Below are 72,089 nucleotides of genomic sequence, written 5' to 3'. Positions count from 1 at the left end.
GAATGTGAGTAAGGGATAGTGATTCAACAGTGGAAAAACAAGTCAAAAGACAGGAGGAATATTCAATATAGCTTGATTAAGTCTTTTTTTTTCTTAAAATTTCTTAAAATTATGAGTTTAATCTGACAATACTTGAACCTTAAATTTGAAAAAGAAAAGAATCACAATTTACAAAGAATTATTGCTTTTAAGTGCTAAAAATAAATAAATAAAGATGTTCAGAAGAGTACACACATACAGAGAAGTTGTATGACAAAGGGGTAAGAGTACTGCCTCTGAAATGCAATTATCTGGCTTCAAAACCTGCCATTTACATTTCCTTGTGTGGCTTTATTATACACTGAGCCTTATTCATTATAATAGTTCTTTTTTTTTCTTTATTTTCCTTTATTTTTTTTTATTAAATAACTTTTTATTGACAGAACCCATGCCAGGGTAATTTTTTACAACATTATCCCTTGCACTCACTTCTGTTCCGATTTTTCCCCTCCCTCCCTCCACCCTCTCCCCAAGATGGCAAGCAGTTCTATACATTTAAATGATTACAGTAGATCTTGGATAAATATTGTGCAGAACCGAAAACTTTTGCTTCAGGGAGAATTGGATTTAGAAGGTATAAATAATCTGGGAGGAAGAACAAAAATGCAAGCAGTTTACATTCATTTCCTAGTGTTCTTTCTTTGGGTGTAGCTGCTTCTGTCCATCCTTGATCAATTGAAACTAAGTTAGATCTTGTCTTTGTTGAAGAAATCCACTTCCATCAGAATACATCCCCATACAGTATCGTTGTTGAGGTATATAATGATCTCCTGGTTCTGCTCATTTCACTCAGCATCAGTTCATGTAGGTCTCGCCAATCCTCTCTGTATTCGTCCTGCTGGTCATTTCTTACAGAACAATAATATTCCATAACATTCATATACCACAATTTACTCAACCATTCTCCAATTGATGGGCATCCATTCATTTTCCAGCTTCTGGCCACTACAAACAGAGCTGCCACAAACATTTTGGCACATACAGGTCCCTTTCCCTTTTTTAATATCTCTTTGGGGTATAAGCCAGTAGAGATACTGCTGGATCAAAGGGTATGCACAGTTTGATAACTTTTTGGCATAGTTCCAAATTGCTCTCCAGAATGGCTGGATGTATTCACAATTCCACCAACAATGTATCAGTGTCCCTGTTTTCCCACATCCCCTCCAACATTCTGCATTATCCTTCCCTGTCATTCTGGCCAATCTGACAGGTGTATAGTGGTATCTCAGAATTGTCTTAATTTGCATTTCTCTGATCAATAGTGATTTGGAACACTTTCATATGAGTGGTAATAGTTTTAATTTCATCATCTGAAAATTGTCTGTTCATATTCTTTGACCATTTATCAATTGGAGAATGGCTTGTTTTCTTATAAATTAGAGTCAATTCTCTATATATTTTGGAAATGAGTCCTTTATCAGAAACTTTGAGTGTAAAAATGTTTTCCCAGTTTATTGTTTCCCTTTTAGTCTTGCCTGCATTAGTTTTGTTTGTACAAAAACTTTTCAATTTGATATAATCAAAATTTTCAATTTTGTAGTCAATAGTGATCTCTAGTTCTTCTTTGGTCATAAATTCCTTCCTCTTGCACAGGTCTGAGAGGTAAGCTATCCTATGCTCTTCTAATTTATTTATGATCTCATTCGTTATGCCTAGATCCTGAACCCATTTTGACCTTATCTTGGTGTACGATGTTAAGTGTGGGTCAATGCCTAGTTTCTGCCATACTAATTTCCAATTTTCCCAGCAATTTTTGTCAAATAATGCATTCTTATCCCAAAAACTGGGGTCTTTGGGTTTGTCAAACACTAGATAATTAAAGTTATTGGCTGTTTTGTCCTTTGAACTTAACCTATTCCATTGATCAACTAGTCTATTTCTTAGCCAACACCAGATAGTTTTAGTAACCGCTGCCTTATGATATAATTTTAGATCTGGTACAGCTAGGCCACCTTCATTTGATTTTTTTTTTCATTAATTCCCTTGAAATTCTTGACCTTTTGTTTTTCCACATGAACTTTGTTGTTATTTTTTCTAGGTCATCAAAATAGTTTTGGGGAAGTCTGATTGGTATAGGCTAAATAAATAGATTAGTTTAGGGTATATTGTATCTTTATTATATTTGCTCCCAATCCAAGAGCATTTAATATTTTCCAGTTAGTTAGATCAGACTTAATTTGTGTGGAAAGTGTTTTGTAGTTTTGCTCATAAAGTTTCTGATTTTCCCTTGGCAGATATTTTATACTATCAGTAGTTACTTTAAATGGGATTTCTCTTTGTAACTCTGACTGTTGGATTTTGTTAGTGATATATAAGAATGCTGATGACTTCTGTGGGTTTATTTTATAACCAGCAACTTTGCTAAAATTGTGAATTATTTCTAATAACTTTTTAGTAGAATCTCTGGCGTTCTCTAAGTATACCATCATATCATCAGCAAAGAGTGATAATTTGGTTTCCTCGTTGCCTATTCTTATTCCTTTAATATCTTTCTCAGCTCTTATTGCCATAGCTAGCATTTCTAATACAATATTAAATAGTAACAGTGATAGTGGACAACCTTGTTTCACTCCTGATCTTATTGGGAATGGTGATAGTTTGTCCCCATTACATATGGTGCTTACTGCTGGTTTTAAATAGATGCTACTGATTATTTTAAGAAAAAGTCCCTTTATTCCTATATTCTCAAGTGTTTTTAATAGGAACGGATGTTGGATTTTATCAAATGCTTTTTCTGCATCTATTGAGATGATCATATGGTTTTTGTTAATTTGGTTATTAATATGGCCAATTTGTGATAGTTTTCCTAATATTGAACCACCCCTCATTCCTGGTATAAATCCTATTGATCAGGTGAATTATCCGGGATGATTTTCTTAGTCTTTTTAATATTTTATTTAGGTTTAGCATCAAATTATTAGGGAGATTGGTTATGTTTTTTTCTTGTTTTCAACTACCTGGTTTAGGTATCAGTACCCATGTCTGTTCATAAAGGAATTTTAGGACCCTTCTTTCCCTATTTTATCAAATAATTTATATATTGGGCCAATTTTCTTTAAATGTTTGGTAAATTCACATGTAAATCCATCTGGTCCTGGGTTTTTTCAGGGATTTGTTTCTTTTCTTTTCTAAAATGGGACTATTCAAACAATTTTACTTCCTCCTCTGTTAGTCTGGGAAGTCTATATTTTTGGAGGTAGTCATCAATTTCACTTAGGTTATCAAATTTATTGGCAAAAGTTTCAAAATAACCCCTTATTATTTCTTAATTTTCTTCATTGGTGGAAAGTTCTCCTTTTCATTTTTAAGACTAAATTTATTTCCTCCCTCCTTTTCTAATCAGATTTCCAAAGGTTTATCAATTTTATTGGTTTTTTCATAAAACCAACTCTTTGTTTTATTTATTTTCAAGTTTTTTTAGTTTCAACATTATTAATTTCTCCTTTTAATTTTAAATTTCAAGTTTAGTAAATTGGGGGTTTTAATTTGGTCTTTTTCAGCTTTTTGTTGAAGCCCAATTCATTGATCTTTCTTTTATTTTGTTCATTTAAGCCCTAAGGATAAAAGTTTCCCCCTTATTACCCTTTGGCTGATCCCACAAATTTTGGTATGATGTCTTTACCTTGTCATTATCTTGGTGAAGTTATTAATTGTTCTATAATTTGTTTTCACCCAATCATTCTTTAAAATGAATTATTTAGTTTCAATTACTTTTGTTTATTTAACCCCAACTTTTTGTTGAATGTTTTTATTAATTTGGATCTAAAAAGAAAGCATTTACTATTTCTGCCTTCCTGCATTTAATTTTGGGTCTTTATGTCCTAAATATGGTCAATTTTTTGTAGGTTCCATGAGCTGCTGGGAAGAAAGTATACCCTTTCTTCACCATTCAGTTTCTCCAGAGATCTATCATACCTAGTCTTTCTTATTCTATTTACCTCTTTAATTTCTTTCTTATTTGTTTTGTGATTTGATTTATCTAAATCTGAGGGAAAATTGAGGTCTCCCCTATTATAGTTTTGTGTCTATTTCTTTTCTCCAACCTCTTAACTTCTCCTTTAGGAAGTTAGATGCTATACCATTGGTATAATGTTTAATACTGATATTGCCTTTCATGTACCTTTTAAAGATATACCTTCCTTATCTCTTTTAATTAGATCAGTTTTTGCTTTTACTTGATCTGAGATCAGATTTTTTTACTTCTGCTGCTTTTTTTACTTCACCTGAAGCATAATAGATTCTGCTCTAGCCTTTTACCTTTACTCTGTATGTATCTCCCTGTTTTAAATGTGCTTCTTGTAAACAACATATTGTAGGGTTCTGACTTTTGATCCAGTCCATCCCCTCCTCTTTATGGGGAGTTCTCCCATTCACATTTACAGTTAAGATTACTAATTTGTATTTCCTGCCATCCTAATATCCCCAATTATGCTTTTTTTTCTTGCCCTCCTTACTTCCTTTATTAAACTTATTGGTCCCCTTCGCACCCCCCTCCCCTTTTATATCCTTCCTCCCCCTTTGAATCCCTTCCCTTTCCCCTTCCCTTATTACTCTTTTCCTTTCCCTTTTCCTCCCACTTTTTAATGTGGTGAGAGAAGATTTCAAAACAAATATTCAATTATTTCCCTTTGATCCAACTCTGATGAGGTAGGTTCAACAACGTTCCTCCCCCCTTTAAGTTCCTCAGATTAATTGGTTTCCTTTTCATGACACATGAATTTCCCCTTTTTTTATCTCCCTTTTCCCTTTTTCTGACACTATCCCCTTTCCATTTTCTTCCCTTTTTATGTTTATCAGTAAAATCAAATTATAATTGATTTTTGTATATCCAAACAAAATACAGTTCTCAAGATTCCTTTCCTTTTTCACTTGTCTTGGTCCTGTTGTTGGGAGATCAAATTTTTGTTTAATCTGGTTTTTCTTTAGAAACAGATGGAATTCTCTGTTTATTAAATGTCCATCTTCTTCCAAGGGAAAAAAATGTCATTAGCTTTAGTTTATTCTTGGCTGCATTCCAAGTTCTTTTGCCTTTCAGAATATCAAATTCCAGGCCCTTCGATCTTTTAATGTTGAGGCAGCCAAATCTTGTGTGACCCTTATTGTGGCATCTTGCTATTTGAACTGTTTTTTCCTGGCTGCTTGTAGAATTTTTTCTTTAATCTGAAAATTCTGAAGTTTGGCCACAATATTCCTCGGAGTCTTTATTTTAGGGTCTTTTTCAGAAGGTGTTCGATGGATTCTTTCCACGCCTATTTTACCTTCCGGTTCTATTACTTCTGGGCAGTTCTCTTTAATAATTTCCTGTAAAATAGTATCTGGGCTCTTTTGTTTCATCATATTTTTCGGGTAGTCCAATGATCCTTAGGTTTTCTCTCCTTGATCTATTTTCCAGGTCCGTTGTTTTTTCAAGTAAATATTTGACATTTTTTTCCAATCTTTCATTTTTTTGATTTTGCTTGACTGATTCTTCCTGTCTCAATGAGTCAGTCATTTCTATTTGTTCATTTCTGATTTTTAGCGTGTAATTTTCTTCATTAGCTTTTTTAACTTCTTTTTGTATATGTCCGATTGAGTTTTTGAATGAGTCATTTTGCTCTATGGAATTTTTTTCCATTTCACTAATTTTTTTTTTTTTTTTTAGTGATTTATTTTCTTTCTCCAATTCACAAAGTCTGTTTCCCTCGCACTTCTTGGGAGTTTTTTACCTTTTCCAGTTCACATTTCAGGGAGTTGTTTTCTTTTTCCACTTTGTCAAATTTTTCTTTTAGTGAGTTATATGTCTTTTCTGTACTCTCTTGCATAGCTTCTCTTTCCTTTCCCATTTTCTTCTAGTTCTCTTTTAAGGTTTTTAATAGTCTCTTCTAGGAGAGCCTTTTGTATTGGGGACCAACAATTGTCTGGAAACTGTCTGCTATTAATCTCTTCAGGGTTGAAAAGCTGTTCTCTTTCTGAGTAAAAACTATCAATTGTCTTTTTGATTTTCTTACTCATTTTGTTAAAGCCTGTAGGGTCTGCCTTCAGGGCCAGGAGGTTACCAGCTTCCTCTGCAGAGCAGTGAGAGATGTATGGACGGGTAGCTGTCCTGCTAGCCGGATGTAAAAAGCAACGAGGTACTGGAGTGCTCTGGGAAAGAGTTCCCCACCTGGAAGTAACTCAGGCCTGCAGGGCAGAGCTGGGAAAGTGCCCTTCAAAGAACCCCTGCTCTGTGAGATAATGACTGCCCTGGGGCTAGACGCTGAGCAGTGAGTGTTTCACTAGCCCAAGCCAAATCCTACCCTGGGGCTGTGGGTATTAACAGTTGAGCAGTGAATGGATTTTCAGGGACGGGAAGTGTCTCTGCTTGGGGAAGCACAGTCCTGTTGGGGAAGTTCTATTGCCCCAGGCCGAGCCCCCCCCCACTGTGCTGATTAGAGGCTGCCCAGGCTGTGCCCCCCTGCCGTGTGGGTTTGTAACTGCCCCCGCAAAAGCCCCGAACTGCAGGATGTAGCTGCAGGGCTGTGTTTCAGTCTCCTGAGTCACTTCCAGGTTTGAGTAGCTACAGCCAGTGTTAGGTTCTGGAGTTTTTTTAGAGTACCCTCTGTTCCAGGCTTTAATTTCTCTGCCAGTTTACTGCTTTGTAATCAAGGCAGAGCAGTTAGCCTATAGCAGAGTGGCCTCTATAACTTCTCTAGCCACAGAGATCACCCCCGCCCCTGGTTTGCTCAGGACACTAGCCTCTCCCTGCCTGAGCTGGTCTGTTTCTGGCCCCTCAGGACAACCCTTTCCTGGTGATCTTCCAGATTGACTTCAGCAGGTAAGTTGTATGCTTCTGATCTTCATGAATTTAAGCAGTGAAGAGCTATTTCTGAGGCTGGATAAAATAGTGGGTGATGAGGGGAATGAGAGGAGCTTAGAAAGTCGTGTGTGCCTTCTCTGCCATCTTGGCTCTGCCTTGATTAAGTCTTAACAAAATAGAAATATAAATCAACTTTCAATTTCACAACTCTATATTCTAATATATGGTGCCTGTCACATTAAAGACATTTTATTGATTGATTAGAATTTTTTGGAGATAGTTGAGGTTAAGTGACTTGGCGGTCCTCCTGACTCCAGGTCTGGTGTTCTGCCGGCCACACCATCTAGCTGCTCCAATTGATTTGAATTTATAGGGAAGCAGAATTGTGTAGTGCATGAGGAGAGCTGAGCTTGAATCAGGAAGACCTGAATTAAAGTCTCATCTTTGATACATACATACTATCTATATGACCTTGGACTAATCAATTGACTAATCTCAGAGCCCAACAGGGCAGGTGTTGGTGATTTTCATGAAATTTTGTGATCCACTAAGTCTGAAGGACACAAATCACTTGCCAGTAGGATTTATGCTTTAATAGAAGAGGAAATTAAGTCAACAAAATGAGAGACCACCAAGAAGTTTTGTTAAGAGAGACATAATTTGAATCTTACCCCATCCCTCACCAATCAAATTCTAGCTTTATTAATTTTTTAAAGAAAATTTTGCCATACATATCGATCTTAGCACATAACTTTATGTATAGACTTTAGATACACATTGGGGGAGGAAATTAGTATAAAGAATGACAATTATCAAAAAATATATATAGAAATAAGGGAAGTGTAACACAAAACAATGCTAAGTGGGGGAAATAGACTTTACCATATACATGCTAAGAATAGTTACATAAACATATTCAATTATCTACTTTAATCTATGGTATTCCTTTCATTGGTACAGATTGCATTGCCATTAATCTTTTTTCATCCAGTGTAATTCTCATTTTTGTCTTTTCATAAATCTTCATACAAATATGGCTATATGCTTTTGACATAGTTGTCAGGTTGTGTATATGGCAGTCCTAGTTTTGCTTTTCCCATTCACTTTGTAATATTTGAAATCAAACTTTCCACATTTCTACATGTTCTTCACTATTGGCATTCTTTGTGATGATTCTATTAATGTCTTTGATGTCTCATTTTATGACATTGAGCATTTGGGTTGGAATGCTGTTTCTTATATAGAACTGCCTGAAAGGTCTTTCTGGATGGAGAATGGAAGTCCCTACAAGGTTTAAATCCAGTTACAGTGTGAAATCTTTTAAATGTGAAGAAACTGCAGTGTTTTAGCTAGGTCTTTAACCTTGTATTGCTTATGATCCTTGCATTCTGGAGAGACTAACACTTTAGCCTCACCAGTTGATTTAACATTTGCCTTGGTTATTATCAATTTCAAGTTTCTTTTGTCTAGAGTTTTAGAAATCCCAGTAATAAAATCTTATCCTTTCTCTTTCAAAAGGAAATTAATCTTCTCAGTTATTTAACTCTCAGAGAACATCTGAGCTTTTCTTTTTTTTCCCTTAATCTCTCTTCTTAAGATCATCATTTTCCCACATCAAATTACTGATTCCTTGTTGGGATTATGATTTAAGACTGGCTTTAAGTCCAGTTCTTTATTGTATGGTGCAGAGACTCCTATGGAAAGATCAGGTAAGCAGACTTGACATAATGTTTAAAATTAGAAGATGAAGTAGGAGTTGTGATATCTTCAATGTCAGGAATAAAAAATTGATTTGTTGGAAGGAAATTGATTGCGACTTTATGCAACAAGTATTTGTGGACTTATCCAACTATTTGTTTTTGGTAGTATAATCTTTCTTAGGACTTAGAATTGGCCAGATGTTATAGATTATAATATAAATAATACTTTTTTTCCTCTGGATCCAGCAGAATTGTCTCAGAATTCTTCTGGGCACCTGATAAAGACAAGATGCCAGGTGATCCTACCTCCTAATGCTAAAATGCCAAATGGGACTTGAGCAGAAAGAAATGGTATCTCAGGAGGGAGGGCTAACAAGCTATAGCTTGACCATATTTGCCACATATGTGGTTATGTCTAGATGGCAAGTGTCCCCAAACTGTTCCAGGAGGTTCTTTGATTTCTGGTTTAGGAATCCATCCCAATTCCTCTCCCACTTCTGCTCTGTCTCTGACATACACACTCTCTCTCTCTTCCTCTCCCTCTTCCTCTCTCTCTCTTTCTCCTCTCTCTTTCTCTCTCTCTCTCTCTTTCTCTCTCTCTCTCTCTCTTTCTCTTTCACTCTCTCTATGCATGTATGTATACTTGTATGCTTATAAATTTTTACATTATTACATGTAAGACAGAAAACTACTGAATCCATATTTTATTTTTATGATTATGGATTTTGACTCAAAAAATAGCATATGGTTTCCTCTTCCCCATTTTGGATATTTAAATGTCTTACATTCAATTTTATCTAAGCCATAGAATTATCTTAAAAACCTAAAAACTAGATATGGACTCAATCTCTTTTCAATTATTGTTGATAAATCCCCTGCAGAGAACTTGGCTTTTCAGACCAAATGTTTGAACCAAGATAGAAAATAATGAAATAAGGAGAAAAGCTAATTTTTTGCTTTGCCTTTCTTCTATTACATTCTGCTTTTGCCCTTGACTTTGTTGGGTATTACTAGGGGATGGGAGAGGCTAAATTACCTTTACCTATGTGCTGAATGTATTTTGCCTCAAGGTCCACCACTTTTCACTTCTGAATAAATGAAAGGCAACAGAACAAAAGTCATTTAAGATACTATCTTAAGGTGTGTCTAAGGCAAAATGAATTTGGAACTAGGGATGAAACAGGAATAGTACCATTGGACCACACAACAGGAGGAGGAGGGGTGCTGTAATATTGGGAGAATAGGTCTTAAATATTGGCTACTAGTTAGGATATATAGGGCCAATCCAAGGCAAGAATTCCATAATATTATTTATAAGCTTTGGGAACAGTCAATTTAGTGGGACTAAATAAAGAAGCAATGTGGCACACTGAATAGGGAGCTGCCTTTTGGAGACTAGAAGACATAGGTTGAGATCCTCCCTCTGCTATAGTAGGTATGTATCCTTAGGCAAATGCTGTCACCCCTCTGTGTTCTAGTAAGGGTTCTAAACCTACTAATCTGTATTAGTAAAGGCAAATTCCTCATCAAGAAGTTGCCTATACCAATGAGATCATAGCTCCAGTCTCTCTCTTTATCCCTAAAAGAAGAGAGTTTTGCTGTTAACTTTAATTTATTCTACTGTGTAAAACCTATGGATGGCCAAGATACCATGGAAGAAGAAGCTCACATTATAGATGTAGCTTTGATGAAAAGTACTTGAAACAACCCTCTAGCTCATTATTTTATAGCCTATCATATCCAACAACCCTTAAGTGTTTTAGTAAGAGACATGAAAATTTAAAATAACTAGAGGAAGATCTCCAACATGTTGGATGCTCTGTGGAAGATCCTTAAAAGAATGTGGAATTACAGAGGAAGAGAAGGCACAAGAATACTGATATCAGTGAGACTGCATATTTATTGCATAATTAAGGGAAGCTTAAGATAATATTAACTGACTTGTGGGATCATAAACATGATCTCTGATTTTTCTTGTGCAATGTGATAAATGAGCATATATATAATATATATCTATGTATAGAAGAATTGCACATTTTTAACATATATTGGATTACTTGTCTAGGGGAGGGAGGAAGGGGGAGGAGGAGAAAATTTTGGAACACAAGATTCATCATTCAGAGATGAATGTTGAAAACTATTTTTGTATGTATTTTGTAAATAAAAAGCTATTATTTAAAAAATGATCTCATTTGATCCTTATAGCAGCCTTGTGATATTTTCGTGCTATTAAGATTCTTCAGGATCCCATTTAGGGTTTTCTTGACAAAGGTACTAGAGTAGTTCATCATTATAATTGCCAGCTAATTTTATAGATTAGGAATTGAGGCAATCTGGATTAAGTGATTTGCACAGGCAATAAGTGTTTGAGCCCAGATTTGAATTTAGGAAGATAAAGTTCTTGACTTCAGGTCCAGAACTCTAACCACTTAGCTATCCATCATTTTAGATGAGCAAATTGAAAGTTAGAGAGATTAAATGACTGGACTCTGAATTTTGGTTCATCCTAACTTCAAGTCAAACACTATATTCAGCTACACAATACTATCTTCCTAGAATCTGTTCCCAAACTTAATGAACTTTTATTTGAACATCTAATAATGCACACATTTGAAACATTGCTTATGGGTCAGTTGTTTCTTGTTCAGCTCGATTACCCCTGGCTCTAAATGACATGAAGAGCACAAATTATAATACCACAGAAGGTCAGAGTCAGAAGAGACTTTGGAGACTATATAATCCAACCCCCTTATTTTATAAATGAAGAAACAGAAACTTCAAAATGTAAAGTGACTTGATCATATATTTGAAATAGATCTTAGAATCTTATTATTTCTCATCCCTTCCATATTTACTCTCAAGAATGATTTCAGAAATAATCAAATACCATGGGTAGAATCAAGATATTCCTGAGATGTCCATGAAGAGAAGTATATGCTTTTATTTCCTGCAAGGGGGGAGGAGGGACTTGAGAACTTAATACCAATGAAATTAACATTTCCTTAATAAATTTAACATTGGAGAGCAGAAATGACTGATTGTGGAAGTAGAAGGAAAGAAAGAGGAAGGAGGAACAATATACACAGGGAAAGTCAAGTGATCTATCTATACCCTCAAAAATTTTGGGAGGGAATCCCTTATTTGTGAAAAAGTTGCAATAATACAACATACCTCAAAAAAATTTTTAGGCCCCATATGTTGCTATAGATAGTCAATCAAGGGAAACTTTAATAAATTAAATTGCATGATGCAAATCCAGTTAGCTGGTAGAGCATCTGGCAGTTGTATAATTTGGGCAAGAAATTTAACTTTTTCAAATTCAGTTTTGTCATCTATAAAATAGGGATTGGCATGACTAAGGTGATCTTAAAGATCTCTTTAAGAACAAAGGTTCTCTGATTTCTCTTTAGAAAATGTTTGTGATCTATTCTAATTATCCTTTATGATCTAGTAAGATCAACAAACATTGGTTAGAGGAGGGGGAGAGGACGTCATGACCCAAATGAAGATTCTCAGCATCTGTTAAGGTTAAGTAATTAAGCTCTCTCTATATTTTTTTAAAAATAACTTTTTATTGACAGAACCCATGGCCAGGGTAATTTTTTATAACATTATCCCTTGCACTCACTTGTGTTCCAATTTTTCCCCTTCCTTCCTCCACCCCCTCCCCCTGATGGCAAGCAGTCCTATACATGCTGCTGGCCATTTCTTACGGAACAATAATATTCCATAACATTCATATACTACAATTTACTCACCCATTCTCCAATTGATGGGCATCCACTCAGTTTCCAGTTTCTAGCCACTACAAAGAGACCTGCCACAAACATTCGTGCACATGCAGGTCCTTTCCCTTCTTTTAGATTTCTTTGGCATATAAGTCCAGTAGAAATACTGCTGGATCAAAGGGAATGCACAGTTTGATAACTTTTTGAGCATAGTTCCAAATTGCTCTCCAGAATGGTTGGATGTATTCACAATTCCCCCAACAATGTATTAGTGTCCCTGTTTTCCCACATCCCCTCCAACATTCTGCATTATCTTTCCCTGTCATTCTAGCCAATCTGACAGGTGTGTAGTGGTATCTCAAGAGTTGTCTTAATTTGCATTTCTCTGATTAATAATGATTTAGAGCATATTTTCATATGGCTAGAAATAGTTTCAATTTCTTCATCTGAGAATTGTCTTTTCATATTTTTGACCATTTATCAAATACAGAATGGCTTGATTTCTTATAAATTAGAGTCAATTCTCTATATATTTTGGAAATGAGGCCTTTATCAGAAACTTTGACTGTAAAAATGTTTTCCCAGTTTATTGTTTCCCTTCTAATCTTGCCTGCATTAGTTTTGTTCATACAAAAACTTTTCAATTTGATATAATCAAAATTTTCTATTTTGTAGTCAATAGTGATCTCTAGTTCTTCTTTGGTCATAAATTCCTTCCTCTTCCATAGTTCTGAGAGGTAAACTATCCTATGCTCTTCCAATTTATTTATAATTTCATTCTTTATGCCTAGGTCATGAACCCATTTTGACCTTATCTTGGTGTACGGTGTTAAGTGTGGGTCAATGCCTAGTTTCTGCCATACTAATTTCCAATTTTCCCAGCAATTTTTGTCAAATAATGCATTCTTATCCCCAAAACTGGGGTCTTTGGGTTTGTCAAACACTAGATTATTAAAGTTATTGGCTGTTTTGTCCTTTGAACCTAACCTATTCCATTGATCAACTAGTCTATTTCTTAGCCAATACCAGATGGTTTTAATAACCCCTGCTTTATAATATAATTTTAGATCTGGTACAGCTAGGCCACCTTCATTTGATTTTTTTTTTTCATTAATTCTGTGAAATTCTTGACCTTTTGTTTTTCCATATGAACTTTGTTGTTATTTTTTCTAGGTCATTTTTTTGGGAGTCTGATTGGTATAGCGCTAAATAAATAGATTAGTTTAGGTAGTATTGTCATCTTTATTATATTTGCTCTCCCAATCCAAGAACATTTAATATTTTTCCAGTTGGTTAGATCAGACTTAATTTTGTGGAAAGTGGTTTGTAGTTTTGCCTAAAGTTTCTGATTTTCCCTTGGCAGCTAGATTCCTAAATATTTTATACTATCAGTAGTTACTTTAAATGGAATTTCTCTTTATAACTCTAACTGTTGGGTTTTGTTAGTGATATATAAGAATGCTGATGACTTTTGTGGGTTTATTTTGTATCCTGCAACTTTGCTAAAGGTGTGGATTGTTTCTAATAACTTTTTAGTAGAATCTCTGGGGTTCTCTAAGAATATCATTATATCATCAGCAAAGAGTGATAATTTGGTTTCCTCATTGCCTCTTCTTATTAATTTAATCTCTTTCTCAACTCTTATTGCCAAAGCTAGCATTTCTAATACAATATTAAATAGTAACGATGATAGTGGGCAACCTTGTTTCACTCCTGATCTTATTGGGAATGGTTGCAGTTTGTCGCCATTACATATGATGCTTATTGATGGTTTTAAATCGATGCTCTTGATTATGTTAAGGAAAAGTCCATTTATTCCAATACTCTCAAGTGTTTTAATAGGAATGGATATTGGATTTTATCAAATGCCTTTTCTGTATCTATTGAAATGATCATATGGTTTTTGTTAATTTGGTTATTAATATGGCCAATTATACTGATAGTTTTCCTAATATTGAACCAGCCCTGCATTCCTGGTATAAATCCTACTTGATTGTGGTGTATTATCCTGGGGATGATTTTCTGTAGTCTTTTAGCATCAATATTCATTAGGGAGATTGGTCTATAATTTTCTTTCTCTGTTTTCAACCTACCTGATTTAGGTATCAGTACCATGTCTGTGTCATAAAAGGAATTTGGTAGGACTCCTTCATTCCCTATTTTTTCAAATAGATTATAGAGCATTGGGGCTAATTGTTCTTTGAATGTTTGGTAGAATTCACATGTAAATTCATCTGGTCCTGGGGATTTTTTTTAGGGAGTTGATTAATAGCTTGTTCTATTTCTTTTTCTGAAATGGGACTATTTAAGCAATTTACTTTCTCCTCTGTTAATCTGGGAAGCCTATATTTTTGTAGGTAGTCATCCATTTTGCTTAGGTTATCAAATTTATTGGCATAAAGTTGGGCAAAGAAACCCATTATTATTTCTTTAATTTCCTCTTCATTGGTGGAAAGTTCTCCGTTTTCATTTTTAAGATTACTAATTTGATTTTCCTCTCTCCTTTTTCCAATCAGATTTGTCAAAGGTTTATCAATTTTATTGGTTTTTTCATAAAACCAACTCTGTTTTATTTATTAGTTCAATAGTTTTGTTTTTTTTTTTACTTTCAATATTATTAATTTCTCCTTTTAATTTTAGAATTTCAAGTTTGGTAATTGATTGGGGTTTTTTAATTTGGTCTTTTTCTAGCTTTTTAAGTTGCAAGCCCAATTCATTGATCTTCTCTTTCTCTATTTTATTCAAGTAAGCCTTTGAGGATATAAAATTTCCCCTTATTACCGCTTTAGCTGCATCCCACAAATTTTGGTATGCGGTCTCACCGTTGTCATTATTTTGAGTGAAATTATGAATTGTGTCTATAATTTGCTGTTTCACCCAATCATTCTTTACAATGAGATTATTTAGTTTCCAATTACTTTTTGATTTATTTACACCTAACTTTTTGTTGAATGTAGTTTTTATTGCATCATGATCTGAAAAGAAAGCATTTATTATTTCTGCCTTCCTGCATTTAATTTTGAGGTCTTTATGTCCTAATATATGGTCAATTTTTGTGTAGGTTCCATGAACTGCTGAGAAGAAAGTATACTCCTTTCTCTCACCATTCAGTTTTCTCCAGAGATCTATCATACCTAATTTTTCTAATATTCTATTTAGCTCTTTAATTTCTTTCTTATTTGTTTTGTAATTTGATTTATCTAAATCTGAGAGTGCAAGATTGAAATCTCCCACTATTATAGTTTTGCTGTCTATTTCTTCTCACAACTCTCTTAACTTCTCCTTTAGGAAGTTAGATGCTATACCACTTGGTGCATATATGTTTAATAATGATATTGCTTCATTGTCTATAGTACAGGTACCTTTAGCAAGATATAGTTTCATTCCTTATCTCTTTTAATTAGATCAATTTTTGCTTTTGCTTGTTCTGAGATAAGGATGGCTACCCCTGCTTTTTTTACTTCACCTGAAGCATAATAGATTCTGCTCTAGCCTTTTACCTTTACTCTGTATGTATCTCCCTGTTTTAAATGTGTTTCCTGTAAACAACATATTGTAGGGTTCTGACTTTTGATCCAGTCTGCTATCCGCCTCCTCTTTATGGAAGAGTTCATTCCATTCACATTTATGGTTAAAATTACTAAGTCTGTATTTCCTGCCATCCTAATATCCCCAGATTATGCTTTTCTTTTTCTTGCCCTCCTTCCCCCCTTCCCTAGTATTAAACTTATTGGTCCCACTTGCATCATGCAGCTCTCCCTCTTTAGGATCCCTCCCTCCTCCCTTTGAATCCCTTCCCCTTTCTTTACCCTTCCCTTATTAGTCTTTTTCCTTTCCCCTTTTCCTCTCCCACTTTTTAATGTGGTGAGAGAAGATTCTCTGTAAAACAAATATGTCAATTATTTCCTCTTTGATCCAACTCTGATGAGAGTAGGATTCATACAACGTTCCTCTCCCTCTCTAAGTTCCCTCAGATATGATAGGTTTCCTTTGCCTCATCATCGCATGTAGTTTCCCTCTTTTTATCTCCCCTTTTCCCTTTTTCTGACACTATCCCCTTTCTAGTTCTACTTCCCTTTTTTATGTTATATCAGTAAAATCAAATTATATATGTGGCTTTTATGTATATCCACAAGCGAAATAGAATTCTCAAGAGTTCCTTTTACCTTTTTCTACTTCTCTTGAATCCTGTTGTTGGAGATCAAATTTTTTGTTTAAGTCTGTTTTTTTTCCTTAGAACCAAATGGAATTCCTCTGTTTCATTAAATGTCCATCTTCTTACATGGAAAAAATGCTCAACTTAGCTGGGTAATTTATTCTTGGCTGCATTCCAAGTTCTTTTACCTTTCGGAATATAAGATTCCAGGCCCTTCGATCTTTTAATGTTGAGGCAGCCAGATCTTATGTCACAAGATTGTGGCACCTTATTTTGGCACCTCAGTATTTGAATTGTTTTTTCCTGGCTGCTTGTAATATTTTTTCTTTGGTCTGAAAATTCTGAAATTTGGCCACAATATTCCTCAGAGTCTTTATTTTAGGATCTTTTTCAGAAGGTGTTTGATGAATTCTTTCAACGCCTATTTTACTTTCCGGTTCTATTACTTCTGGGCAGTTCTCTTTGATGATTTCCTGTAAAATAATATCTAGGCTCTTTTTTTCATCATAGTTTTCAGGTAGTCCAATGATCCTCAGGTTATCTCTTCTAGATCTATTTTCCAGGTCTGTTGTTTTTCCAAGTAAATATTTGACATTTTTTTCCAATCGTTCATTTTTTTGTTTTGCTTGACTGATTCTTGATGTCTCAATGAATCAGTCATTTCTATTTGTTCAGTTCTGATTTTTAGTGAGTTATTTTCTTCATTAGCTTTTTTTGCTTCTTTTTGTGTATGTCCAATTGAGTTTTTAAATGAATTGTTTTGCTCTGTGGAATTTTTTCCATTTCACTAATTTTTTTTTTTTGGTGAATTATTTTCTTTTTCCAATTCACAAATCCTACTTTCTTGGGAATTCTTAACCTTTTCCAATTCATAATTTCTGTTTCCCTGTACTTCTTGGGATTTTTTTACCTTTTCCAATTCACATTTCAGGAAGTTGTTGCTTTCTTGCATAGCTTCTCTTTCCTTTCCCCATTTTTCTTCTAGTTCTCCTTTAAGGTTTTTAATATTCTCTTCTAGGAGAGCTTTTTGTATTGGGGACCAACAACTGTCTGGAGACTGTCTGCTATCAGTCTCTTCAGGGTTGAAGAGCTGCTTTCTTTCTGTATAGAAACTATCAATTGTCCTTTTGATTTTTTCACTCATTGTGTTAAATCCTGTAGAGTCTGCCTTCAGAGCCAGGAGGTTACCAGCTTCCTCTGCAGAGCAGTGATAGGTGTATGGACAGGTAGCTGTCCTGCCAGCCAGCTACAAAAGGCAACGAGGTACTGGAGTGCTCTGGCAAAGAGTTCCCCACCTGGAAGTAACTCAGGCCTGCAGGGCTGAGCTGGGAAAGTGCCCTGCAAAGAACCCCTGCTGTGTGGGATAATGACTTCCCTGGGGCTAGATGCTGAGCAGTGAGAGTTTCACTACCCCAAGTCAAAGCCAGACCTGGGGCTGTGGGTATTAGCAGCTGAACAGTGAATGGCCCTTCAGGAATTGGAAGTGTCTCTGCCCAGGGAAGCACAATCTGCTGGGGAAATTCTATTGCCCCAGGCCCAGCCCCCCACTGTGCAGGTTAGAGGCTGCCCAGGCTTTGCCCCCCCTGCCGTGCTGGTTTGTAACTGCCCCCACAAAAGTCCCGAACTGCAGGATGTGGCTGCAGGGCTGCATTACAGTCTGTCTGAGTCACTTCTGGGTTTGAGTGGTTACAGCCAGATCTTGTTAGGTTCTGGCATTTGATATGCTTTTTATTCCACTGAGTGGGTTTAGATGTTATTCTGCCTGGAGATGGGAATTGAAGACTAGGTAGTCTATCAATTTATTGATAATTTGATTAAAATTCAACAAACATTTAGAGAAAAACTCACCAGAATGTCCTCTCAAATACTTTATGTGTTACTGAGGAGAAAATCATATGTATAACATGACTTTAATAAAAAAATTTTGCATTAATTTCACATGTATCTTCTCAATGGGGAGTGGAGAGGAAGAGAATCTGGAACTCAAAGTTTTAAAAACAAATATAAAAAAATTGCTTTACCTATAAGGAAAATAAAAATATTAAAACATAAAAAGAAAAAATGATATACAAATAAATAAATATAAATATATTAAAAGTAAAAACAAAGAGATTGGGATCCAGGACATGGGAGAATAAAAACAGGTGGAGCATAAGAAAAATATTCGTATTTCCCCCAACGCTCTGTTATTTCTATGCAGGATGGTGTTGTAGAAATAACTCTGGTTTAGAACTCAGAAAACCTCAGTTCAAACCTCATCTGTTATGAGGGATTCTACTGTCTGATCTAAGGACAAGTGATTGACTTGTCTGGATTCCCTTGAGACCTTATTTTCTTCCTAACTTATACTTAAAATAATACGTTTAAAAACATTTGTGGAACCCTCTCCTGAAATGTTTTACAATGTCAATGTGCTTCTCAGTTGGAAAACAGTTAAGCATCTAAATAATTATTTATAATCTGTTCTTCATTTGAGACCAAATCCCCTATATATTTTCTTATCAAATTGAGGATTCACTTAAATTCAACTTGTTAAACTGAGGCACAGAGACCAAGTAATTAAAGTGGCAGAATAATAAAGGTTAGTTGCTGACAGACAATTTGTGCTTAAGATAGGAAAAAATAAAAAAAGAGATACTTGTGGCTTTTGCTTGATTCCTTTTTTTCTTTTCTTTCCTTTTTGTTTTTTCTTTTTCTTTCATTCTCTCACTTTTTTTCTTTCTTCTCTATCTCTCTTTTATTCTCTCTTTTTTGATACTTTTATTGATGCCCCACCTTTCTTTCCTTTTTGGAGGGGATCGTGGTCTTCTTTTTGAAAAAAAAAATTGTTCAGATTCCCAAATGAAATCAACTTTATATAGCTTCAGGGGAAGATTCTGGGAAGATGGCAGAGTAGATAAGCAAATTCCAAGCTCTCCAGATTTCCTCCACAAACATAGGCAAATATAGACTGGTGAAACACAAAGAAGACTTGTGACAGAACAGGGATTTTTCTGGTACAAACAAGAAAATCTGAAGAAAGATCCCAGGCCAGGATTAACCCATGTGAAGTACACACACTTCCAGGCTAGCTCCACAGAAACACCAAGTGGGGAGCCTTGGGACTAGTTGGATTTGGCTGAAGCTTCAGGAGGAACCACAGAAATTTTCAACATCCAAACTGCATGTGGAGTGGGAGTGGTGGTGGGAGACCAGGAAAACCTAGTGAACCTTGGTTGACTAGGAACACTAGGCCCAGCTATGTTGCAGAGAAATTGCTCTGGGCAAGAAGGAACCAGCACACTGGCTAAGTGAGTGCAAAAGCAGTGGGGCAGAAAAACTGCTGGCTATAGGCACTTGCAGAAGTGAGGGAGCTCTTGGTTTGGGGTTTCAGGTCAGAAAGGAGAAATGAAGTGAAGCTAGATGCACCATTTCTTCACCTCACAAGTAGAAATATTTCTTTTAATACTTACTTTTAAAAAAAATTAACTAGCAAAGAAGAAAAAAATAACTAGAGAAACTTAATGTGGGAACAGGAAAGATTGGGGTTCATCTTAAGAGGGACATTGAAGTAAAAAAAAAGCTTTTTCTCCCCCAAATAATAATGTTAAATAGCTCTTTGCCCAGAAAGAATTTATAGAAGAATTCACAAAATAATTTAAAAATCAAATGAGAGACATTGAGGGAAAACTTTAAAAAAAAAATCCAAGAAAAACAAGAAGATTATGAAAAAACCTACTAGAAAAGGAGATGTGGTCTTAAAGATGAAAATAACTCTTTAAAAATTAGAATTAGGCAAGGGGAAGCCAGTGAAACTATAAGAGACCAAGAAATAACAAAATGGAATACAAAGAATGAAAAAAAAAATAGAACAGAATGTGAAATATCTTATAAGAAAACAACAGATCTAGAGAATAGATCAAGAAGAGAAAATTAAAGAATAACTGGACTACCTGAAAGCTGTGACCAAAAAAAGAACCTTGACAAAATAATCCAAGAATATTGTCCTGGAGTAATAGAACTTGTGGGGAAAGTAGAGATAGAAAAAAAAATCCACTGATCATCACTTCAAAGAGATCCTTTGTGGGACACACATAGGAATATTATTGCCAAATTTCAAAACCCCTAGATCCAAAAGAAAAATTTGCAAGAAACAAAGGAAAAAACAATTCAAATATGTCAGAGCTACAATTAGAATTGTACAGCACTTATCAGCAACCACAGTAAAAAAACATAGGTCCTGGAATCATATATACCAGTAATCAAAAGAATTAGGCCTATGGCCAAAAATATCATATTCAGTAAAATTATCTATAATATTGAATGAAAAAAAAAAGATGGAATTCAACAAACTTGCAGATTTTAGAACTTTCAACCAAACTCAAACTCAATAGAAAATTTAATCTCTAATAATCTATTTAATCCATAACCATATCAAAGGTCAATTTCAAGGAACTTAACATAGATAAATTATTTATGTTTTTTACATGCAAATGTTTGCATTTGGTTGCAAATGTTGCATATACCATATGTTTAAGATTGATATTAGCAATTAGGTAGCTCAAAAGAAAGATTGAGGTAGTTAAGATAAAAATAGTAATTGTGTTATACAAATGAGGTACAGAAGAAGAATAGACCCAGAATCATTAGAGGAGAGAAAAGGGCTCATAATTCTGAAAACCCATTCACACTGAGAATGTGTTAAATAGGTATCACTATATACATACCATAAAAGGTATAGCACCCTCCAAAATCTATAAAATTAAGGGGAAGAGGGATGGACAGAGAAGGAAGCAAAGGGTGGGGGAAGAAGACAAGGGAATTCCTGGGTGGGGGAGATGTTAACTAATACCAAGGCAAGTTAAGGAACAGAATTAAAGCTAGTTAGCAGGGATAGGAAAGATATATATGTTTGGGGAGGGCAGGGTGTATGTGTATGTGTGTATATGTATATATTTATTATGTATACATAAATCTATCCTTACTTAATTATAGCCTGCTTGGGTGAGGTGGAGAGAATTAAAAAAAAAAGGTATGCAGCAGAGAAAAAAAGAATAGCCTAGAAGGAAATAAAGAAAAAAATCAACACTACTGAATATATTTTTTCTATTATTACATATTCTTTCTTGAACTGATAATTTATTGTTATATATTTTGAATCCTCTCTGATATTCTGTTGTTCACATGACAATGCTCTGTTTTGTCTTCTTTTATTTTGTTTTTCTTTTTAAAATTCTTTTTTTTTTTTAAATAAAACAAATTTTAAAAAAAAGAAAGAATAAAGAAAAAGGAAAAAGAAAAAAATAAACAATGGATTCAGAAAATTGCCTTTAGGCTAGAGATTTGGCAGACCTGTCAATCAACAAGAATTTTATTAAGCACCTCTAAGGCACCAGGTTATGTGCTGGAGACTTGGGATATAAAGTCCAAAGTAAATTAATTTTGAGAAATTAGAGTCCAACTCATTTCAAAATTGCCCTCCCTCCATAAAATTCCCATTTCTACATGCTGGAAGAATTTATTTATTTATTTCAACAATTTATTCAATAAATAATTGGACACGCACTGTATAGAGTGTGTAGTAATGTAAATTACACAAAGAAGTCCCAGTTCCTGTGCTGGGGGAACATGTGGTCTACTAGAGAGATGAAAAATACTTCCAATCAATTTCCAGTTCTAAAAGGAAATTTTTCAAAGAGCTATGTCAAGGTACAAAATTTTGCTTCATCCTTGTCCTTTTCTAGTTATTTCTGAATGAATCTGATTTTTGGCACTAAACTTATATTAGAATAAAAGTATGTCTAAAATGCCCTGTTTTTGTTTTATATTTTAGACTTAAGAGGAAAAACATCTGTTTGCTTTGGACCCCAGTAAGACTTCCATCAACGTGCACCATGTTGGGGAAGACTACCCTGTTTCTGGCTTTTCACATGACTCTACTAGGGACAGTTTTTGGTGGAAATGTTCTGATTTGGCCAATGGAAGGTAGTCACTGGCTTAATATCAAGATAATTTTAGGGAAACTGATAGAAAAACAGCACAATGTCACAGTACTGGTTGCTTCTGGAGCACTCTTCATCACACCTACTACTGATTCATCTTTGAAATTTGAAGTATATAAAGTATCCTTTGAAAAGGAAAAAATAGAGGGTGTCATCAGGAGTTTTGTTCTCACATGGCTGGAAAATAAGCCCTCTCCTGCAACTATCTGGCGTTTCTACTCAAAAATGACCCCAGTCATTCATGAGTTCCACCAAGTGTCTAGAGCAATCTGTGATGGTGTGCTTACCAAGCAGAAGTTAATGGATAAGCTGCAGAAGGGCAAATTTGATATTTTAATCTCAGATCCAGTATTTCCCTGTGGTGACCTGATTGCCCTTAAGTTGGGAATCCCATTTATATATTCCTTGAGATTCTCTCCAGCCTCCACAGTGGAAAAACACTGTGGGAAAGTGCCATATCCTCCTTCCTATGTTCCTGCTGTCTTGTCAGAGCTCACCGACCAGATGTCTTTTAGTGACAGAATAAGAAACTTCATCTCCTACCATTTACAGGACTACATGTTTAATACTCTTTGGTCCCCGTGGGATTCCTACTATAGCAAAATTTTGGGTAAGTTTCACTTTCCATTTTCATATTTGTATCCTGATTCAAGATGTGAGATTCTTTTGGATTTCTCCATTTGACTCTGTAATAAATCTGGGGTAAGTGAATTTGTGGAAAAGTGATATGATCACAAGGAACCAGTCTGGTTTCCTTCTTTGACAAGGTTGTTATACATGTAGATCAAGGGATTATTTTAGATAGATTTTGCCTAGACTTTAGCTAAGACATTGACAGAGTCTCAAATTCTGTTCTTATGGTCAAGATGGAAATATGTCTGCTAGACACCTGTAAAGTACAAAATGTATTTGGAACTGGTTGAATGGTCAGATTCAAAGAGTAGTCATTAGTTATCTGTGGACCATTTTCTAACAACTTAGATGAAGATAGCTACTATACTTTTCAAATCCACATATCCCACAAAGTTTGGAGGGATTTTTAATGCATTGAACAACAGATTAAGTATTCTAAAAGATCTTAGTTAGAAGATGGGGTCAAATCTGATCCAATGAGATGTAAGAGGAATAAATATAAAGTCTTATGACTGACTTCAATAGTCAACTCTGTAATACAAATGCACCTAGTGGCAGTTAAAAGATCCAAGGACACAAACTCATTGTAATTCAAGAGTATGAGAGGGAAGCTTAGAGAACTAATGCAATATAAGATATCTTGAACAAAAAGGATTTTGTATGGAATATGGAAAGTAATAACTCCACTATAACAATCAGAACACATCTGGAGAATTGTATTTCGTTACATGTGCCACAGCTTGGGAAAGGAGTTAATGGGAGAAGGATCTGTTGATTATGAAATTTTCAGTGTGAGCATGTACAACTCAGCATTTACAGCACTGACAAATGCTAGAAATTAGCATTTAGTTTGTTATTTGGTGATTATCTAAAGAAATAATGGAGATAATATATCTTATTGGGCATATACTAAGTGCTAGTAATGGTCAGATTCTATTTTCTCCTTTGGACAGAATGTATACCAAGGATATCAACATTGTGATGAAATGACAAGGTCACACACCCCAAGAAAAACTGAAAATGTTGCCATTTTTGCAAAAGTGTGTATCAAAGAATAAAATATAGTTAATAAAAATTTTTATCATAGATGGAAATTCTATCTCCTCATGTTTCTCATTTAAAAATCCCTTTGTAGAAGACCTTGATAATGATATTAATTTTCATGACAAGATAATTTTTATTATATTTCACATTAACATTTAAATTGTGATTTTAAAATATTATTTGTAACGTTGATGCTGTCTTCACATTTCAGAGTTCCTTTTTTTTTTTTTTGAAATTCCAGATACTAAATAGCTTTTCCTCAACATTAAAATACCTTTCCAAAAATATACAAAATAAATCAAAATTATAATTTAAGATGAGATCAAATAGAATACATTTCAGTTATTGATATAAACTTTCATGTTAATAATTTTAATATGAAAATGTCACAGGACTGGTTGCTTCTGGAGCACTCTTCATCACATTACTGATTTACCTTTGAGGTTTGAAGTATATAAAGTATCACTTGGAAAGGAAAAAATAAAGGGTATCATCAGGAATTTTGTTCTCACATGGATTGAAAATAAGTCCTCCCTAGCAACTATCCAACATTTTCATATGAAAAATTATACAACATCTGAGTTTCAAGGTACAGCTTCCAACTTTGGGGAATTAACTCTTGGAGGCATGATTATCAGGGTACATAACCTTGCAAGGAAAACTTGAATAGAGAGCAAATATTTGGACAGTGAAAAGAAAAGAAATGTGGCCATTATCAGTTTAATTCAAGAAGAATTTATTAAGTAGCTAGCTTGTGCAGGTTATATGGGATACAAAGATAGAAAGTTGATTACCCTCTAGGCACTTAAATTCTTCAGGGAGGAAATAGGAAATACACAGATAATAACAAGAGATATAACAACTAGCATTTGTATAGCCCTTTAGGTTTGCAAAATGTTTTCCAAATATGTAATCTCATAGGTGAGTAATATAAAATAAATTCACCATAATGGGGGTGGAACATTTATAACTTATGGAATCAAAAAGAACCTCAGAGACAAGGCATAGAATGTTTAGTCAAGAGAACAGCAGCTTTACCAGCTTCTCTTAAAAGCAGAGTGCGAGGGCAGTCTGGGATTGCTTCTATTCAACACTGCTAGGACTGGCTTCCTGAGACAGCAGGAGTCCTTCAATCTCCCCCCACTCAGCAGTATGCTGTCTTTTAGAAAAAAGTTCCTGATGATTTAAGGTGAAAGTTTGTAAGGTGACACTTCTTGAAGCTTTGTTTCTTTCCAATGGAATTGGCCTTAGGGCCTACTGTTTATTGATTTATTGGATTCAGCGCACAGTCGAGAAGTGTCTTTACTTTATTAAGGCCAAATCTCAGCCCCTGGAGACCCTATCTTTTCTGAGTTCCTCTTAAGTTGTCTTAGGAGGACAACTGCTTTATTCCTTTATTTTTGCTGTTCTATGTTCATGTTGTGGCTATTTACCATTTGTATGTGGAGGAAATGTGGAGCATCTGGAAATTTCTGAGCTACTCTCCTATCATCCCAGAATGTCCCTCTATTTGAGTTAAATTAAAGAGGGTTTAAAAGCCAAACAAGAGAATTTGTATTTTTCTTGCGAACCAATGGGAACCCACTGAACATTCTTATGTAGGGGAGTCAGATGGTCAATTTATTGTTTAGGAATATGAATTCTACAGTTGGGTGGAGAATGGATCAGAGAAGGATCAGGCTGGATAAAGGGAAACTAATTAGGTGTCTACATCAGTATTCCAGGCAAAAGGTAATGGAAGCCTGAATTAATTGGTAAGGAAAGAGAGGGGAATATTAGGAAGATACAATCTAAAATATTTGGCAACTAATTAGAGGGAAGTGGAAGAATAAAAATTAAAGGATGGACTTGAAGAGTTGATACAATGTAAGCTGTCATAGCAAAGACTGCTTTATCTTTATATCTCCAGCATGCCTGGAACAATGCCTGCTGCTTAATACACAACATATTGATTACTCCCAGGTTGTGAATTTGGATGAGTGGAAGATTGGTTTACTATGGATAGAAAAAGTAAATGTAGAGTAGGTTGGCTATAGGGGGAGAGCAGAGGAATTCTGTTTGGGACTTGTCTAGTTTGAGATGCCTGTGCGATATTGTATTAATGCTTCTCACTTGACAGGAAAAGGCAATCTATCATTTGAGAGAATTTCTGAATTCTCTGGCTCATTGTCCCTATGCTGAAAATCTGCTACCATCCCTATCAGACATTGTAGAGTGACCACACAAACAAACAGTTAATCAAATCAAAAAATTAACAGTTTTACTTACAAGTTAAAGAAAGAAAATAGTACTCATACAAGAGTTGGTGGAAATGGACATCTGTCAATGGGTAACCCTCTTCTAAAGACTTGATGACTTCACTCATAGCCTTATACTAGTTCAGGTTTTCACCTAATACTGCCTCTTGCGGTGTTTCCAAATATGCTTCAGAAGGGGGGTTACTGCACTCTTATAAACTGGTATGAGTCATTCCTTTCTCTTTTTTCCTCTACATTTTCCTGACTATTCTGCATGAAAGACACCTCCCTCTGTTTGCTATTCTTACTTATGGCCAGCAGGTGTCACAACTTGACCAGTCTTTTTAAAAAATTTTTCCCTTAGGTTCTGTAGCAGTCAGAAATTCTTTTCTTGTTTTTTAATTTAATTTAATTTAATTTTTGGTGTTGTTATTGTTTTGTTTTTGTTCTTGATTTGTCTTTTTTTTTTTTGGAGTGGTGGGAGGTAGTGGGTTTTTGCATGACCGATTCAGATAGGTTCTATTCAGAGGCCTATATCTTGCTTAAATAAAATATGTAAAACACATTATAAATCTTAAAATACTATATAAAGATTTTGTGGTTGTTATGTACAATTCTCCATGATGTCATTTGGGGATTTTTTGGCCAAAAAAAAAACTGGCATGATTTTCCAATTCTATTTCCAGTTTATTATTATTGCTATTATCCCTGTCGTTTTCAGTATTAATAAGCTCCTGCCAACATCTAGTTTCCCACGTAGTATTAGCCACATCCTGGGACATTTAATCTACCAGGCCTCCCATCCCCACCTCAGCCTTCCAACACTAACTTGGATCTGAGATTCAAAGTCTGAGCTTTTTTCCCCCTCAAATACTTAGAAGCAGGTATCTTGGGTAATTATTATTATTATTATTTGCAGGGCCCCATGTCTGTATAATCAATTTGATCTATCTATCTATCTATCTTACTGAATCCATGAGCCCATGTGATATATACTAATTTATTGATGATGATTCATATTAACTTACATCATTTATCTTTTCATAAATAATATTATGATTGAAAACACTCTGCAGTACCAGGAAGAAATAACTAAAATTATCGGTCATTTCAGTTCTCTCTTAGTGCTTTTTTTTGCTATGATCACTGAAGGTTAAAGAAGGAATCCGTCTCCCACCTATCCACCTGTTAGAAATTCTATTCTTCAGATATTTCAGGAAAACAATTTACTCCACGAAATAATGATTCACTTCAGTCTCTCAAAACACCAGAAACATCCATAGTTTCATTTTCAGAAAGTATTTTCCATGCCATTCTGTATTTAACACGCAGAAGTGAGAATTTACTGAACTATAATTCCCCGATAACATGTTTCAAGAAAAATGGGCAATATTGCCATTTTTTGAAAAAACATATGTTGAAGAATAAAAGAGTACATAAAAACTTCTATTTCCACATGTTTCCCATGAAAAAAAGACTCTTCATAGAAGGCCTAATAATGATATTAATTTGCATGAAATAGATAATTTTAAAGATAAAGATAATTATTTCTTACATTAAGGTTTAAATATCACTTATGTTGTCAGTACAAATAAAACAGTAAATATAATGTTAATACTGTCTTCACATTTCAGGGTTTCTATTTTCTGAAAACTCTGATACAACAACTTTTCCTAATATTTTTCTCCTAAAAATTAAAAGAATAATTACTTTTTATAATATGAAAGTATACATCAAAATTATAACTTAAAATGAATTTAGGTGGAACTTATTTTTAATATTTGATATAAACCTATAATACTCTTTTCCTATAAAATTGCTTTATGCTTTTTTGTGCTCTATTGCTTAATAATAATCATGGTTAGCATTAAATAAACATCTACTTTCTTCTAGGCACTGTTCCATGTATTATATAAATATCATATAATTTGATCCCAGGAGAGATAAATATTATTATTACCCCCATTTTGTAATTGGAGAAACTAAGTAAACAGGGTTTTTGTTGTTTTTTAGTTTTTTACATAACTTACCCAGTGTCACATGGCTAGTAAGTTTCTGAGACTAGATTTAACTCAGGTGTTTCTAACACTCTATCAACTGCATCATCTGACCATCATCTAGTTGTGTTATATGTGATAAAGAAGCAGATTATCCTGACAATGATACCAGTTGTAAGGAGGTAAATCTGTTCTGCCCTAATTATGCCAATTGCTAGATAACATACACTCCAAGAAAATAATAAGATACCAAAGAAAGACTCACATCAGCTTGATTGTTAATAGGGTTTATTAGGGCTTGGTAGGCTACTTGGGGGAGTTTATTCACAAGAGTCAATCATCCTAAGTGGCAGCAGGATCTAACATCATGGATCCCCTCACCAATTTCAGGCCAAGTCAGGTAATATATAAAAAACAAAAGAAAGAAGGCATAGTATCAGGATGACCTAAGGTCCCAAATTCATCTTCCCATGAGATACTTAAAGCTTCTTTTACTATTTACAATTCCTTGGAGTAGTTAATATTTTTCTGTGGAGTCACAGGTTATCTTCCAGCTTTGGCTTACATTGTATATATGTGTTTACAGCAGTTTAAATGCAAACAAATATGAACAATAGAAAATTAAAATCTTCTAGTCTGTCTTAAACTATTGAGCCTCTCACATAATATTATATAATAGAAGAAACCATCTTAGACAATATAATAACTTGGTTCCCATATGCATTCTGATTTGGACAATATGTCCCTTCTTTAGACAGAAGAATTTTAAAATTTGCTTTGTTTTGGTTATTGTCTAACATTATTGATTACATTAAAAACAAATTTGAAAAAATAGTGACTTAATTTTTTAATTATTAAGAATTTAATAAAGCAGCTATAATTTTCAAGCAGTCAATGTGGAACATTTTACAATTCTAAGAAGTAAATGCCAGTAAGTGATATGATTATCCTCATTTTTTTGTTATAAGGAAAAAAGAAAGCAGATATATAACTACACTATTCATGATCAATTTGCTTTGAAAAAAAAGTCATGGGTAAATTCAGAATTTTCTTGTATTCTTGATACTCTGTCATTCTTCTCCCCCATTCCTTGTCATATTATTCATTCTTTTGATTATTTTCCCTTACATGTCTTCTTCAATATCTTATCTCTTTTTATTTATATTAACAAATAATGATTAAGAAACTAAATCAGGGCAATTAAACACCACCAATCAATATTTATTTAACACCAATCTTTATAAAGTTAACTTCAAGAACATAGTGATAAGCATTATCTTTTGTCTGTTTGAAAGAAGAGGAAAAATTCATACTAAGCATTATTGTTCTTGGAAATAATTCAGTCATGTGGTAAAAGATAGGTAGGTATGGCAGCAAGAGGGCAAAGGAGAGTACAGAGTTACATATAATCACACACACATGCAGGAATAGGTTGATCCATATTATGGAATTCCACGGAGCTTTCAACCTTGCACAAATTCAGGAGAAGGTCCTGGGAAGACGAATCATAGAAGATCCATAAAATAAGGTTCAGGGACAGAATTTGACATGATAAACAATCATGCACTGTGAAGGAATATCAGTATCCTGGGGCAAAACCCTGATCACTATAAGTTAAAAACAAACTAAAAATATGCTTAAGCTATTGACTAAGGTGTTCAATTAAGCACCTAATTTTAAAACAAGGAATGCTATACTCTATTAACTTGCAGTCACCATCTCCACCTTTCCATCCACTCTGCATATATATTACATATATATTTAGTTATTTTATATGTTATTTCCGCCATTTAAATGTACACTGCTGCTTCTTTTCTTTGTGTTATGAGTATATTCATTCATACAGTGTGTTTTCTGCTATTGCAGTAAAGCAAGAACATAATAGGTACTTCATAAATGATTATTGACTAACCTTTTTCTACTCTTCTACCACCAGAGTTGAACATTCCCTAATAAAAAGATTAAAAAGTCAAGCAAAAACCTACATCTAATAATGTACACAATATTTTCCCCTATGATCCTCTGATTTATTGATGTTATCCCTTATTCTTGCTCTACAACATTTTCCAACCATATTCCAGGATATCTTTTTTTTTCTTTTTTTGTTACTTCTTGTTTATTGGTTATTACTGGCAATACAATACAATTCAGACTGCTTACCGTTATCTTATTCATATTTTTGATTCTTCGGGGATTGTATTGTTCTATAATTTGTAGCTTTAAACTACAGTGGGAAGTTATTAGCAAAGCTTTGTTGGAACCAGCACTGATTGACTTGTAATAGATTGTTAAATTTTCAGGTGACATTTAAACCTCATAAATGGCAGTCACTACAGATCAAGGCTTGGTTTATTGAATTTTTTGTTTTGTTTTGATTTTGGACCATCCTGTCTTAAGAATGTGTTAATAATGCAAATTTATATTTTATGACACCTACAATGTAACAGACACTTTTCAAATATTATCTCAGTTGATTCTCACATTGGGAGGTAGATGCTACTTACATTTGGGGAACCTGCTGAAAATAGGGTACGGGAGTTCTTCTACAGCTGGTAAGTTTTGGAAGTTATATTTGAACTCAGATCTTCTTTATTTCAGGCCCAGAGCTCTAACTGTGTCAACTGTATCATTGTCCTATCTAGCTGCCTTACTAAATTAAAATAGTATGCATGCCAAAAAAATGGTTTTCCTAGAGATCCTGGTTGTTGAACATCTACCAGCCTACTTCTATATTGTTTTGTCAACATTAAGTTCAGCAAGAGTGCAATAAAAGGCTCAGGAAAAATCTTAATTAGTTTGGTGACTGTAGGTCAATAATAATGATTATAACTGACATTTATATAGCAATTTAAAGTTTACAAAGTGTTTCACAGTCATTATCTTATTTTAGCCTATTATACTCCTAGTTATTGGTGTGAATAAAGTTGAATTTTCCAAGATGGCCTGGAGTAGGACTTTCTGAAGAGAATATTAATTATGACCAAAAATACAGCTACTATTATGATACATTGTTTTATACATACATGTTTTACATAATTTATATTCAAAATAGAAGGCATGACTTCCTGAAGTCTGTGGCTCAATTCTACAAGGTCATGACTTCATCCCCAAAGAGGGTGGTAATTTGTGGCAATTTGATTTTTCTCACAGTAACCAATCATGAAGCTTTTCTCATCTAGCCATACCTACCCTTCATTCATTATACCCTAACCCGGCCCTACCTTCAACCCCTCATAGTGTTGTTCAAATTCCCAACTTTTCCTCTTCTAAATAGGGCATTAATTTTTCAGGATAGTTATTTTTTAAAATAACTTTTTTTTGACAGTACATATGCATGGGGTGATTTTTTTACATTATCCCTTGCACTCACTTCTGTTCCGACTTTTCCCTTCCCTCCCTCCACCCCCTCCCCTAAATGGCAGGCAGTCTTATACATGTTAAATATGTTATAGTATATCCTAGACACAATATATGTGTGCAGAACTGAACAGTTCTCTTGTTGAACAGGAAGAAATGGATTCAGAAGGTAAAAATAACTGGGAAGAAAAACAAACATGCAAACAGTTTACATTCATTTCCCAGTGTTCCTTCTCTGGATGTAGCTGATTCCATCATTGATCAATTGGAACTGAATTAGTTCTTCTCTTTGTTGAAGAAATCCACTTCCATCAGAATACATCTTCATACAGTATCGTTGTTGAAGTATATAATGATCTCCTAGTTCTTCTCATTTCACTTAGCATCGGTTCATGTAAGTCTCTCCAAGCCTCTCTGAATTCATCTTGCTGGTCATTTCTTACAGAACAATAATATTCCATAACATTCACATACCAAATTTACCCAACCATGCTCCAATTGATGGGCAGCCATTCATTTTCCAATTTCTAGCCACTACAAACAGGGCTGCCACAAACATTTTGGCACATGCAGGTACCTTTCCCTTCTTTAGTATCTCTTTGAGGTAGTAGTAGCACTGCTGGATCAAAGGGTATGCACAGTTTGATAACTTTTTGGGCATAATTCCAGATTGCTCTCCAGAATGGTTGGATTCGTTCACAGCTCCACCAACAATGTATCAGTGTCCCAGTTTTCCCGCATCCCCTCCAACAATCATCATTATTTTTTCCTGTCATCTTAGCCAATCTGACAGGTGTGTAGTGGTATCTCAGAGTTGTCTTAATTTGCATTTCTCTGATCAATAGTGATTTGGGACACTCATATGAGTGGAAATAGTTTCAATTTCATCATCTGAAAATTATCTGTTCATATCCTTTGACCATTTATCAATTGGAGAATGGCTTGATTTCTTATAAATTAGAATCAGTTCTCTATATATTTTGGAAATGAGGCCTTTATCAGAATCTTTAACCGTAAAAATGTTTTCCCAGTTTGTTACTTCCCTTCTAATCTTGTTTGCATTAGTTTTGTTTGTACAAAGGCTTTTTAATTTGATGTAATCAAAATTTTCTGTTTTGTGATCAATAATGGTCTCTAGTTTGTCTTTGGTCACAAATTCCTTCCTCCTTCACAAGTCTGAGAGGTAAACTATTCTATGTTCCTCTATTTTATTTATGATCTCGTTCTTTGCCTAAATCATGGACCCATTTTGATCTTATCTTGGTGTACTCTCTTAAGTGTGGTCCATACTTAATTTCTGCTGTACTAATTTCCAGTTTTCCCAGCAGTTTTTGTCAAACAGTGAATTCTTATCCCAAAAGCTGGGGTCTTTGTGTATGTCAAACACTAGATTATTAAAGTTATTGACTATTTTGTCCTGTGAACCTAACCTATTCCACTGATCAACTAGTCTATTTCTTAGCCAATACCAAATGGTTTTGGTGATTGCTGCTTTATAATATAGTTTTAGATCAGGTACAGCTAGGCCACCTTCATTTGATTTTTTTTTCATTAATTCCCTTGAAATTTTCGACCTTTTGTTCTTCCATATGAATTTTATTGTTATTTTTTCTAGGTCATTAAAATAGTTTCTTGGGACTCTGAATGGTGTGGCACTAAATAAATAGATTAGTTTAGGGAGTATTGTCATCTTTATTATATTCGCTCGGCCTATCCAAGAGCACTTAATATTTTTCCAATTGGTTAGAGCTGACTTTATTTGTGTGGAAAGTGTTTTGTAATTTTGCTCATATAATTCCTGACTTTCCTTTGGTAGATAGATTCCCAAATAGTTTATGCTATCGACAGTTATTTTGAATGGAATTTCTCTTTGTATCTCTTGCTGTTTGGTTTTGTTAGTGATGTATAAAAATGCTGAGGATTTATGTGGATTTATTTTGTATCCTGAAACTTTGCTAAAGATGTGAATTATTTCTAATAGCTTTTTAGTAGAATCTCTGGGGTTCTCTAAGTATACCATCGTATCATCTGCAAAGAGTGATAATTTGGTTTCCTCATTACCTACTCTAATTCCTTTAATTTCTTTCTCTAGTCTTATTGCCAAGGCTAGCATTTATAATATATTATTGAATAATAATGGTGATAGTGGGCATTTCAGGATAATTATAATCCAGCTCCAACCTGGGCATCCACAGCTGGAAATGGACAGATGCCACTGAGAAAATAAATCTTTCCAATAACATCCCTCTTCCTTCCTGTCCCAACTAAGTGGCCACTGAGAAAAACAAGGTTTTAATAAGGGTACATGATCAAAAAAAAGTTTTACTCTCAGATTTCTGCCTTTGAAGCTGGTTATAACAAGTTTCTTTTCTGACAATTATATTATGTAATGCAGATAGTGGTGCCATCTCTAGTTTGTTGAATAGTGTTTGGGGAGTTTATGGGATATACCTTTTAGAAATCCTCTTTATGTAATCCAGATTTAATTATTTCTCTGTCTCTGTCAGTTTGTCTCTTTTTCTTTCTGTCTCTGTCTCTCGGTATATGTGTGTCTCCATCCCTGTCTCTCTCTCTCTCACACATACACACTTTCAATGTTGCTATTGAGTCATTTCAGTTGTGTTCTCCATGAGCCCATTTTTGGAATTTTTTTGGCAAAGATCCTGAAGTGATCTGTCATTTTCTTCTCCAGCTCGTTTTATAAGTGAAGAACTTTTTTTTTAATAAGTGAGTTTTATAAGTTTTACAAGTGAGGCAAAAAGGGTCAAGTGACTTCTCAGAATCACATAGCCAGTTAGTATCTGAGTTCACATTTAACTCAGTTCCTCCTGACTCCAGGACTGATGTTATCCACTGTGTCCCCAAATCAGAGATTGTGTGTGTGTGTGTGTGTGTGTGTGTGTGTGTGTGTGTGTGAGAGAGAGAGAGAGAGAGAGAGAGAGAGAGAGAGAGAGAGAGAGACTGTTATTTTGATAGTTTGGTAATATTCCTAAATGGGGAATAGTTACTTAAAGTCAACCCTCAATATTGACATATTTAACTTTTCTGACTTCAAGCATTCATATAATATTTACTATCCATGAGATCTTGAACAAATTTCCTCATTTGAAAAATGAGATGACATTAGATGGACTTAAATGATTTCTAAGTTTTCTTGTAGCTCTCAATTCTCTGATCCTAAGTGGTACATCATTAATTTTTTTTCAATTAACAGGTATTTGTTTTCCTTCCACTTCCCCTTTTAAAAAAGAAGAAAAAACAAAACAAAACCCTTATAACAAATATACAGGATCATAGAAAACAAATTCTTACATTGGTTATATTCAAAAATATGCCTCCTTCTTCATATTGAGTCCCTCACCCCTCTGTCAGAAGATATAGTTTACACACTCAACAATTCTCAGAATCATGTTTGGTCAATATATTGATAAGGGTTTCTAAGTAGTTCAAATCTATACATTTTTATAATGTTATAAACTGTACTCTTTGTTTTGCTCACTTCACTTTGTATCAGTTTCTCTGAAGCCATCCCATTCTTCATTTCTTATGGCATTGTAGTATTCTATTAAAATAATATACTATATTTTATACAACCATTCTTCATTTGATGGCATCAGTATTGTCACCACAAAAAGTGAAAAGTTTTATACATATGGGCATTTTTTTCTTTCTTTAATCTAATTAATCTCTTTAATCCCTCTTTAGGGATAGAATTCGTTGAATGCTATCTTGTATATGGTAAACATGGAATAAAGATTATGCACATTTTAGTAACTTGGGGCATAGTAACTTTGGGGACAGAGTAATTTTTTGGGACATCGTGGTAACTTTTGGGACATAGTAACCTTTGGGATATAGTAACTTTTTGGGAGAGTAACTTTTGAGACATAGTAACTTTTGGGGATATAGTAACTTTTGAGACATAGTAACTTTTGAGACAAGTTTTGCTTTCCGGAAAGACTGAGCCTAAGTAGTGTTCAAAGAAATTGGAATTGTGGCAAATGGGCAGGTGGAGAAGAAGGAAAAGGGATCTATTATTACCATCCATTCAAAACAAATTGTTGCACTACTCAGGGCAGGCAGACCGTGCGATTTAGGGGCCCGGAGATGCATGTGCAAGCGCAGAGTCTGCGCGGACAACTTCAGCTGATGTCAAGGGCTACAAGCGCAGGTTACTGATGCTGCTCGTACACCGCGAGCTCCATCTTCTCTTTGGCGCTCAGTAGCCCTCTGCAAGTGTAGAGGCGAGATGGAGAGCTCTGGAGTCAGCTTGCTGCTTAAAAGGGGGCTGCAGTGGGGAGAAGCTTCTTCACCGTCTTGCTCAACCACCAGGAAGCTGGGGCCGTCAGCACTCACCTGATCATGCAGGTATAGAGTTCACTACCTAGGCCGATTACCCCGGCCCTCAGAAATGGGGAAAGATATGAAAATAGAAGAAAAGATTGTGAGTAACCTACAATTTTATAATTTATAGAGGAGGAAAACTGAGGCTAGGTGCTTGTATATTAAATTAGAAGTTGTGAACTTGCCAGTGGCTTTGATAAGAAGGTGGTTCAGAGCAGCAGAATCTTTTTTCATAAGAAAAAAGAAAAAATGTTAGGAAGGTAAAATGGTAGAAAGTGAATACTTAATTTCATTTTTTTTCTTTTAATGGTTATTTGATGCTCATTAAAGAAAAAAATAAACATACTTCAAGTGGGAAAAGAAATAAAGGGAATGTAGTTCTCATTTTCAAATGTGCTATAAGTTTATTTTTATTTTTTTAATAGCTTTTTATTTACAGGATATATGCATGGGTAACTTTACAGCATTAACAATTGCCAAACCTCTTGTTCCAATGTGTGCTATAAGTTTAATAACAACCTTAGCAAATAAAATCAAAGTGTCAAAGGAGCAAAAGCCCAAATAAAACCATAAATTCTAAATCATTTCTATTTTGATGAAAATGTCTGTGTATTAAAACTTTAACAAGTTAAAAAAATCTATTAGACAAAGTCAAAATTAAGAAATCTATTAATTAGAAGACTGATATTTCTAATCTTTAAAACTTCTTATTTTCTAATTTTATTTTAAATTAATTTATTTTTAAAATTTTAATAGTATTTTTCCAATTATATGTAAAGATAGTATGCAACCTTCATTTTTGTAAGATTTTAAGTTCCAGTCTTTTCCCTCTGTTACTTCCCCCCTTCCCAAAACAGTAAGCAATCTGGTATGTTAAATATGTACAATCATTTTAAACATATTTCCATATTAGTCAGAAAAATCAGAACAAAAGGGGAAACTCACGAGAGGAAAAAAAAAGCAAGCAAAAATAGCAAAAAACAAACAAAAAAGGTGAAAATAATGTGCTTCTAATCCACATTCAATATCCATAGTTCTCTCTGGATGTGGAAGGCATTTTTTATCCCAAGTTTATTGGAATTGCCTTGCAACCCTCGATTGTTGAGAAGAGCTAAATCTATTATAGTTGATCACTGTGATTTTTTTTAATGGATAAAAAGCAGACACAAAGATGAATTTTTACTAATGATTTTTGTGAAGAAAAAAGGCTAGTTGTGAGCATTATCATGTTTTTTTCCTTTGTTTTCCCCTACTGTATCAAACTTTGATTTTGCTCATTTCTTTCTATTGTTTTGCTCTGATATCCTATTTTTGATTCTCATTAATTCTGTGACCTTGGGAAAGTCCATTAATCTGTAGAGAAAATTCAGTTTTCTTATTAGTAAAATGAGGAGATTTTACTGGATGGCTTGTGAGGATCTTCTAGATTTGGATCTATAATTCTATGACCTTATTATCCTATGTTTGTTGGGAAAACCAGGATAAAATAATTAAGTAGAGTGTGTCAATCAGCAGTTGTTTTGTGAAAGCCTAGTATTTGCAAAATGGGTTCTAGGTAATGTACAGGACACCATCCTTTCAGAACACAGCACAGATGATAATTTCTCTAGAGGATAGATTTTCATGATTTTTTGTGGTTGAAGAAATCTGATAGTGACCAGCATTCCAGTTGTGATCTAATGGTTCTCTAAATTGGCTTGACTAGTCCTTAATAGACAAAAGACATCTGTGAAACACTGTCTGGTTGCATTTAGTTGGCAAAATCTAAAAGAACTCAGAGGCGGCTATATTCCCAGTGTGATGTCAGAGTAAGATTTTAAAGGACTAATATCCTGATACCAATAACTGGATTCCTGTGTTGCTTTGCCATGCTCCCAAATCAGTTATGTTCTGGACTCCATTCTTTGAAGGACAGCTCCTCTCAAAGGATACGAAACAGGTTTTAAAAGATAGATTGGGGAACAAAAGAGTTTCTGCTCTAAAGGGTCTCACATTTTAATGTAGGAGACAATAGGAGGTTTCGGCTACAAATCAGATAGAAAGATCCCGTGGTCCATAGGGTACAGCAACAAAGCAGATGTTAATGCTTTAAGGTCATTTGCACTGAAAAAATCCCATCCGTTTGTGAGGTCAAAACATTTGTAGTTGCCAAAGACTTTGATGAGAAACACTTTCTTTTCTGGGTCATCAGTAGCTGTGACTGCAGCATCAGCAAGATCATTGGCCAAGCTGTATCTAGTTGTGCCGGCTGCTTGCAGAGGTTGCTTTACAAGATGATGGCTATGAATTGGATCTGGTTCAAAGCTTTGTACGTAATAGTTTTAGCTTCATTGAATTTCTGAACTCAAATGTTACTTAGTACTGGTTGGTTCATCAAAAAGTTACATCCCATATGAACAGTTTTCAAAGGAAGAAATTCAAGCTATTAATAATCATATACAATACTCAAATAATGACAAAAATATAAATTGAAACAACTTTGAGGTTCCACCTCACACCTATCATACTGATAAAGATGACAAAAGAGGGAAGTAATAAATACTGAAGGTACTGAAGAAAAACAAGTACATAAGTATACCATTGGTAGAGCTACGAATTGGTCCAAACATTCTGATAGGCAATTTAGAACTATGTTCAGAAAGTTACCAAATTATTTATGAAGCTGAGGAAAGAGAAAAAGGATCTATATGCACAAAACTATTTATAGCATCTCTTTTCAGAAGAGCTTTTCTGGTTCAATAGCCAGAAATTGGAAATCAAGGAAATGTGCTATTATGTCAGAACAGTTAAACAAATTGTGTTATGTGAATGCAATGGAATATAATTGTGCCATAAGAAATAATAAAATGGATAATCTTTAACGAAATTGGGAATACATTTTTTAACTGATTCAGAAAGAAGTAAATAGAACTAGGAGAACAATTTATACAATGATGACAACATTATAGAGAAAAACTACTTTAAATACTTTAGAATAGGGAAGAGGAGGGAAGAAAGGAAGGAGAGAAGTTTGAACTTATTATCTTGTTAAATTGAATGATAAAAATGGTCTTGACATGTAATTGGCACAAAAATGCTATTTATTAAGAGAAAAAATACATTAGGACTCTGATCAATGCAATGAAAATCCACTGTCCAAAAGGATAAACATGAAACATATAACACCTTTTGGTAGAGATGTGATGAAATTAAAATGAAAAAGACTTAGATTTATCGATATGGCTAATGTGGGGATACATTTTGCTACACTATGTAGGAAGTAAGAGCTTGTTTTTCATTTTTTTAAAAATGGTCAAATGTGGGAAGGTAGTAGGAAGAACAGGTTATTTTTAAAAACACTTGTTAATTGAAAAATAGAAAAATTAAGACTATTTTAAAAGTTCATTTCTTTTTGCCTTAAAATAGAGTATCTCTTGTGCTCAAGTTATTGGGATAAATATGATATTTAGGATAAAATGATACTTGATCATGGGAGAATAGTAAAGCTTTTACATGATCTTTTTAATCTCATATATTTAAGATCATGTTTCTTATCAAATTACTCTCTTCCTAGTTAGAATCACTATTTAAGGTTAAACTTACCAAAGCTCAATTTTCTTGTTGATGCCCTATGGATAGGATAACTTCTACTGGAAAGATCAGGTAAGAATCAGTGAAATAATGTCCTACAAGGACAGGGTAATTCAGTGTTATATAGAGATCATTAATGGACAAATGATATATACATAAAACAGTGAGATACTATTATTATGGAAAAGTTATTTACTGGATTCAGAGTCAAGAGGAAAAGGTTTTTTAAACTTAGCCTTGCCATTTACCTGGGAGATTTTGGGCAAGTCACTCTCTCTCTGGAACCTGGTTTCTTCATTATATAATTTCTTATAAGGCTGCAAATCTATTAATTTTTGAACTTGTAGTCTTCGTTTCTCTTACTTAAATATCCTAAGTAGCCTCATAATGATCATTGAATTTTATGTATCTACCACATGTCTAAAATAGATTACTGAATAGGTGGACAGGAGAAGAGATATTTATTCTGAGATTCTATTTTTCTTATAGTTAAGCCCCTTAATCTCTATAACTTACTAGAGTATGGACATGATGCTTTTAACTAAAAATCACTAGTATAGTATCATATTTTGGAGATATTTATGTAGTATCTTTTTTGTAATTTTTTGCTTCAACTTTATTGTTCTAAAAACATTTTTGCCTCATTTTTAATCTCCCATTTTTGTTCTCAAGAGTTTCTAGAAACATTTTAGCCTCATTTTTAACCTTCCATTTTTGTTCTCAGGAGTTTTAAGAATCACTGTAGATGTGTACCTCTCTTTGAACTTGACTGTCTTTTTGCGACATGCACACATTTGAAATATGTTATTTATGTAGTGTTGCAGAGATAACATATGATATCTCATCTCACACTGCTTTAAAAGGAGACATATGATCATGATTGTATTAATCTGCTCTCTTTTTTTGCTATAGAGATAAATAAAAAGTTATTACAAAATTGAGTTTTTTCATTTTGGGAAACAATATAAAATCATAGAATCCAGAGCTGGATTAGTTCTTAGTGATCATCTAATCTTTCCCTTCCTCACTTTACAGAGCAGGAAACTGAGACCCAGAGTGGTTGAGTGCCTTGCCTGAGGTCACATTGGAAGTATATTGAAGAGTTTAGACTCATAACCTTTGATGATAATCCCGATAGTCTTTCTATTATATATATAATTATATATTTTAACATGTAACACACTATATATAATATTATCTACAACAATATATAAAATATATGTATTATAACATATAATTATATCTATAGCTATTTTCAAATGTCTGAGGAGAAAGAAAGGACTGTATGCAACCAGTTTTTACCAGTTTCCACTGAGGAAGATAAAAAGGAAAAAAGGCTTAAATATAAGGAAACAATGATATAAAGAAAAATTGGACATTTTTTGTTCATGATCCACACATGTTTAATCATCTAGTGGGAGGGTGGGATGTACAGTATATTTCTGACTAGGATGTTCTTGGGTAAATTATTGTTCCTTAGAAGCTAAGTACCAGGGGAATTGACTTGCACCTGGGGACTGTGCATATACCTCTTATGGTGAGTCATTTAGCTGAGAGTTTCTTTCTGCTCTTAATATCAAGCAGTCTCTGAATATAACCAACAAATGGCCTCACCTGAATTCCATGCTTTCCAATTTAAAACTGAGCAGGTAAATTGAATTTTCAGTTATCCAAATAGATGTCACAAAAAGGATGGGGCTGTTCAGAGAAGGGGTGTTTCACCATTCTAGCACTGATAATCATCTTTGTAATCTATAAAGCTATAGAATTCTCCCCTGCCCTGCCTCTTCCCCTTTCCTACCCCAAGAAAAGAAAACATTGAACCAATTTCTACATAACTGTGAGACTTCTCACTCATGCTTCATGGAGTTTATGTCTAAAACATATTGCAAATATGCTAAATTAAATTGGCATAATTAATAATAATACTTATAAAATTAATATAAAGCTAAATATGCACCAGTACACATGATAATTCATATGCTAACTGTGCTAAGCACTTTACAATTATCTCATTTGATTCTCAACAAGCCTGAAAGGTGTGTGCTATTATTATTATTATTCTCATTTAACAGATGAAGAAACTGAGGCAGACAGAGATGAAATGACTTGTCCAGATCTACACAACTAGTATTTGAGGGCAGATTTGAACTCAGGTCTTCCTGCTCGAGGTCCAGCATTTTATCCACTATACCATCTAACTAGCGAATTCCCTCAAAACATAACCCTAAGTGAAGCATATGTATATAGTTAATGCTTTGTTTACAGCTGATGCTCAATAAATATGTTTCTTGGTTGATAGATTAAATATAAGTCATTTGAAAGGATCAAACCACCATGGAATGTGACATTGGCTACACTCATCCCAGTGTCACCTGCATCCATCCAAGCAGTTTGGTAGTTAGCTTATAAGAAAAAAACTAGTTGGAGCCTTCTGTTCTGTGGTTCATTTGCTTGAAAAACTTCACTTTGTAGCTTCTTGAAATGAGGACTATTAGACCCTAGTCTATACTTTCACATCAATATGGAATTCTGTACTGTTATTTAATGAACTGAGAGAATCACAGAATCTTACCAGCTGGCTGCTGAAGAGGGGATAAATCAGCTCTATCTTTTTCTCTCTGTGGGTTGGGGTTCTGCTGCTCTAGGAGGTCAGTAATGGAAAGAATGTTCACTATAATCCCCTCTTTCCCTCTCAGACACAGAACATCTATGATGTTAAAAAGAGAAGGAAATTCGGAGACTTAGTTACTTGATAGCACTGCTAAAAAAAAAAAAAAAAAAGTGTGGAGATATAAGAAACCGCTACCAAAATGGATGTTTTCCCTTATGTGCTAGGTACTGTTGCTTTTCTGAGAGAGTAAATTAAAGAACAAATAGACAGAATCGAGTAAAAATGTCAAAAGATAAGAGAAGACTCAGGTTGAAAGAGTAAGCCAAGAATCCAGAATCAATAGCTCCATCTTCAAGTAGATTTTGTATGACATGATGGTGAATGCCACTGAGCCTCTTCCTAAGATTTTTCATAGTAGATATAGAAATTAAACTCTTTCAAATCCTGCCATTATTTTAGTTAGGTCATAGTCCCCACCATTGCTGTCCCTTTCCTCACTCTGGAATGAAGTTCAGTGGTTTCCATCTTGGCATCCCATTTTTAAAAGGTTGCCAACACATGATTTAAATGAAAACAATGAGCTCCGATTTATATAGCACTTTTAGCTTATTGTTAAATTTTTTCCCCAGTGTGTCCAACTCTCCATACCCCATTTGGGTTTTTCTTGGCAGAGATATTAGAACGGTCTATTTCTTTCTCTGGATCATTTTACAAATGATGAAATAAAGCTACCAGAGTAAAATGACCTATCCAGGTTCACATCAGCACTAAGTGTCTGAGGCCAGATTTGAAGTCGTGAAGATGAGTCTTCCTGATTCCAAGCCCAGTGGTCTAGTTACTCTGCTACCTAGCTTCCCACTATCAAGTAGATAATGAAATTTTAATTGACTTTATTTTATAGATAAGGAAACTAAGGTTCTGAAAGACTGATTTGCACAAAGTTGTTCTGTTAGGAAGTATCAAAAACAAAAGTGGAATAAATGGGTGGTTCAAGATAAAATAAAATTTCTTAAGGAAAAACCCAAATTCCTGCCTTTATTTTAATTTAACATATATTTACTGATCACCTAATATGTACAGGTCCTATTAAAAAAATAATTACACAACTAGCAGATAACTTCATCTTACTATGTAAAAAGCACTTAGGATATATGTGACCATAAACACTAGATGAGCCAATGGTGTAACTAAGATTCTAATAAAATACTTATCCATTTTTAGAAAGATAGCATCTTAGCTAAGGGAGTTAGCATAGTGGGCTCTACATTGCTCAACCCACAGCTGAAGTAATGTGTCTAGTTATTTTCACCAATCTCAAAAATAATAGTGAAATAGTATGGAAGCTAGGGTGGTGAAATATTCAGAGTCCGAACTATGAGGGATTGTTGTAGGATTAGGAAATTTAAAAGGGATTAGGAAAAAAAAAAGGGACAATATGCTAACTATTCAGATTTGTTATATAATAGACAGGGTAGACTTGTAATGCAAGGTTGATTTAAGAGAAAAAAATTAGACCAATAGGAACAGGCAGATTTCAGTTGGAAAAGGAAGAATTTTCTTACAATTAGTGTTGTCAATGAATGGAATAAGTTGCTCCAGGGTAGGAACCTCTGTTATTGGAGCTGTTTGATGGAATTCAAATCTGAAATAAATTTATTCCAGCTGTCTCATTTCACCAATGAGAAAAAGGTGCAGAAGCATAATGTCTGAAAGATGTTTCCATTCTAAAATCCTAGGATTATATAGTGATAATGTTAATGAAAAGTGTAGTCCCAAACAATATCACATTTGCAGTACCTGGAGAGCCTTAACAATTAAGAGACTTCCAGATGAAGCTATTTCATGGAATTCTGGGTTGCAAGATCCATCCCATTTGCAAATTTTTATGTCATTTAAAAAACTTGAAACTCAGAGAGCCCTATGTAAAATTCAGGCAGAAGCATTGCACATTACTCAATAACTATAGGTTTCTCAAATAAAGAATAAACACAGCTTTGAGATGTTTTCTCTGGGGCCTTTAATCTCCTGAGCTTTCCACCTCAAAGTAAACAATGAGTATAAGGAAAAGGGAATTTGATTCCGATATTTTTTTAAAAGGATTTGAAATCAGTTTAGATATCAGTTTACATATTTTAATGACTTAGATAGTTAGTTATTTTTAAAATTTAGATTTTGGGTGAAGGCTGGAGCTACAGTGGCCATTCATGGTACTGATTCCATCTCTGATCAGCCAGGAAGTTTTAACCTGATCCGTTTTTCCAATCTGGAACAGTTCTTTGATACTTAGGCCATCTAGTAGTCCTCTGCCCTTAGGGGCTCATAATATTGGTGTAAGACAGTGCCAACACTCAGTGAGCTTTAATCTTATTAAAACTCAGAACTCCAGAATTCAAATGATTCTTCAGAATTAATCTCCCTAGCAGCAGGGACTAGAAATCTGTACTACCATGTCTGGCAGCTTATTTCTTCTTAAATAGATGTTTTCTTACTTCATGTTGGAATTTCGTGAGGGATTGATAAATGATTTTTACTTGAAATAAATAGAATTCATAAATTGTAATATCTGAGAGTAGATCCAATCTATTATTCATTTTTGTATTTTCTGAAAAAAATCTAGTTCAATTTATTTCACATTGTAGAGGATCAGCTTATATTAGTTGAATTTGAAGTTACATTTTAGCTTTAGCTACTATGAATTGATGCAGTAAAATGAGCAGAGTTACAGGAGCAATTTATGCAATCATCATTGTAATCAAACATTTGTATGGTGTTTATTGTGTACCAGATACCATACTATTAAGTGCTTTACAATTTTTATGTCATTTATCCTCACAACAATTCTGGGAAGTAGGTATTATTACTTACGGCACCATTTTATAGACTAAGAAACTGAGGCAAAGAGGTTAAGTGACTTGGCCAGGATCACAGGTAAGACATATCTGAGATGCAATGTAAACTCATTTCTTCCTGACTCCAAGCCCAGTGCTCTATCTACTGAAACAATAACAGTAATAATGACAGTACTGTAGAAAAAACACATTTGAAAGATATAAGAAACATGATCTATATAATGGCTACTCATGGATCTAGAGGACTAATGAAAAAATATGCAATCCAAGGCAGAGAGGGAGGAAACATATTTGTATTGCTATAAAATATCCTGTATACAACCATTGAGTGAATTTGTTTTGCTTGACTATGAATATCTATCCAGAGAAATGCTTTTTTTTCCCCCCAGGGGAGCTGGAGGTAGAGGGAAGATGAAATAGATTTCTTTTCATTAGAAAATAAAGGTGGGAGGATGCTACAGATGTGATTGCATACATTTTCAAATGAAATTATTGTATTTTTATTTTTACTTAACTCTTTTACTTTGTTGTCAGAGACTTCACAGAATGGGAGCAATTTGAAAATGTATATGGCATATCAATAATTTTTTTAAAAAGATGTCTTTGGTTGCAGACAGATTTTCTGAATGACAGCTTTTATGGGCAATTTGCAGGGAGTTAAGTTTTGCATAGCATATGTCTTCTGCTTTTTGGTGATATGATCCAGACTGAGAGGCAGCACGGCAGAGGAGTAAATTAGTAGGTTTAAATCTCCCTTCTGATTCATACTAATCGGGTGACCATGAGCATGTCAATAACCTCTCAGTGCCTTAGTTAAACTCATATAGGCTGTACTTATAGGTAAGTGGCTATAGGTAAGTTCCTAATCTCTGGTCCTCTTCCCCCTCTCTCTCATTACTAAAGGGGACAAAGATGAACTCAGATTGTTTGGTAAAATAAGAAACATTAATTTATAGAAATCTGAAATGTTTTTACTTTTCTTTTTAATCTAGAGAATTAAATTATACCTGTGAATCAGTAACAAACACCATATATAAAGTTGTTGCTTTCTTTGAGGAAAAAGATCTCTGCTTAAATATATTTTGAAAATCATCCTAGTCATCTGAGACAAAGTGGTTTCCATAGTGAGTATCATGATGTCCAAGAAGTGTGTTTGGCTACTTATTCTTTCTATGACTCTAACAGGAACAGTCTTCAGTGGGAATATTTTGATTTGGCCTACAGATGCCAGCCACTGGCTAAATATTAAGATCATTATAGAGGAACTGATTCAAAGAAATCATAATGTCACTGTGCTGACATCACCAAGTGCTCTCTTCATTAAATCTAGTCCTGATTTACAGGTGAACTTTGAGGTGTTTCCTGTTCCTTTTGGGAAGAAGGATATAGATTCCTTGATTCATGATTTGATTATGCTGTGGTTAGACCACAGACCAACTCCTTTGACGCTCTGGAAGTTCTATCGGGAACTGGGAAAATTCTTTGAGACCATCTTTAAAATTAATATGCAAATCTGTGATGGAGTGCTAAACAACCGAGGGTTAATGGCAAAGCTTCAAATGGCAAGGTTTGATGTATTATTAGCAGACCCAGTAACCATCTGTGGGGACCTAGTTGCTCTCAAGTTAGGAATTCCATTTATGTACACCTTGAGATTCACACCTGCCTCAACAGTGGAGAGACACTGTGGGAAAATCCCAGCCCCTGTCTCCTATGTACCAGCGGCCTTGTCAGAACTCACAGATCAGATGCCCTTTGGAGAACGAATTAAAAACATGTTATCATATCCTCTGCAAGACTATATATTTCAGTCCTACTGGGGAGAATGGGATTTATACTACAGCAAAATATTGGGTAAGTCTGGTTAATCTACAATTTTTTTCTTTCTATTGACTGTTTTAAGCCTGAACCAGTCTAATAAAGGAAACTCCTTATTATCTTGAGGAGAGAGAATGATTGAATCAAAATGAAATGGATTATCAAGAAAAAGATTACCAAGAGTTCTCCACATAAGGTTTATATGAGAAGGGCTTTCTTTGTTTCCTATAAAATATATAAATTGGTATATGACCCAGGAGAGATACATCTGTAATCTCCACATCAATAAAATGTGGATTGCAATGTGGATTCCAATGATGTGGAATCAAATATTCATCCAGAATATTTGAGAGGAGTGACTGAGGCTGGGAACATTGTTGTTAGCATTTAAATTCTTTGGCCCAATTCAAAATTGGACCAAATTTGGACCAATTCTTTGGACCAAAGTCTCAAATCTTTTTTTGCTTTCCCCCAGTTTGTTGGTTCTTGAAGAAAACAACATATGAGAATGTTTTCTCCCCTTTTTGCAAGGATTTATACATGACTGTGATGTCACATTTAAACTAGTAAACTATCACTCATAGCTATTTTTTTAATTTCTCAAGAGCCTTCCCTAAAGAAACATAGTTTATTTATTCTCACCTACATCAAAATGGTATGCTTGATTTTTTCAATTCAGTATTATTATTATTATTGACAATTTTATTAATATCAGTTATTATTAACTTTCAGAAGTTTATAAAGTTTCAAAGTTCTGAAATTTTAAAAATGTGTGCTTCTATAGCCGTCATTGCTAACTCATATTCTACCCTTTCCCAGTCTACTGGCATCATAGTTTGACAGGTTGGTAAATATGCCAGAGCTCATAAATATGAACCTGCCAACTAAGTAGCTCCAATAAAAGGCAGATTATTGAGGTTGCAAGGATTTCATTGTTTCTGTGTTGCTAGCATAGACATGAACCCCTTTGAAAATTTTTTGCTGAGTGGCCTGGAATTTAAAATCCCTTCAATGCCGAGCATGCAATTAATTTCCTAAGCCACTTTGTTCCTATTTTTCAACAAATGGTCCATAATCTGATCATTTGTCTAACTTGGAAATCTCTGTAATTAACCTGGACCTTACCCTTCAGACTGTGAACTAAGCTCCTATTATGTGCTTTGTTGGCCAATTGATGCTAGGAGAAAATCAAAGGCTTCCAACATATTGGTTGAACTCCTATGGGCAAGAGTTGAGAAGGATGCACAAATTGGTGGATTGTGATTTTCATCACAGAAGAGCATTCCCATTAGAAAAATTATTTATTTAAAACTAAATACAAAATAAGAAAAAACAAATTAGAAAAAAGAAAGACAGAAAAAGGGAAATTAAAAAAAAAAAAAAAACAGATCATTGTCATGTGCCCAGCAAGATATCAGGAAGGATTCAAAATATGTAACTTTTCCCTTTCAAGAAAGCATATATTATAATAATAGAAGACATTAGATTCACAGATATCTATCTTTTCTTGTTTTCTTATAGATTATTCTTTTGTTCTCTGCTGTGCACTCTTTATTCTTTTTTTTCCTCCTTTAATTCTCTCCACCACCCCCAAGCAGACCACAGCTAAGCACAGATATATCTATATATACATATAATTTGTGTGCCTTAAAAAGTATCTGGTACACAATAAGCACTTAATAAATACTTGTTGATTCAGTAATTGATTGACTCAGGAGCTGTACTTTATGGGTTCATCAATCACTTCAACTGTCTCACTTCTCTGGGAAGAGGCCTAGTCTAATGAAGTTCGATGGCATATATTATTATTATTATTATTATTTTATTATAGATTTTAGATTGATATGATGATTCTGCTATATTATCTGAGAGAAGTGAAAATCATTATCCCAAATAGTTTTTTTTGAAAAGTCTTCCTATGTCCAGTGATCTTTGAAAAGCGTCTATTGACAATTTTGAAAAGTGTGTGTTCCCTACCAAAAAAAAAAATCTCACCAAGTCAAATCCCTTTACTTTCAGAATGGAAAACAAGTACTGTTATAACACTTCAGTCAACCCTAAGTTTGTAAAAGTTTGTATCAAAAGTAGAATGTAATTTCCCCACTTCTCCAGATTTTATCTCAGTTCTTCTGGGAAAGAAAAAATAGAATCAGTAGAATCTGAGAGGAATGATTATAGTGAATATGCTTGCTGTATTTTAATTCACAAAGGCAAGATGGTGTAATAGACTTAAGAGGCAGGAAATTTGGGTCCGAATCTTGTCTCAGTGACTTATAACTGGAAAAATCACTTATTGTTCCTGAACCCCAGTTTTCTCACCTGCAAACATATTTTAATAATAATAAATATAGGTGAGGGAAGGTTAAGTATAATAAGGCAAGTTAAGGACTAGAATTAAAGTAGAAGAGTTAGCAGGCATAGGAAATAAAGAGATATACACACAAACTCTATAACAAAGATCAGGAGTAGCTTTCATTAGGAAAAAAAGTAGAAGTAGTAATCATTAATCTTAGACAAAGTCAAACTTAAAGATTCAATCAAGAGAGAAATCAACATTATATGTCAGCTATTTTGATATTGTTTTAAATTAATGTCTCCATATGTATAAATACATGTGTATGTATATATGTAGATAGACAGATAGATGGATGTGTGTGGGTATGGGTATAAATATGTGTGTGTGTGTGTGTGTGTGTGTGTGTGTTTAGAAATATACCCATGCTTAATTGTAGCTTGTGGGGGGAAAGAGAAAAGTATGAATGAGGATAAAAATAAAGTAAAAAGTACACAGCAGAGAATAAAAAAATAACTTAATAAGGAAGCAAAGATGGATAGTAATGATATATAATTCTTCTATTATTACATATGCTTTCTTGAAGTGGAAATTTATTGTTATATGTTTTGAATCTTCCTTGATGTTCTGCTGAACACAATGATTTTTTTTTTAATTTTCCTTTTCCATCTTTATTTTTATATTTTCTATTTTTCTTATTTTGCACTTAGTTTTAAATAAATAAAAAAGAATACTACAAATAGAGTCATCAAAAGAAAAGTTCTTGAAAACTTAAAAAACTATGCAAATGTGTTCTGTAACTATTATCTGTTCATCTCAGTTCCCTAGATCAGACATTTCTCTATGCAGATTTCCTATGCTCTAAGACTATGGAAGAATGGCTGTTTGGGCATTGCTAAATTAGAGTAAGCCCTGAGAGATTCCTGAGCAATTGGCAAGGTTTTTATTTTCTGGGGATGCTCACTAGCACTAAATTTTAGAAGTTCCAGGCAGAAACTTTGAGTCACAGGTTGTTGACACCTAACCTCTCTCTTCTGACATACAACTTTAAGAATCACATTGTAAAAAAATAAAAGACATGTACTTAGAAGAAAGAGAATAGAATAACCTTGAAAATAATGTTTTTTGGATGTAAAGACCTAATGTGAATCAAGCAATTAAAATACTTATCTCTTAAGATCCAAGGTTTTGCAGCCATTAGCATGGATCTCATTGTGTGGCTCCTGAAGACAGTCTTTAACAAATCTGATACCATATAGGGCAATTCATTTCCTACCTTGCCCCCCACCCCATTTTTCCCAGGTTCTTTAAATCTAGTACTTTCACTTTGAGATAATCTGCAACCTATCTTGCTTATACATAGTTAATTTGCCAGTGAAGTTATTGAGGTTAAGGACTGTCTTTGCCTTCCCTTGTGCTTAGCACAGTGCCTAGTACATAATATATATTTGATAAATGCTTGATTTGACTTTTTCTGGCACATTTTTCCCTAACACAATAAATTTTTATCTTTTTATCCAGTGATGATATGTTGGTTCCAAGAATAGTTCATTCTTCCATGGGTTTGTTGTGCAATACTAATGGAACTTGGAAGTAACTTCTCAATGTAACTGTGACAAATACCATCACTTAAGCAAACATAAAAATTCTCGGTCATTCTTTCTCCAAATGTCCATATTCAATCACTCCAAATTTTCAAATGCTAGAAGGTGGATGTTTTTCAAATAATATAGATGTACACAAAACATTTGCATGGGCTTATCCACCTACTCTCTAATTGCAAACTATGTAAAGATATTATAAAAAACATTAAGTTGTAATATTTTCCTCTTCCTTATCATCACTATAAATTGGTGCCTCCATCCTTCAAAATAGATCCAGAAGAAGCCTTGGAGTCATCTAGTTTTATTCTCTCAAATGAAGAAACTTTTAAGACTGAGATATAAACTCAATTCAAAATTTAAAGCTAGAAAATGAATAAATATAAGAAAACATCAATAATGAAGAAATATTGTGGATCCAGAGATGCTTAAGTCATAAACACAAGATGAGAATGACTCTGTATAATATCTGCCAGCCAAACTTCAGGAAATTAATATCTAAAGTCAAAGCATAGCCTTGATTTCCCTTTCCTCTGTTTACTTTGAGTAGCAGAGTTGTCAAAAACTCATCCCACTTGCAAGTATAATTAAAGAGTCATTTACTCAGAACAAAAAACCGTCTAGTTTAACATATCACTTGACAAATGAGCTGGAGGCCTGAAGAGGTACAATGATTTGCTTAAGGTCTCAAAGCTATTTAAAATATGCAATTTGTGATAAAACTTCTTAAAAATTATAAAGTCCCCAATTTGCCAGCTATATATAAAAGGAAGCCAGAATGATTAGCTCATAGTTTTCGTACAGTTAAGCTTTATAATTCGCTTTTATTCCTTATGAGTCTCATGTGACTAAAGATTTACAATTGGTATCACTTCTTTGGGACAAAGTTTAACCATATGATCTTTATCTGAAGGCTTTACATAAATAATCTATTATGCATTAGCTTATGCACTGGTATACCTGATCACTGTAAAACAATATTTTAATCAGGCAAAAACATTCTCAGTTTTAGCATTGTTTCGTGTTTCCGTGATTGGAACAGATTAAATAACCTATATTCACTTGCAATAGCCCATCCATGCTAACAGGTTTTCTTAGGTTTCGTGTGAAGAAATAAAATGGACAAGGACAATTAAAGGTGAAATAGGAATATATGGGACATTGGTAAAGAATACAGAATGCATCAGCCTGACCTGCATGTGGGGCAAACAAACTAGGAGGAAGTTATCTTATTTCAATGATTAACTTATTTGTTTATATTAGTTAAATTGCCCATAAGAGATTTTTAAGTTCAGAGTAAATAATATACAGCCTCCCAGAATAGCGTTGATTATGATGATAAAAATCCAGATGGAAATATACTGCTGCCATCTAGTGAAATCTAGAGAGATGTGTATATGAGATTTAGTGTCACTGCTACCTTTTTCCTTGCTGTTCTATACCTCAAAACCTTTTCACATTTTCTCTCATTCTCCTTTCCTCTCTTCCTTGCTCAGAAAAAGAGGTGTTTCTTCTCTTTGCCAAGAGAAATTCCTCTCCTTCTGGCTTTTATCCTCTCTTTCCCATCTCCAGGTCTTTGCCCATTTGCTCATTATACAGACCTCTATTCCATCTTCAATCTCATCCTCTTACATGCCCATGCTTCCCTCATTTAAAAAACTCCATTTTCATCCCCTCAAACTCTCACCCCATATCAAGCCAAACTCCTAGGAACTATTACCTCCTTACTATGGCCATTGTGCATTGAACTTAGTCTCTGATCATTCATATCTCATTGGCAATGCATACGGTTTGTATAGAAATGACACAAGTGACAGAGAGAGATTATAAAGTTTGAGGGGCATTCACTGTCAGAACCTCACTCTTCTGTCCTGAAATGTGATCTGCATATGACTACTCCACATATAACCTTATTTTGATGCAACAACATTATGTCTGATTAGAGGATTTTTTGATCCAGAATTTTTCATTGTCTGATTGTTGGGTTCATTGTCTGTGATCAGTTCACTTAGATTCACTTTATTTCCATTTTAAAACACAATAGAAACCTCCCTCTTCCATCTAGGGAGAATAACCAGGTTCTGTGGGAAGTTCCTTGTGAACTAGTTCTCTGTTCTTCTACAGTTGTTAGTAAATTATTTTACTTAGTCCTGCTTACTATTTTGTTGAACCAGATGGAATTTGTAGGAGATATAAAAGATCAAATATGGTGTCTATCTACAAACAAGAATTTTGCTGGCATTGAATGGAATATTCCCAACACTCGATACATGATATAATTAATTTAGGTAGCATTGCCATTTTAATTTTAATTCTTCATTCTATTCATTAACAATTATTAAGTTTCCAAGTCCAGTCAAGGAGCCTTTGTTAAGCACTTACAACATTCCAGACTCAGTGCTAAATGCTGGAAATACAAATACGATCAGAAAAACAGCCCCTGCCCTCAATGAATTTATATTCCAATGGAGGGAAAACAAAACATAAAAAGGAATTGAAAAGTGGAGTGGGAAAGTGCAAGAGAGACAGTAATGAAACCTGGAGAGAAAGGCATGGCTGGTTGGCCCTCCTAAAAGTAGGAAGAACCAGTCAACCAGAGGAAGAATACACATTAACAGGAAGTACTGTCAATGTGTGAAGTCTAAGATTCTGGAAAGATCCTTTTATCATTCCCCCTCCATTAAAATGTAATAGCTCATCAATGTCCCTTCTTATTTTTTTTTTTTTTGGTACATATTTTCAGATTTTCTTTCTCTCTTGACTCCTGAAATGTATTTCAAAGTTTCTTTTCAAGCCTGTGCTTCTACTCTCCATTTGAAAATCTTCTGTTTCATTAAAAAGTATAGTTTTCCCCTTCTAGCCTTATACAAGGCAAAAAATAAGGATTGCAACCAAAAATAATTTATTCAGCAAATACTATTTCATTATATCTTTGAAACATCCCTGTGAAGTGTATGATATTAAGATCCTCATTTTATATTTGAGTGTAGGCAAATATTTGAGTGACTTGGAAGTGTAGATAAATGTCTGAAGTAAGATAAACTCAGGTATTCCTCACTCCAGGTCCAGCCTTCTATCCTCTATACTCTAGCTTTTAAAGAGTCATGAAATTATAACTTATTATCAGTAAATATTTGATTTGTATATCTATTTCATATGTTTATACACCCAATGTGTCATGTAAAATTTTTCATGCAAAAGTGGTTTATAAGTAGAAAAAGTTTAAGAAACCCTTCTCTACATCACCCAGTAGCCTTTAGGGTAGACAGACAGACAGACACACAGACACACACACACACACATACACACACTCTTTTCTATTCCTATTTAATAATTGCTGAAATACTTTCATCATATCTAACTTTTTTGACTTTCCAATAGAATGTCCCAATTTTATTTTTTTTACTTTTAAATTATATTTGTCTAGATCTCAAAGGGGTGCATTGATCTCCACCTCTATGATAGCTTTAGAGTTTATCCCTGAAACTCACCAAGCTTTTCCTTCAAGTGCTTAGGTCCTTTCTCCTTGGGTATCTGTTTCTCTCTATACTCATTGCTTTATTGAACCAGAAATATCTCCTGGTTTCAGTCATATCTTTATCAGCCCATTATCTATAGCATGAACTCCCATCCTTGACTTTTATCTATGCTAGAATTTTACATTCCTAGTTTTCCACAGAACTTCTCTATTTGGATTTCTCATCATTACATTATGTCAAACTCAGCAATTCTCAAAAGAAATCTTGAAATCTTCACAGAATTACTGTTATTTTCCCAAATTGTTTATCAAAATCTGCCTTCATTGAAATTCTATTTTTATAATACCCCTTCTTGACCTTTTCTGTTAAAAATCATTAATCATTTCAGGTCAAATCAGACCAAGTCAATCAAATTAACAAAGAATCATATCTATTCTACTTTGTTTTTTATTTTACTATCTGAGTCAATTAGTTCCACATGACTACTGACTATATTTTTGAGTGTAGGCAGATAGGTAAGTATCTGAGGTAAGATATGAGCTCAGGTATTCCTAACTTTGTAAGTTCTTTGAGAAGAAAATTCTATGTTACTACCTCTAACAGTATTCATAGTGCCTAGAACCATGCTGTCACATAGCAATTATTCTTTAAATATTCATTGAATGACTTGTCATTTATTAGAGTCATTGTCCCAAAGTGGTAGAGGAAAGGAGAAGGGGGAAAGCATGTATTAAGTGCTTACTAGGTATTGTGCTAAGCACTTTACATACATTATTGCATTATTTCCTCATAAAGCCCTGTGAGGTTGGTGTTGTTATGATCCCCATTTTATATTTGAGTGAACTGAGGCAGAGAAATATTAACTGATTTGCCCAGAATCACATAGTTAGTAGGACTGAGGCTGAATTTGAACTCAAATCTTCCTGATTCCAGGCCCAGCCCTCTATCCACTATACCACTTAGCTGCCTTTGTGACAAAGAATTAGATCTTTCAATAGAGGGGAGAAGCCACCAGGGAAGCTGAGGCAGAATCTTACACAGCCTGTTCCTACTTGCCCTTTTGTATCTCCTTGTTTTTGTTCTTCCATATCCTCAGAATACCCAAACTTTATCTCTTGGATTGTTGCTGTCTTACCCAACCTTTAAAGCCTAATTCATTTCCAACCTTTTCCAGAAAGTCTTCTTCCTGCTTTCCTCTATCAATAACAACTTTTACCTTCAGATCTCACCTAGCAGTTGATTTTATAACTGAAATGCTCTTACTATATAATTATATGCTTTCTGACACCTTACCACCCCTTTGTCACACAAAGTACTAGTTTGTAAGTTCATTGGAAACTTTTGTCCTATATGGATTTTTGTAACTCCCGTGGTTTTGTACTGTGATTTGTAGATAGCAGGTATCTGTAAATATTGGTTGTTTGCTCAGCATAGCATTGTATAACTGAGAATTTGTGTACAATCAGTGCATTCTTTCCCAAGATAGTAGTCAAGAAAAAGGGACAGAATCTGTGCACTTAATTGTATTAGCTTTCTAAAAAAGATTACAGTTTTATAAGTCCAAAGCATGCTGCTTGTAGTTCGGGGCAATATCCTGTCAAGGGTTTGAGATTTAGCACAAGTAAAATAATTTTTTTGGATACTTTTTGGATTTAGGCATTTATTTCATTCTAATTGTAATGGAAACAAAAGTGAAACTCACTAGAACCGAGCAGGGGGATTTTAGTGTTTTCCTGCTCCAGCTGTCTTACTTTGCTCCTGTAAAATGTGGCAAAATGCTCATCAGGTCTGTGAATTTTAGTCACTGGCTCCATAGCGATATCATTGTGGAAGAACTCAAACTACAGGACCATGAAATCACTGTCTTGATGCCTTCACTAAATATTCTTCTTGCTTCTACCCAATTTCCTTTTAAGGTTGAAGTGCTCACCTTGCCAGTTATTAAGATAAAACTGATTGGTGAACTACATGCCTAGGTATTGTATGTCTTTTCTTGAATTCTTTCCTGGTGGCAGGTACCAGTAAGACTATCAGAAGCATTTTTTTACTTTTATACATGAAACAAAAAAGTATGTTTTAGTGCTGTGTTAAAAGAGATGTTGTTAAGGGAGGTTTTAGGAAGTTGGGCTTGTTGTGTTTCTGGCATATGAATTTTCCCCTTGTCAATCTAGTGATTGAACTACTCAGCATTCCAGTTGTGGGTACCATTCAATTTTCTCATGAAAATACCTTGGAGATACCATCTGCACACCAAGGCTAATGGATGGGATGTCCTTTCTTGTAGGGTGAAGAATTGTGTGCCTTACACTTTTAGTGATGCAATACATTTGGTTATAGTGGTATATTGTCTATTTTGGAATGAATAGTAGAGCAGAATTTTAGGTAAAAACCATTTCTTATTTTTTTAGAGAGTTTGAAGCAGTCAGTATGATCCTATGACTCAATGGGAACCTTGAGAGATTGTATATAAAGAACAGGTTATCAGGGAATTTGACTTGAATTTATAATGAGTAATAAAAATTCTTGCCCTTTGAGACTCAAATTTCAGAAGGTTGTGGAGAGGATGACATGGTAGATTCAATACTGACATGAAAGACAGAAAGACTATGGTTCAAGTACTATGCTACCATATACTGAGGCAGCTATGTGGGGCAGTGGATAGAGCTGTTAAGTCTATATTTTGGAAATTATGAATTCAGATCTGATCACAGGAATTTATTAGTTGTTTGACCTTAGACAAGTCCTTAAATTCTGCCTCAATTTTCTCAACTATAAAATGGGGAGAATTATAGCATTATTCTCCCATCATTGTTACGAAGATCAAATGAAATCATATTTCTAATGTTTAGCATAGTATTTGTGTATATAATGGGATGTATATAAATGCTTGCTATCATCATCATCATCATCATCATCATCACCTCTGGCTGAGTTACTCTTTGTAAACCACTTAACTCCTCAGGACTCTAAACAATTTTGTAAGTCTTAAGAAGAAAAGGTACCAAAATGAATTGGTAAATTTTACTCATGTAGGAAAGTCTTATGCCAATGAAATTACAGGATAAATTCCTCTCCCATAGAATTTAGAGTGGCAAAATACCTTAGAAATTTCTCTCATTTGTAATATACCCCCTTCTTTTTGTAGATGAAGAAAATGACTGCAAATTTAATAGTGTTTATACTTTACTGTGTCACCTCCCCCAAGATCATTTCACATCGATTATTCTTTGTCCTTAATCTAGCACATGCTGACCCTGAACTATGCACATCTGCCATGCTTCCTGGCTATGTGATTCTGGCAAGTCATTTAACCCCATTTGCCTTAATTTTCTCATCTGTAAAGTGATATGAAAAAGAAAATGGCAAACCATTGTAGTATCTTTGCCTAGAAAACCCAGATGAGTTTGAAAAATCAGACACAGCTGAAAAATGGGTGAGCATCATATTTACCACAATTCTTACAGCTTTTAAAGTTGTTTTTTATAGTGTTGTGTTAACTAAAAATTTCTTCTAATTTCCCTTTATTTTTATAATATTAATATAATATAAATTATTCTTCTGGTTTGGAAAAATATCACTTTGGTTCAGTTCATACATGTTTTCATATATATTTAAAATTATCTATTTCCTCATTTCTTAATGCACAGTAGTATGGTAAGTCACCACATTCATATACCATAACTTGCACAGCCACTCCTTGATCGATGGTTCTTTTTGAATCCAGATCCAGTGCTCTGTCCATTGAGTCACCTAGCTGCCTAGAAACTACTTTGCTCAACAATAAAACTAACATATTAGGTTAAATAAACATACACTTATGAAAATAGGAAGTACTCAAATTAATAGAACAAAAGAGAAAGGATACTCAATCTCAAGGGAAGAAATTCTACACATTGGTAGATATACCAGAACTGAAATCAGGAGGCCCTGAGTTCAAATATGATCTCAGACCCTTGATACTTATTGGATATATTAACCCTGAGCAAGTCACTTCACCCCAATTGCCCACCCTTTTATAATTCAGTCAAGTGCCTTAAAAATATTTCTTGAATTGAACTGAATTAATTAGCCACTTTTGTTGTATTGCACTGTGTTCCTTGGTTTATTTCTTGAGCATATATTGGTTTTCTCTATTTCAATTATAAGAATTATAAAGAATGGAACCATACCTTTTCATATTCTGTTTTTTGATTTCTACCTATAAATTCACTTAATACAGCTGTCTGCCAAGGGCTTGGCAAATACTGTTGAGTGATGGACAGAGTTCACTGTAGTAAATGTGTTTGTTTGTATGTGGTGAATGGGTGTGTATTTTCAGTGGGAGGAGAATTGCATTTAGAGATTAATCTTCTACTTGTCCCTTGATTTGCCTCTATGTCTTCAAAAGAACAGCAGTCCAGTGTGATAGAAGACTTCAGGCTCAAGCAATATGCCAAAAAACTGGGCTTTTATTCTGCTGGGGCTGCAGCTCTGCTGCTTTGGCTATGGGGCTTGCGGGAAGGTTCTGGTGTGGCCAGTGGAATGCAGTCACTGGATTAATATAAAGACAATTCTTGAAGAACTGGTAAAAAGGGGTCACTATGTGACTGTGTTAATACCTTCTGTTACAATTCTCATTGATCCCACTGACTCTTCAGGCCTGAACTATGAAATTTTCACTACGTCAGACACTCAAGAAGAAGTAATAAATAGACTGGAAAACTTTTTGGATGAGATTATTTACCAAGTTAACAGCTTTTCACCCTGGGAAACTGCATGGAAATTTCATACAATAATGAAGAAATCTGCTACTGCTGTAATATCACACTGTGCATCTGTAGTCTTCAATCAGACTCTCATGGAAAAACTAAAAAAAACTGATTATGATGTCCTATTTACCGACGCTGCATTTCCATGTGGAAGCCTGATAGCAGAGATGCTTGGAATCCCTTTTGTAAATAGTCTCCGATTCAGCATGGGGCATGCCTATGAGAAACACTGTGGAGTACTTCCATGTCCTCTTTCCTATGTACCATTGCCCCTGTCTGCACTGACTGACAAGATGACCTTTATGGAAAGAGTATACAATATGCTATTATCTCTCTTCTTTGATATCTTCCTTCCTTCATATGACAGAATTTGGGAGCAGTTTTTCAGTGAAGCATTAGGTAAGAAAAAATGATTTTAGAAGTGTTTTCCTATGAGTTGTCTTATTTTCAGTTTTGTCTGTCACGGCGATTATTATGGCCTTCTTCCATGACTTTAAGCTTTTCTACTTTGTAGAACATAAACAGCCTAAGAAAGCTTCACATAAAATCTTTTCAAGTATAAAGATGCAGGTTTTTAATCGCTTTAAATATAGTAATACTATCTATAATGACTGCAATAGTAATAAATAATCTTTCTGTAGTGATGAGAAACAATTTTCACTAGTAGAAAAAGAATCAATTCTCTTACGATTATGTGCTCCTTGTGTTTCTCTACTCCTGATGCATTTTCATGATCCCCAAATGTCTTTCCTTATCACCCTATAATCCCATGTTTTCAATTTGTGTTTGTCAAGAAATTTTAGGGCTTGAATGCCTGGATCTCCCTGTGAGTTACTCATTGCTATTAACCCCTTCTTGAGACCTAGATTTCCTCTCTACTGAGATATCACAAGACAAAGCATTTATTGAGGTGTGTATGTATGGCAATATAGCTCTCTGAAATCAGAACAAAAACATGCTTTAATTTTTTAAAGGATTTTTATTCCTAAGAAGTGCAAAGATTTAAAAGAATGAAGGTTAAAAACTGCAGATAATTTTAGCTGAAGCTCTTATAGGCAAAGGTATGAAACATTAGAACTTAATCTTTCTAACTTTGTAATTTTTTTCTTCCTATCTTCCTCATATCATCAATAATAAAAGTGGAAACTTTGCAAAACATCTATGAGTTTTCACACCATGGCTATGATACAAGCAAATTTAATATCCACGTTACAGAATTCATGTTAAGAATGATTCTGGAAGTCTAACAAGCTGATACAGTGCCCATGGAACTGAAACTTTAGTCTACCATTTTAGAAAACAATGACTACAATATAATATAACTGATAATACAAAAAGTCCATAGTACTCTGATTTATTATGAAGATTATTAATTTTTCTCCAGGATCTATAATAAGTAATTATATCTCTCTCCTGGAACAGAGAAATATGGGGCTGCGGGTATGGAATATGAGATAAAAAACTGCAGAATCAGCTATAAGGGCAAAGCTTTTATTGATGAGGTCTTCCCACATTTGTAAGAACACTTTTCACTGTTAATCACTTATTTGTGGTTTAGTTGATGAGTCTTAGAAAATTGATTGATTAATACAGAATGCAAATGACATGCCTGATTGGTTATTGTCCTTCATTCTCAGAGGACCCAGTTATGTTAGAGTTAAGTTATAATGTATCTGACTGTGGCTGATCAGACCAATATGAGCTTAGAATGCTCTACCAGAGATTGGACACAAATAGTCCCTATTTGGGACAGATTCTCTTAATTTTATACATCTCACATTCTTCTGAGCTAATTCAATTCTTCTTTGCTCATAGAGCACAGCACCTTGTCCGATGAGGGTATGCCATCCTGAGTGGTGTACCTGTGTATCATTATATCAGTGTCTCCCATGGTCCTTTATCAGTATGATCCATAGTTATCCAATCAATTTTAAAGTTCTTAAGAGAGACCTTGAAAATGTTCTTGTATCACTTTTTCTAAATCTTGTGAACTCCTGCCCTATGTGAGTTCTGAATAAAATAATCTTTTTGGCAAGTGTACATTTGGCATTGGAACAATGTAGTCGGCCCAACAGAATTGTGTTCTCTGAAGTAGAGGGACTGAAAAACAGTTTGCTACCTGACAACTCAAGGAGAAACACCAGGAGTAGAACATGTCTATATAAAACGTTTGTAGATCTGATCAAGGCTTTTGATACTCTCAGAAAAATTATGTCAAAATTTGATTGCTCAGAGAAGCTTATCAGCATTGTATGACACTTTTATGATGACATACTTGCCTAGGTTCTGGACAATGGACAATGCTCTCAAGCTTTCTCACTCACCAATAGAGTAAAACAAGGCTGTGTAACTTGCTCCTCTACTTTTTAGCATGATGTTTTTAGTCACGATGTCAAATACCTTCAATGAGGACAAACATAGAAATTTACTAAGGTCATTTGGAAGTTCAATATTAATCTTTTATGTAAGTTTGCCTTTGCAAAAATACTTGTGTTTCAGGATAGTATTATAAGGAAAGAAAAGAAACTTCCTAGAACAAATTAGAACAGAATGAGTCCATCAATTTGGACTGCAGCTAGATAGTAGAGATATGCATATATATATATATATATATATATATATAATCAATTTTCTTTGAAATACTATGTATTTAATTATACAATTAAATGCATTATTTTGAGAAACGAGTCTATGGATTTCTGTAGACTGTCAAAGGGATCCATGAAACAAAGAAAGATTAAAAACCTTGAAATTTGAGGGACTGATTCAGTTTTCTTGCAAGGAGAATGAAAGATTAAAGATGCATAAAGTGGAGAGAATGATTGTTGGGGGGAGGTCTAAGAGGAGATTGGGGGAGATGACCTCAATCACTATGACTTCCAATAAACTTATACTGATTTCTACATCAGAAAGTGATGTCTGTCTCCTCTGAACTCTTAAAGCACCTGGTTTAGAAGACTCATAAAGTTCTTGCTGTTTTCTACCTTTTGTTTGTATAGCCCTTTAAAGCATATAAAAATAGATTACAAATATCTTCTTTCATCTTGATGACAGCCCTGAAGTGTAGATGCTATGTTATTACCATTTTAAAGCTGAGGAAACTGAGGCAGATCAATCTTGTCCAATGACAATACAGAGTACTGAGGACATATCTGAAAACTGATCTTCTTGGTTCCAGGTGCACCTCCTTATATCACAGTTATTCATATGCAATAAAAAGAAAAGTCTTGCCTAGAATATTATAACTGGAGAAAAATCAGTCAGCCAATGAATAAGTATTTATTAAACATTACAATGAGTCTGGCACTTGTACTAAGTGCTTCAGATAAGAAGAAAGATTTTTTTTAATTCCCTATCTCACATGCTAATGTGAATAAATAGGTACATGGTACCTTCAGAATAGTGGAAAATAAGCTTAGAAAGAAATCTCAAATAGTTTCAGGAGCTAGGAAAGCCTAGAAAAAGAAAAAGACTAATTTCCTGTGGATGCCTATTAATTGAGGAATGGATGAATAAATTCATGTTATAGGAATGTAATGGAATATTATTATTCTATAAGAAATGATGAACAACCTGATTTCAGAAAAGAGTGAAAAGACTTACATGAACTGATGTTGAGTGAAGTTAGTAGAACCAAGAGAATACTGTACACAGTGACAAAATGATTATGTGAACATCAATTGTGATGGACTTGGCTCTTTTCAACAATGAGGTGATTCAAGACAATTCCAAAATTCTTGTTATAGAATGTACCATCTATATCCAGATAGAGAACTATGGAGATTGAATGTGGATCAAAACATACTATTTTCACCTTTGTTGTTGTTGTTTGTTTGTTTGTGTATTTTTTTCTTTCTCATGTTTTCCCCTTTTGATCTAAATTTTCTTGCACAGAATGATGAATATGGGAATATGTTTAGAAGAAATGTACATATTTAACCTATATTGACTTGATTGCTGTCTTGGGGAAGAGGGAGAGGAGGAGGAGGAGGAGGAGGAGAGAGAGAGAGAGAAAGAGAGAGAGAGAGAGAGAGAGAGAGAGAGAGAGAGAGAAAGAGACAGACAGACAGACAGACAGAGAGAAACACACACACAGAGAGAGAAATTGCCACATAAGGTTTTGCAAAGATGAATGTTGAAAACTATCTTTGCATGTATTTGGAAAAATCAAATACTATTAAAAAAGAATAGTTTCCCAGAAATAGATTCGAATTCAAAATATTTAAATTACTTTCCTATGTGTGAATGTATATATAGATAAATGTATAGATGTGTGTATATACATAGATCTATGATATATAATATATTTATAAGCTTTATGAAAGGAAGGACTATTTTATGTTTGCAGTGAATATTGTTGACCTTGTTTTAAAAAAGTGCCCATATTTACTTAGTTGGTGAACTCACCTGATTTAAAAGACAAGCAAGCAGAATTACTATGTCTAAGAAGTAGGTCTCTGTTCTACTGTTGCAACTCTTTTGCTTCAGTTTTGGGTCCTATGGAAAAGTGCTGGTGTGACCTACAGAGGATAATCATTGGATCCATTTAAAAATCATTCTGGAAAAGCTGGCACAGAGGGGACACACTGTGTTAGTACCTTTTGTCACATATCTCAGGGCTAAACTATGATTTTTTTCCAGTGCCATTTGAGATAGAAGAAGCAGTAAAAGAGATAGAAGAAACTTTGTTCAAAATGATTTATGAGTTTCCTAATCTTTCATACCGGGGAAAAAATCTGGAAATTTTTGTGACCCTGAATCTATTTGTTCAAAGGATAAAATTAAGCTTTAGTCTTCATTTAGACACTCATGCAGAAGCTGCAAAAAGTGGGCTACAATGTGCTGTTTTCAGATCCTGTACATCTACATGGAGATCTGATTGCTGAAATGCTTTCAATTCCTTTGGTGCATACTGTCCAATTCACCTTGGGGAATGCCTATGAGAAATACTGTGAGGGACTTCCATCTCATCTGTCCTATGGGCTTAGAACTCTGGGCAGTCTGATTGACAAGATGACCTTTATGGAAAGGTTGAGGAATATGCTACTGTCTTTCTTCTTTTACTACTATTTCTATTTGTCTAACAAAATTTGGGAGCATTTTTACACTGAGGCAAGTCAATAAGTCTTTAGGAATCATTTCCTGAGTGTTTTGGTCTGATTTGTTTTACTTTCAATTTTGTCTGCCAAGATGATTTTAAAAAACTTTTCAATGGTATTTTATTTTTCCAAATAGATATAAAGACAGTTTTCAACATTCTTTTTTTGGTAAGACTTTGTGTTCCAAATTTTTTTCCTTGTCCCGTATGTCCCCCTTTTTCAAGACAACAAACGATCTGATATAGGTTGAATATGTGCAAACCTTTTAAATATATTTCCATATTTTTCATTTTGTGAAAGAAAAACCAGACCAAAGGAAAATAAATATGAGAAAGAAAAAGCAAACAAAACACCAAACAAAAGATACTATGCTTCCAACCACATTCAGACTCCATAGTTTTCTCTGTGGAGGCGGATAGCATTTTCCATCCCAATCTACTGAAACAGTATTGTTAAGAAGAGTCCATTATGGTTGATCAACACACAACCTTGTTGTTACTGTATACGATGTTCTCTTGGTTCTGTTCACTTCACTGAACATCAATTCAATGTAAGTCTTTTCAGGCTTTTCTGAAACCAGTCTGCTTATGATTTCTTATAAAACAATAATATTCCATTACACTCATACCCGAACTTATTCAGCTATTGCACAAATGATGGGCATCCACTTGTTTTCCAATTCTTTGCCACTATAAAAACATTTTTGCACATGTGGGTCTTTTTCCCTCTTTTATGATTGGGATCCAGACCCAGTAGAGACCCTACTGGATCAAAGGGCATGCACAGTTTTATAGCTCTTTGGGCATAGTTCCAAACTGCTCTCCAGAATGGTTGCCCAAGTGATTATTGTGGACTTTACTACACTCTCCTGGTTTAAGTCAAATCTTGCTCAGTGTAGAGAAACAGGTTGTCTCCTTAAATGTAGTATCTCCAGGTATCTGTAGCTATAACCAGACCATTGGCAATACATTGTGAGCAAGAAGGAAATTTTTTTTTAAAAATTGGACCAGAATAAATTCTCTTATTGTCATTGTATTTCCCCATTTTTGATGGAGCTTCATGATCTCCAGTTCTATTGTTCTCTGAGTCTATGTTCCTCATCTATCTTTTCCCAGGAAACTCAGGGAATTAGCTGGGTGGGTTTTCCTATGGGATGCTCATTTCAACTTCCTTTTCTTTCAATATGGCTTTCTTCCTCACTAAACTTTGCTTGTACAAGAATATAGAGATCTTAATTTCTCATGATTTCAGAGGACATCCCCCCTGAAATCTGTGCCAAGTTTTTCCTTACCTTTTTTTACTTTACTACAAATAACTGCAAACCTTAAAATTATGTACAAAGGAAAAGTGAAAGATTATAGAAATCTCATTTATTCCTAGTCTTCCATGCAAAGAAAAAAGAAAATTGGTTTTAGTTTTTATTCTCCCTTTTCTTACAAGGCAGATCTCCATGCTAATCTAGCTAACCCATTCTCATCTGTCTAAAAATCTAGATATTTTATCTAGGGTGGGACAAGCTTATAAACTGATGATTCGACCATCAACTATTTATTAAGCAATTTTTCTGTGTCAGGCACTGTACTAAATCTTGAAAATTCAAAGAGATAAGTGAAATAGTCCCTGCAATCAAGGAGTTTACATTCTAATTGGATGGCAATGTTGGTATAGGGGTAAAACCTAGAAGGGAGTTTGCTAACAGCTAGAACAATCAGTAAAAGCCTTTTGCACAAAGTGGTGTTTGAAGTGACTCTTGAAGGAAAAGGGAGATTTAAAAAGATGGAGATGAGGGAGGACAGCATTTAAGCACAGACCCAAATGTAAAAGTACTGAGAGAAATTATGCACTATATCTGATGAATAGCCAATTGTTCATTGTGGCTTAAACCTATAGTACATGGAAGGGAGAAATATGTTGGCAGATTAAGTAAGAAAATAGAAAGAGTCTAGGTTGGAAAGAATTTTAAATACCAGAATTAGTAAGGAGCCATTAGTATTTATTGAATAGGAAGGTAGCATGGTCAAGTCTGTGCATTAGGAAAATCACTTTTGTAACTCTGTGAAGAATGAATTAGGGAGGGGAGAAACCTGACAAAAGAGAATTGAATTAGGAGGCCATGGATTTTTGACCTACCAATTCTTTAGAATTAGACTGTTTAATCTATGTTAATATTAGAATTTTTCTTCAAAGGACATTTATTGATTACATCTATATTCTATTATATTGTGGTCAATTCTGCTTTTCTGTCTTAATTAATTTCATTTATTTACTTATTTATTTATTTTGGCAAGGCAATCAGAGTTAAGTGACTTGCCCACAATCTCACAGCTAAGTGTCAGGTGTGCAAGGTCGGATTTGAATTCAGATCCTTAGGACTCCAGGACCAAAGACTGACTCTCTAGCCATTGTAACATCTATCTTCATTTATGAGGTTTTTAATACCTGCTAGGTTTTAGAGATATGTCATACACATATGCTTAATCCTTTTGATTCACACACAGTAATGGCTACAGAGCTATCCTATTCAAATTTTCTAAAATTCTATTAGATCCTTAATATCTTCTGCCTTCTTTTTTCAAGTTCCTCCATAATTTTAATGTAATTACACACAATATTTTGTGATTGTATATGTTTTGCATCTATGTATAGCAACCTTCTTCTATCCATATAAAAGCAAGTTTCATGAGGTATCCCTTTCACTATACTTATTCCTTTGCATACTCTTCTTGAATCTGATTACAAGAGAAATAGTAAATTTTAATCCTTTCCTTAGAGAACATTTATTGATTATATTTTATTTTATTGTGTTATAATCAATAAAGACTGTTTTGTATTTTTTCTTTTCTTTGTTTTCAATTCATCCGACTCCTTTCTCTGAAACATATGAGATGATGCCTTTCTTTTTCCTCCTTCTCTTATTATCATCAAAATAGAAAAGATCTACCTCTAGATTATCTGAATAATTTATTTTTCCATTATGCAAGGAAAGAAGGAAATAAGCATTTATTAATTGCCTACAGTGTGCGTGGCACTTGCTAAGTGCCTTATTGGTTTTTGTTTGTTTTGGGAGGCAATTAGAGTTATGTTATTTTCCCAGGATCCATGAAGCAAAAAATTAAGAATAGAAGCTTTCTGAAGACCTTGTGTTTGTTATTTAGATAGACCCGTGTCATTAACTCTGATCATTTAACTCTGAAAATGTCATTACCATTTCTTAGAGAAAGTTTAACCAGAGTAAAACTCACAGCAAAAGTACCAAGCAGCTCAGAAAATACATTCATTAGAAAACATATAATCTCCTTAGCAAATGATGGAACCTGGCAGGGAAGATAAAGGGTTAAGAATATAAATTCAAGGGGCAGCTAGTTGGTTTAGTGGATAGAGAACCAGCCCTGAAGTCAGGAAGACCTGAGTTCAAATCTGACTTCAGACACTTAACACTTCCTGACTATGTGACCCTGGGCAAGTCACTAAACTCCAATTGCTTCAGCAAATATACATATATATATATATATATATATATATATATATATATATACATATATATACATATATATATATCTTATGTATATATGTATACATATATTATATATATATATATTATATAAGGTTATATTATGTATACATATATATGTATATATATGCATATATATATATATATATTCAAGTAGAAGATTATGGAAAGATAGCTGAGTAGATGAGAAAATTCCAAGCACTCCAGATCTCCTCCATAAACAAGACAAAATGGCACCTCAGGGCAAATGTACAGAGTAGCAAAAATCAATAAGAGTCAGGACAAAACAAGAGCAATGGAAGATCTAAAGAAAGATATCATGACTGAGAGCCCAAGTGAGTATAAATACCTCTAGGGCTAGTTCCACAAATGTAAGGCTAGTTCCATATCTCACTAGGGAGCCTTCAAAATGTAATGCTGGAGAAACTGAGGCAAGATAGAGATTAGAAAGTTTTTAATATTTTGAGTTTCTGAGAGGGAGAGATTGTCTGGGACCAAAGGATCCATTTTGGTCCCAGGACTGATGTCTTAAAGCATTCAGCATCAGCCTTGCATGTGAGATTCTAATGATTTACACACACATACACACACACACACACACACACACACATATATATATATATGACTTCAGAGATCAAGGTAGACAAAGGCAAGGGGTGGCATCCGAACACTGAAAGTGGGAATTTCCAGGGATGGACCATCAATTTGGTTCTGACAGGTTGGAGATAGGACCATAAATTCTGATAAACTGGGAATGAAGGGGATAGTCACTAGAGACAGAAAGTCTGGAACAGGAGATATTCAAGCATATCTCCTCGTAACTCATCTGCAATGTATGGCCCTATGGAATGCTAATGGTCAGGGCTCCCAGCCCTAATTATCTCAGTCCTAATGGGAGGGGGGGAGGGGGGAAGAGGAGGCATTGCAACCAGGGGGATTGAGGCAGAACAATTCAAGGAACTGAGTCAGAATAATTTAGGGAAACTGGGGCAAGAAAATAAAAGAAAACTGTGGCACAATACTGAAACAGCAAATGGTGAGCCCTGAGGCTAGCTTAGTTCAGAGGTAGTCTCAGACTCAACCCCAGAATTTTCCATCTTGGGACAACATGGGGAGTTGAGCATCTGAGCTGGGAAAGCCTGAGGGAACCTCTGCTGATAGGTCTCAATTGTGCTGCTGAGAAGTGGCCCTGGGTGAGAAGGAAGCAACACACACACACACACACACACACACACACACACACATCTTCTGAGTGCAGAAAAAAGTGAGGTAGATACACTGCTGACTTTGGGCACTTAATGGAGCCTGGAGTTCTTGGCTTTGGGTTCCAAGCCAGAAGGGAAAATTGGAGGCGGGCTTGGGGCCAGAAACACTATACAAATTTCCCCAGTGAAGTAAAAAAAAAAATGTCTTTTCTACCCCTAAAGTAAAGTAAAATTGTCACCGCCTAAAAAGAATTCAGTGGGAGAATTCAAAAAAGACTTTATAAATCAAATAAGGAAGGAAAAACTAAAAAAAGAAAACAAAAACAAAAACAAAAACAAACAAACCAAGATTGTGAAAAGAAAGTCAACCAACTAGGCAAGAAGATCCAGAATTTTAAGGAAGAAAATGACTCGTTGAATACCAGAATTGGACAAAGGGAAGCCAGTAAAATTATAAAAGACTAAGAAATAATAAAACAAAATATTTTTTAAAAATGAAAAAATAAGAGAAAATGTGATACACCCCATAAGAAAAACAAAGACCTCTGTGGAACAGATCAAGAAGACAAAACATAAAAATAATTGTGTTAAGGTTAGGAAGGGACCTCATAAGACTGGGGGTCACAGACCAGTGTCTCTAAAGAAATTGCATGCTTGAATCCATCTCCATTGTCAAGGAGAAAAGTTTATTGTAATTATAATGCCCTTGAAGTGGTCTAAATTCCAAGAGAATTTAGCAAAGAAACAAAAGCAAAGAGACACATTTATCTAGTCCTTCACCTTAAAGATATGTGAATTTTATGGCCCAGAGATAGAGCTAAGAAGTAGTGTCTAAAATTTGGCTATCACTGACCAACAAATAGATTATCTATCTAACAGTCAGCAAAGAACTGAATAGTCTATTTAATGTTGTCTCAGGAATTTGATCTGTGAGACTATTCTGAGTCTCTAAGACTTTAGAATAGATTGGGTGAGGGCCAGACTCCAAAATCAGAGGACTTAAAATCACTGACTTATTGTTAGAACAGAAGCCCCCTAAAGTCAGGGGATCTCAAAATCACTGCTGTCTTCCCTAGAAGATATATTACATCAATTGGACTACCTGAAAGGTATGATCAAAAAAAGATTCTTAATACAATAATGCAAGAATTAAATAAAATTGTCTTGAAGTGTTAGAACAGGAAGGGAAAGTAGAAATAGAAAAACAAAAAAACACTGATCACCACCTGAAAGTGAATTCTGAAACCTCTCGGTAAGGAAAAAAAAATTATGACAAGAAACAAAACAATTCAAATATGGTGGAGCCACAAATAGAATCAAACAAAACCTAGCAATGGCTATGTTATAAGACAACAGGTCTTGGAATACTATATATAAAAGAGAAAAAAACTGGGGTTGCAGTTGAAAATATCATCCCCAGCAAAGTTAAGCATAATCCTGAACAAAAAAAAAAAATAATATTTAATGAATTTTATTTCAGGATTTTTGTTGCAAAAAGGCATGAATTTAAGAGACAATTTGACATATAAGATCCAAGAACTATGTAAGGTAAACATCAAAGACTAACTACAAGGGACTCAATAAGGAAAAATCATTTAAGTTTCATAAATGGAAATATAACTCATATTTCTAAGATTGTCAGTCATAATTGGATAGTTTGAAAAAGAGATTGGGAAAAGACTAGTTGATTATGATGTGACTGAAAAGCAAAACTGTGTAGTAAAAGGTTAAACATGTAATTATCTTATGAGGTGAGAAAGTTCTTCCTTTACAAAGAAGTCCTTCCTTCTCTGCAGAGAACAGAGGACAGAAAAAACATCATGCAAGCTTACAGAGATGCATATATGTATATGTGTATGTATTTGTATATACATTACATATATATTTGTTTGTATATGTGTATGTGTGTACATACCTATGTGTGAGCCTTCTTTTGACAGGGAGTGGAAAGGATAGAAAAAAATAAAGTAAAAAATGCACAACAGAGAACAAAAGAAAACCTACTAGAAAGTTAAGAAAAGAGGGACAACTCTGAACACAATATGTAGTATTTATTATATAGGCTTTCTTGAAATGGAAATGTATTGCTTTATATTTTGAATCCTCTTATGTTCTGCTGTGCTCATGGCAATTTTTTTTTCTTTTCCTAGTTTCCATTAAAGTATAAAATAAATAAATAAGTTTAAAAAAACAGTACAAGTTCACTTGCTAAATATCACAGAAGAAGATAAAAGATTCTTGCCAGTATTGACTAACAAACATGGCAAAAAAAAAAAAAAAAAGCAGTTGAGAGAAAAAAAGTTTGGCATGAGATCCTTTGAACCAGGTCATGCTGAGATCAGATGGTCTTGGAAAGAGGACAACAAACAGATATAAATAGGGTAGATCTGTCATTATTTTACAGCGTTTTTTCCTCATGAGCAATGGGAAATGAATTGAAGCTTTGGGACTCTACTCTCATTATCTATGTGAAGAAAAAGCCAAAAGCTCTTAGGAAGATGAAGTTAGGGAAAACAGTTAGATCTTATGAAGTACATGGAAGAAATCTATTTTGAAAGAAAGGAAACTTTATAAGGATTCAAAGAACACTTGTCAAGCTCTCTCAGAAAAAGGTCAGGAAAACATCATGGACGGTATTTTTTAAACAACTGAGACAAAAGGGCCATATGGTATAATGGAGGAGAATGCTGGGTTTAGAATTAGTTTAAATCTGTCTTTGCTCCTCTTTCTGGTACTCATAAACTATGTGACTATGGACTAGTAACTCAACCTCTCTGAGAACCATTTTGCTCACAAAACAAGATAATATTTGTAGTATATATTTTTCAGTTGTTTTGAGGTAACAAGTGAGCTAATGTACGGTATACCTTTTGCATATCTTTAAGCACTCCTATCAATGTTGGTATGGCAATTTTCTCCATTTTGATGAGAATAGTCAATGTCAATATGTCAAAGATAACTTTGATAAAACAACTAATCATTCAGATATTTGTAGATGATTTTTAAAATAAAAATTTAGCACCCCATAGTACCATATCTTCAATGAAGGCACAACAATGATGGAAAACATGAAGGGTCTGAAAATATCACATTGTTGAGGTTGGGAAGAGGTCCCCAAAAGTTTGGGTTCATAGACCAGCATTCAGAGGTGTCTCAAAAGAATTTGCAAGCTTAAACCCATTTCCTAATCTAGGCACAAAGTTTATTGGAATTATAACACCAATTAAAGTGGACTAAATTCCAAAAGAGATTATCAAGGAACAGAGAAAAAGGAGACAGATTTGTAGGACAGAGTTGAATCAGAGCTGCAT

The 72,089-nt window shown here is 34.4% G+C and overlaps 1 protein-coding gene across 1 annotated transcript; it reads left to right on the top strand.

The window, feature by feature from the left end:
* Positions 1–22,236: 22,236 nt before the first annotated feature.
* LOC100914496 lies at positions 22,237–58,754 on the top strand. Its single transcript, XM_031943502.1, has 3 exons — positions 22,237–22,989; positions 46,249–46,878; positions 58,603–58,754. Exons 1-3 carry the CDS (start codon positions 22,272–22,274, stop codon positions 58,752–58,754), a joined length of 1,500 nt encoding a protein of 499 aa, XP_031799362.1. The 5' UTR covers positions 22,237–22,271.
* Positions 58,755–72,089: the final 13,335 nt, after the last annotated feature.

Source organism: Sarcophilus harrisii, chromosome 6 (genome assembly GCF_902635505.1).
Source record: "Sarcophilus harrisii chromosome 6, mSarHar1.11, whole genome shotgun sequence".
Taxonomy (NCBI): domain Eukaryota; kingdom Metazoa; phylum Chordata; class Mammalia; order Dasyuromorphia; family Dasyuridae; genus Sarcophilus; species Sarcophilus harrisii.
Note: the sequence above shows the minus strand (reverse complement) of the source record. Positions and strands in the feature narration are given on the sequence as shown.

Excerpts from the sequence above, each read along its gene's own strand:
- LOC100914496 (XM_031943502.1), top strand. The coding sequence starts at position 22,272 with ATGTTGGGGAAGACTACCCTGTTTCTGGCTTTTCACATGACTCTACTA. Across the intron at positions 22,990-46,248 it reads CTACTATAGCAAAATTTTGG|ATGCCAGCCACTGGCTAAAT; the intron begins GTAAGTTTCACT and ends TTTGGCCTACAG. Across the intron at positions 46,879-58,602 it reads ATACTACAGCAAAATATTGG|AACAGCAGTCCAGTGTGATA; the intron begins GTAAGTCTGGTT and ends TGTCTTCAAAAG.